This window comes from Macaca mulatta, chromosome 1 (assembly GCF_049350105.2).
Source record: "Macaca mulatta isolate MMU2019108-1 chromosome 1, T2T-MMU8v2.0, whole genome shotgun sequence".
NCBI lineage: Eukaryota > Metazoa > Chordata > Mammalia > Primates > Cercopithecidae > Macaca > Macaca mulatta.
In genome coordinates, this window is record NC_133406.1 from 86,242,264 (window position 1) to 86,313,936 (window position 71,673).

The 71,673-nt window shown below is 46.0% G+C and overlaps 1 protein-coding gene, 1 long non-coding RNA gene and 1 pseudogene across 3 annotated transcripts in view; 1 reads left to right on the plus strand and 2 right to left on the minus strand.

Moving 5' to 3' along the window:
• The first annotated feature begins 11,963 nt into the window (after window positions 1–11,963).
• Window positions 11,964–19,563, plus strand: RNF187 (ring finger protein 187). Its single transcript, NM_001164330.3, is given in 4 exon segments — window positions 11,964–12,460; window positions 13,524–13,616; window positions 16,416–16,637; window positions 17,249–19,563. Coding segments are annotated over 4 exon segments (708 nt in total). The 5' UTR covers window positions 11,964–12,070; the 3' UTR covers window positions 17,252–19,563.
• Window positions 19,564–37,173: 17,610 nt separating this feature from the next.
• On the minus strand, window positions 37,174–44,826 carry LOC144329866 (uncharacterized). Its single transcript, XR_013395566.1, has 2 exons — window positions 44,648–44,826; window positions 37,174–39,182 (listed from the first exon to the last, which is right to left on the minus strand). It is a non-coding gene; the product is annotated as an uncharacterized LOC144329866 (long non-coding RNA).
• A 25,149-nt stretch (window positions 44,827–69,975) lies between these two features.
• Window positions 69,976–71,673, minus strand: part of BTNL10P (Butyrophilin-like protein 10) — a 3,689-nt pseudogene continuing 1,991 nt past the window's right edge. The window contains exon 4 of the transcript XR_013395576.1: window positions 69,976–70,201. The product of XR_013395576.1 is annotated as a Butyrophilin-like protein 10 (transcript). The remainder of the gene's footprint in view (window positions 70,202–71,673) is intronic.

Below are 71,673 nucleotides of genomic sequence, written 5' to 3' on the forward strand. Positions count from 1 at the left end.
GAAAAGATTCAGGAAATATTCCACCAGAAAAACCTCAGATGAAGGCCCTCACTTAGGTGGTGGCAGTCGTCTGTGTGGCCGGTTAAGTCCTACCCTTTCTAAGCCCCTTACTAATCATTGGCTTCTTGCTACTTATAGCACCCTGTGTCCTCCGCTTCATCCAGGACAGCATGAAAGAAGCCTTCCAGGTCACTTTCAATCAGATGCTGCTCTACCCTTATACTTGAGTTCCGACCTCCGAAGAACCCCACGATGACCCATACCAGCAGGAAGCAGCCAGATGAACACGTCACCCCATTTTCTTATTAGAAAGAAGTCGGAATGTTAGGCAGGGATCTAGACCCGACATGGCAGCGCCACCTGGCGTAGCAGGCCCTTTGTTCGAGACTTCCCTTCCTCTTTGAACACACCCGCAGACTTGCATATGTCAGAAGTTCCGGCTGGGCAACCACACTCCCCCATGACCTGCAGCTCACCTGCATTCCACAAGTTCGTAAACAGCAGTTTCGGTTAACAGTTTCCAAAGACCCCTTCCTCATGACCCTTACTCAACTCCTGCCCTAGTAGTTTCAAGACCCCCCAGGCCCTGTTTGCACAACCAGCTTCCCTGCCTCTCGGGCTATAAAAAGCCCCTATCCTACTCCCTCAGCGCTACTTCCTCGGCCCACACCTTTGGACTGAGGAACTTCACCTGCAAGCCCTAATAAAGGCTATTCTCACTGCCATTTGCCTTGTGTCTTCATTCCCGGTTTGGCTCCAGCCTCAGTTTACCTTTACAGTGTGCCTTTATCGGCACCTTGGTTGTGTTTTGATTTGGTTTGAATTGCTTGACAAGACAGGTCTTGGGAACTTGCCCACTCCATTTGAGTGTAAGCGTGGCCTGATCACCCACGGTGTGCCTTTATCGGCACTTTGGTTTTGGTTTTGACTTGGTTTGAATTGCTTGACAGGACCGGTCTTGGGAACTTGCCTACTCCATTTGAGTGGAAGGGTGGCCTGATCACCCATCATGTGCCTGTACTAGCACTTTGGTTTTTGTTTTTGACTTGACTTGGATTGCTTGATACTTTGGTTTTGGTTTTGAGCTGGCTTGGATTTCTGGATACTCTGATTTTGGTTTTGATTTTGGTTTGGTGTAAACTACAAAAGTGTGTGTGTGCCCTTTTTACCCATTGTTTTGTGGTGTGCGTGTGGTGTGAGCGTGGTGTTTTGTCTAGAGGAAACATGCGTGAGGCACAAAGTAAGCCCACTCCACTAGGAACTATGTTGAAAAATTTCAAAAAAAAAAAAGTATTTAAGGGAGACTATGGAGTACTGTGACACCAGGAAAGCTTAAAACTTTGTCTAAGATAGACTGGCCAGCATTAGAGGTAGGTTGGCCATTAGAATGAAGCCTGAACAGGTCCCTTGTTTCAAAGGTATGGCACAAGGTAACCTGTAAGCCAGGGAACCCAGACTCAGCTTGTTTTAGATCCCCCGCCCCCAACACATGGCGGTTGAGAGAATAGCAGCTTAAGTGGCTGGCAGAGGCAAGGAAGGACCAGCAGTGAGAGAGAAATGAAACAGACAGAGAGGAAAAGAGGCAAAGAGACAGAGAGGAAGAGACAGACAAATAGGGAGTCAAGGAGAGACAGAAAGACAGAGACGGAGAGAGAGAGGAAGAGACAGAGGCAAAAGGAAAGTCAGAGAGTGACAAAGTCAAAGAGAGAAAGAGAGATATACAAGTAGTTAAGAAAAAAAAAAAAAAAGGACCCTATTCCTTTAAAAGCCAAGGTAAATTTAAAACCTGTAATTGATAATTGAAGGTATTTTCTGTAACTCTATAACACTCCAATACCACTTTGTTGTCAGTGTAAACAAGGGTGTATCCTGAAAGCACTGAGGCCTTCCTTCTGTTAAAAAAAAAAAAAGGTTATCATCTTCGGGATAAAGGGCGGGGTGGAATTTATATAAAAAGAGTGTTATATGGTAAATTCTTGTCCTGAAATAAACTAACTGGTTGTTTAAAGAAAAAAATGTTTGTAATAAGTCAGAAAGTTAAGGCATGTCAAAAAAAAAATTGCCCGTAAAAGTTGTGAAAGAAAAAAAAAAAGGGTTATAAAAAAATGTGTGTTAAAAAAAGAATTTATGCAAAAAATGTCATATAATTTAAAGTAACTAGGCCTCCTGAAGGTAAAACTATTGGAAAAAAGAAAAGTTTATATGCAAAGTGTATAAGAAAAGCAAAATATATCTTTGGTGAAAGGATTATAAGGAGGCATAAGAATGTACATTTTTAAAAATTATTGTTTTGAAGGTTTAAGTGAGTTTTAAAATGTTAATTGTAAAGAACATTCTGTGTATAAACGTATTAGCTAAAGTTAAAGTAGTATCATCCAGTTTTTCTGTGAACTGGACATTAAAGTAAAAGCATAACAGGTTTTTCTTAAAGCACCAACCTGCTCTTTAGCAAAAATTATAAAAGATTAAAAAGAGTCTATAAAATCTTACCTTATGGTCAAACATTAAAAATTAAATATGTCCACAAGGTTTTATTAAAATTAGGTTTAACATTAATAGCACACTAATATAAAGATAAAATTTAGCTTATCTTGTATAAAAATCATACGAGAAGCGTTGTTAAATGTAAAATGGTATTTGGCTTTCTTTGGTTTAAAAACTAATAAAAATAGGCGCTAAAGGAAATTTCTCAGTAAAATGGCACTAAGGACTATAAAGTCCACTCCCAAGGTCCCTACATTTAAAACAAAAGGTCAATTTCTTAAAAATCATATACTTATTTTATCTTCCACTTTCCTTTCTCACAAAAAAAAAAAAAAAAAAAAAAAAAAGGATGGACTAATCACACCCAAGTCAAGAAGGCGCCAACCCCTCCAGAGTCGTGGGCCATAGTCCCAGGGGAAAACTGTCATGCGCATCCCTGTGAAGAGAACACCAAACAGGCTTTGTGTGAGCAATAAAGCTGTTTATTTCACCTGGGTGCAGGCGGGCTGAGTCCAAAAAGAGAGTCAGCGAAGGGAGATAAGGGTGGGGCCGTTTTATAGGATTTGGGCAGGCAAAGGAAAATTACAGTCAAAGGGGGGTTGTTCTCTGTCGGGCAGGAGTAGGAGTCACAAGGTACTTGGTGGGGGAGCTTTTTGAGCCAGAATGAGCCAGGAAAAGGAATTTCACAAGATAATGTCATCACTTAAGACAAGGATTGGCATTTTCACTTCTTTTGTGGTGGAATGTCATCAGCTAAGGCCGGGCAGGGCATTTTCACTTCTTTTGTGATTCTTCAGTTACTTCAGGCCATCTGGGCATATATACGTGCATGTCACAGGGGATGCGATGGCTAGGCTTGGGCTCAGAGTCCTGACAAAAACTCTACCAAACTAAAGCTAAGAAAAATTTAACTCTTCTAATCTATTCTATTACTCTTCTTTCCTCGTTCTATTGCTGATCATCTGGTTATTAATATAACCAAGTCAATTTCACCTCAAACTATTGCATTTAATGCTTGCTTTGTTACACCCTGTGAGGACTTGCCAAGTCAAAGACAGTTTTCTACTTCAGAGAAGTACTTCTGTCCCTCCTGACTCTCCTCAGACTAGACATTAGTAAACTAGGACCATTTAATCCGAGGAGATTTTGATAAAGACCACAGTGCCAACCAGGAGTGTTGCCCCCTGATGTAGAGCTTTCATGTCATAGTTGGTCCAACATTCTGTGGACCACTAAAGAGCAAGGATGGACTGCCCTAACTGGTTTTTGTAATTTCCCTAAAACCGTACATTCACTTTACTAGAGGATCATAGAAGTTAAAGACTTAAAACACACTTTAGCAATTAAGACAGGATACCAAGATGCAAATACCTGGTTAAAATGCATCAAATATTCCAACTGCACATTAAACAGAAGCAATTGTTATGCTTGTGCACATGGCAGGCCAGAGGCCCAGACTGTCCCCTTTCCACTAAGGTGGTCCTCCAGTCGACCAGGTGTGGGCTGCATGGTAGCTCTTTTCCAGGATTCTACAGCCTGGAGTAATAAGTCATGCCCAGCTCTCTCTGCTATATCCCCAAGTCCCTGCAGTTCAACCCCCGAGGGCCATCCAGCTTCTGTCTCCCAACACTAGGTTTACTTCCTGTCTCTCACAACAGGGAGGAAACTTAGCATTCCTTGGAGACTTGAAAGGATGCAGTGAGCTTAAGAATTTTCAAGAGCTTATCAATCAGTCAGCCTTTGTTCATCCCTGAGCGGATGTGTGGTGGTATTGTGGTGGACCTTTACTAGGCACTCTGCTGAATAACTGGAGTGGCACTTGTACTTTAGTGCAATTGGCTATCCCTTTCACCCTGGCATTTCATCAACTAGAAGGAAAAAAATAATAAGACATCATAAAGCGAGAGAAGCCCCCTATGGGTCTTTCGACTCTCATGCCTATTTAGACGCAATTGGATTCCCACGAGGAATAGCAGATCAATTTAAAGCTTGAAATAAAATAGCTGCAGGATTTGAGTCAATATTTTAGTAGGTGACAGTTAATAAAAATGTAGATTAGATAAACTATATTTATTACAACCAATAGCAATGAGCTTTTCATGAATTAAAAGAAAAACTCATGTCAGCCCCAGCCCTGAGGCTACCTGACCTGACAAAACTCTTTACACTCTATGTGTCAGAAAGAGAAAAAAAAGGCAGTTAGAGTTTTCACACAGACTGTGGGGCCTGGCCAAGGCCAGTGGCCTATCTCTCAAAACAACTAGACAGAGATTCCAAATGCTGGTCCCCAGGTCTAAGGGCCTTGGCAGCAAAGGCCCTGTTAGCACAAGAAGCAGATAAACTAACCCTTAGGCAAAACCTGAATACAAAGCCCACCCCCCATGCTGTGGTAACTTTAATAAATACCAAAGGTTATTGGTTAACAATGCTAGATTAACCAAGTACCAAAGCTTGCTATGTGAAAATCCCCACATAACCATTGAAGTTTGCAACACCCTAAACCCCACCACCTTGTTCCCGGTATCAGAGAGCACAGTTGTACATAACTGTGTAGAGGTGTTGGACTCAATTTATTCTAGCAGGTCCAACCTCCAAGACCATCCTTAAACATCAGTAGACTGGGAGCTGTACACGGATGGGAGCAGCTTCGCCAACCCTGCAAAGTGACTCTGAAGAAGACGACAAGCCCTGCTCCAGTCACACCCAGAACCTGACTGGTCCACGCACGGCCGAAGCATGAGGAAACTCATTGCGGGACTCATTTCCCTTAAAATTTGGACTTGTACAGTAAGGACTTCAACTGACCTTCCTCAGACTGAGGGCTGTTCCCAGTGTATATATCAAGTCACTGAGGTAGGACAAAAGGTTGTTATGGTCCTATTATTTTATGGTTATTGTAAGTGTACTGGAACTCTAAAAATAAGTTGTTTGTATAATATTATTCTATACAAGGTATGTAGCCCAGGAAATGACCAACCGAATGTGTGTTATGACCCATCTGAGCCTCCCATGACCACAGTTCTTAAAATAAGATTAAGGACTAAGGACTGGTGGGAGCTCATAAATGATATGAGTAAAGTGTTAGCCAAAACAAACAAACAAACAAAAGGTTGCCCAAACAAGTCACCTTCAAATTTGATGCCTGTGCTGTCATTAACAGTAATAAGGAATAAGGTGTGGTTCTTAGTTAGAAAAGAGGCTACATTGCAGAAAATAAGTACATCTGTCATAAATTAGGACTGTGTGAAAATAAATGTAAATACTGGTTTTGTGTCATTTAGGCCACTTGGATAAAATAAAATAAAAAAATGATGAAAAGGATCCAGTCCACCTTCAGAAAGGAAAAAATGGCCCTTCCTGTACTAAGGGACAATGTAACCCCTTAGAGCTAGTAATAACCAATCCCCTTGATCCTCGCTGGAAAAAAGGGGAGCGTGTGACATTAGGAATCGATGGGGCCGGAGTGGATCCTTGAGTAAATATCTTGGTTCGAGGAGAAGTGTACAAACGCTCTCCTGAACCAGTGTTTCAAACTTTCTATGATGAACTAAATGTACCAGTACCAGAAATTCCAGGAAAAACAAGAAATTTGTTTTTTCAATTAGCTGAGTATATAGCCCAGTCTCTCAATGTCACTTCATGTTATGTATGTGGAGGAACTATAATGGGAGATCAATGGCCATGGGAAGCCTGAGAATTAGGGTCTACAGACCCAGTTCCTGATGAATTCCCGGTTCAAAAGAATCACCGTGATAATTTCTGGGTCCTAAAACCTCAATTATTGGATAATATTGCATAGCTAGAAAAGGAAAAGAATTCACTCAGCCCGTAGGATGACTTAGTTGTGTAAGACAGAAACTGTATAATGGTACCACAGAAACAGTCACTTGGTGGAGTTCAAATCACACAGAGAGAAATCCATTTAGCAAATTCCCAAAGTTGCAAACTGTGTGAACCCACCCAGAGTCCCACGGGGACTGGACAGTCCCCACTGGATTATACTGGTTATGTGGGCATAGAGCTTATGCCAAATTACCTGACCAGTGGGCAGGTAGTTGTGTTATTGGCACTATTAAACCACCTTTCTTCCTACTGCCCATAAAAACAGGCGAACTCCTGGGCTTCCCTATCTATGCTTCCCTTGAAAAGAGAAGCATAGCTATAAGAAATTGAAAAAAAATGATAAATGGCCCCCTGAGAGAATCATACAATATTATAGGCCTGCTACTTGGGCACAAGATGGTTCATGGGGATACCGGACCCCCATTTACATGATCAACCGAACCATATGGTTACAAGCTGTCTTAGAAGTAATCACTAATAAAACCGGCAGAGCCTTGACTATTCTGGCTCAGCAAGAAATTCAGATGAGAAATGCTATCTATCAAAATAGATTAGCTCTCAACTACCTGCTAGCAGCTGAAGGAGAGATCTGTAGGAAATTTAACCTTACTAATTGCTGCCTACACATAGATAATTAAGGGCAAGTAGTTGAAAACATGGTTAGAGATATGACAAAACTGGCACATGTGCCCGTGCAAGTATGGCATAGATATGATCCTGGGGCCATGTTTACAAAATGACTCTCAGCGCTAGGAGGATTTAAAACCCTTATAATAAGAGTTATAATAGTAATAGGAACCTACTTACCGCTCCCTTGTTTGATACCTTTACTTCTTCGAATGATAAAAAGCTTCATCGCTACCTTAGTTCACCAAAATGCCTCAGCACAAATGTACTATATAAATCATTATCGATCTGTCTTGCAAGAAGACATGGGTAGTGAAAATGAAAGTAAGAACTCCCACTAATAAAATGAGTGAGAGTCTCAAAGGAGGGGAATAAGGGAGGAGACCACCCTTCATATTGTCTTTTGCCCAATTTCGGCCTCCAAAGAAAGAAGAAGTCAAAACTGAAAGGCAGAAATGAAATCCACAGCAGACAGCCTGGCGCCGCACCCTGGGCCTGGTAGTTAAAGATCGACCCCTGACCTAACTGGTTCTGTTATCTATAGATTACAGACATTGTATAGGAATACACTGTGAAAATTCCTATCTTGTTTTGTTCCGATCCAATTACTGGTGCATGCATCCCCCAGTAACATAGCCCCTGCTTGCTCAATCAATCTCGACCCTCTCACATGCACCCCCTTAGAGTTGTGAGCCCTTAAAAGGGACAGGAATTGCTCGCTCAGGGAGCTCGGCTCTTGAGACTGAAGTCTTGCCAATGCCCCCGGCCAAATAAACCCCTTCCTTCTTTAACTCGGTGTCTGAGGAGTTTTGTCTGCCGCTTGTCCTGCTACATTTCCTTTCTCTCTCTCCTTGACGCCCTCTTAGTCTGTCTCTTCCTCTCTCTCTCTCTGCCTCTTTTCCTCTCTGTCTCTTTCCTTTCTCTCTCTCTGCTGGTCTTTCCTTGCCTCTGCCAGCCGCTTATGCTTCTGTTCTCTCAACCACCGTGTGTTGGGGGCGGGGGATCTGAAACAAGCTGGTCTGCGTTCCCTGGCTTACAGGTTACCTTGTGCCGTACCTATAAAACAAGGGACCTGTCCATGATTCCTTCTAATGGCCAACCTACCTCTAACGCTGGCCAGTCTACCTTACACAAAGTTTTAAGTTTTCCTGGTGTCATAGTACTCCGTAGTCTCCCTTAAATCCTTTTCTTGAAAAATTTCAACATAGTTCCTTAATGGGGTGGGCTTACTTTGTGCCTCACCCATGTTTCCTCTAGACAAAACACCACGCTCACACCACACGCACACCACAAAACAAAGGTGCTCCTCCCTTAGCACCACACAATGTGGATTCTGCTAGTGGTAAGGAAGAGAGGCTTTCAGGCAACAATCTTTGCCAATGTCTACTTTCAAAAGTCTCTAATGCACATGTGTGCAAGTTCATGGCTGCTACCATTTACTAAGCCATGCCCCCAGTATTGGACCTTCAAGGTTTTGTTTTTCCCTCCAAAATGAATAGTGATATGATATACATATCCTCATTTCTTCTCTCTTCCTCTCCCTTCCTCTCTCCCTCCCTTCCGTTCTCTTTCTTTTTTTTCTCCTTCCTTCCTTCCCTTCCTTTCTTCTTTCTCTCTTTTCCCATTCTTCCTTCCTTCCTCCTTCTCTCCCTTCATCACCATTGTCTTAATCTCAACTACCCAGTGACACTGCCAAAGGTCGCAGGGACCTCTGCCTATGAAAGCTAGGTATTGTCCAAAGTTTCTCCCCATGTGATAGTCTGAAATACGACCTTGTGGGAAGGGAAAGACCTGATCGTCCCCTGGCGTGACACCCATGAAGGGTCTGTGCTGAAGATGACTAGTATAAGAGGAAAGAAGGCCTCTTGGCAGTTGAGCTAGAGAAAAGCATCTGTCTCCTGCCTGTCCCTGGGCAATGGAACATCTCGGTGTAAAACCCGATTGTGTGTTCTGTTTACTGAGAAAGGAGAAAACCGCCTTAGGGCTGAAGGAGGGACTTGCTAGCGCAATGCTGCTCTTTATGCACTAAAAAGGTTTATGGAGATGTTTGTATATGCATAACAAGGCACAGCACTTTTCCTTAAACTTATGTCACAGAGATCTTTATTCATATATCTTACTGCTGACCTTCTCCCTAGGATGATCCTATTATCCTGCCACTTCTCTTTTTCTAAGATGGTAAAGATAATTATCAATAAATACCAAGGGAACTCAGAGACAGGTGTCAGCGTGGGTCCTCTGTATGCTGAGCGCCAGTCCCCTGGGCCCACTTTTTCTTTCTCTATACTTTGTCTCTGTGTCTCATTTCTTTTCTCAAGTCTCTCGTTCCACCTAACGAGAAACGCCCACAGGTGTGGAGGGGCAGGCCACCCCTTCACTCAAGTAGCTGGTACTACAGGCATGCACCACCACGCCTGACTAATTTTTGTATTTTTAGTAGAGATGGGGTTTCACCATGTTGGCCAGGATGGTCTTGATCTCTTGACCTTGTGATCCGCCTGCCTCAGCTTCCCAAAGTTCTGGGATTACAGGCGTGCGCCACCACACCCAGCTTCAGATGATCCATCCTCCTCCCAAAGTGCTGTGGTTACAGGCCTGAGCCACGGCTCCTGGCCAAGTTGCTTTTTTTTTGTCTGCTTACTTAATAGTGGAAAGAGTCTCGTTTTATTTTCCTCTTTCTTAACTGGGCAGAGTGTACATTTTTTTCTCATGTGTGTTCAATCATTTGTGCGTTTTTTTTCTGCGATTTGAAAAATCCCACGACAAGGTGCATTTTCCATTGTGCTTTTCCTTACCAAATTTTAAACTCTTTGTATATTTGTGGCTAAAATGTTCCTAATTTGGCAATTTGCCTCTAATTATCGTTTTTGATATTTTCTCATTCGCAAGATTAGTTCATTATGAAGTTTGCTCATTTTTTATATTTTTTTACTTTTCTCTCCAGCAAGTTTCTAGTTGACTCCACAAATCAGCAAGGCTCTGCTGGAAGCCTTCTAATCTTTACTACACAGAAATAACCTCGGCTTACTATTCATATTTCCCACGGGCATTTAGTGCATTTCCAAGTCGATTAAAAAAATCTTAACAAAGACAAAAATACCTCATTAGATCCTGCGCTTGTTTGGAATACAGATTAAAAAAAAATTTTTTTTTAAGACAGAGTCTCGCTCTGTTGCCAGGCTAGAGTGCGGTGGCACTATCTTGGCTCATCGTAACCTCCGACTCCCTGGTTCAAGCGATTCTCCTGCCTCAGCCTCCAGAGTAACTGGGATTACAGGAACGCGCCACCACGCCTGGCTAATTTGTGTATTTTTAGTAGAGAGGGGGTTTCACCATGAGCCAGGAAGGTCTTGATCTCTTGACCTTGTGATCCGCTTGCCTCGGTCTCCCAAAGTGCTGGGATTAGTGGCGTGAGCCATGGCGCCCGGTCCAGATTTTTTAAAATGCAAAACTTGCAGTTTTTTTTTTTTTTTTGATGCTTGCTTGTTTTCAAAATAATTAAAAAACAAAAACACAAAATTGCTCTTCCCAAAGGCTTCTTTCTTTCCTTTAAATTTATTTTTTAAAGAAAAGCTAGCCGGGCACGGTGTCTCAAGCCTGTAATCCCAGCACTTTGGGAGGCCGAGATGGGCGGATCACAAGGTCAGGAGATCGAGACCATCCTGGCTAACACGGTGAAACCCCATCTCTACTAAAAAATACAAAAAACTAGCCGGGCGAGGTGGCGGGCGCCTGTGGTCCCAGCTACTCCGGAGGCTGAGGCAGGAGAATGGCGTAAACCCGGGAGGCGGAGCTTGCAGTGAGCTGAGATCCGGCCACTGCACTCCAGCCTGGGCGACAGAGCCAGACTCAGTCTCAAAAAAAAAAAAGAAAAGCTAACGGCTGGGCGCAGTGGCTCACGCCTGTAATCCCAGCACTTTGGGAGGCCAAGGTGGGCAGATTATGAGGTCAGGAGTTCGAGACCAGCCTGGCCAATATGGTGAAACCCTCCTCTTTACTAAAAATACAACAATTAGCCGGGCGTGGTGGCGGGCGCCTGTAATCCCGGCTACTTGGGAGGCTGAGGCAGGAGAATCGCTTGAACCCGGGAGGCGGCGGTTGCAGTGAGCCGAGAACGCGCCACTAGCGAGGCTCTGTCTCAAAAAAAAAAAAAAAAAAAAAAAAAAAAAAGAAAGAAAAGCTAACAAATGCTGTTTTGTCATGCATCATCACGGAATGAATGAGAGCTCCTGCCAGCCAGGAGACAGCGGACTACCAGGGTTGCTTCCCAGAGGTCAAGAAGGGAGGTCGCGCGAGAAGAGGCTCCGTGGGATGGGTCCACGCAGCGAAATCCCACGCAGGGTGGGCGTATACGAGTGTCCACGTCCGAAGGGCCCGTTCAAGGGCAGATCCCTGAAGGTTGGGTGAACGCAGGGCACGTCCACGCGGGCAGGCCCTTGCACGCAGGGAGTGCCCACGCAGGGCGGGTCCGTGTAGCATGAGAGCAGCGAAGGAGGCCCACGCAGGCCATTTCGCGCCCCGTCCTCAGCCCACGCTGGCGAGCTACCGCGGGGAAACGCGCAGCTCAGATCTTAGCAGCTTACAAGAACAACCTTTTAAAAATGGAACCTTCAAGTAAAAATAAAACTTTTGTTGCCTTCTTCTACAGGAGTTATTGATGTAGGAAGGGACAGTCCCAGTAACATTTCAGGATACGACTTGGGCCGGTCCGCAGGCAGGAGAGTGAAGCGCGCAGCTGCCAGGGCTTACGGGGTGACGTGCAACGCTGCTAGGACCTTGCAGGTGGAGAGCATAGTTGCCAAAACCAAGGCGAAAGAGTGCACCGCCGCTAGGATCCGGGCGGAGGAGCCCACCACGGCCCGGACTTATTACGGATGCAGTACACTGCTGCCAGGATCTTGTCTGTGGAGGGCAGCGGGGCCGGGACCTCAGTTTGCAGCACACCGCTGCCAGGATCTCGTCGGCTGAGCGTTCCGCGGTCCGATCCCCGCCCCGTGCGCGTCGCCGGCGTTGGCGTCGTCTTCCTGGTGCTGGTCTCCGTCCGGTCGCCGGTCGCCTTGGTCTCCGGCCCTCCCCAGACGCTCCCGCACCCTTGCCGACCGCGCCGTCCGCAGCCCTGGCGCTCCCTGCGGGCCCCGCCGAGGCCGCCTGCGCCCTGTGCCAGCGCGCGCCCCGGGAGCCGGTGCGCGCCGACTGCGGCCACCGCTTCTGTCGGGCGTGCGTGGTGCGCTTCTGGGCCGAGGAGGACGGGCCCTTCCCGTGCCCCGAGTGCGCCGACGACTGCTGGCAGCGCGCAGTGGAGCCCGGCCGGCCCCCGCTCAGCCGCCGCCTTCTGGCGCTCGAGGAGGCGGCCGCGGCGCCCGCGCGCGACGGCCCGGCCAGCGAGGCCGCGCTGCAGCTGCTGTGCCGCGCTGACGCCGGCCCGCTCTGCGCCGCCTGCCGCATGGCTGCAGGCCCCGAGCCGCCCGAGTGGGAGCCGCGCTGGAGGAAGGCGCTGCGCGGCAAGGTGCGCGCGGCGGGGTCCCGTGCCCCGCCCCGGGCGGTGCCCTGCGCCTCTCCGCCCCTGCCCCGGTCCCCCTGAGCCCTGGGCCCTTCCCATTTCCACTGTCCCTGTCCCCGGATTGTCCCCCTCCCTTTACCGCCACGGGTCCCCGCTCCAGCGTGTGCTGGGCCCCTCCTTCTTGCAGCTTGCCTCCCCACGTTTTCTGCGTCTCTTCCGAGTCTGGTCCGCGTCCCCATCTTGGTGTCCCCTGCTGGGCGGTGCTTTATCTCCCCACCCCCTACCTTCTACGAAGTCCTTCCCCCACCAGCGTCCATCTTTGTGGTCCCCACCACTAGCTGTGCCCTGCCTCACACTCATAGACCCCCCTCTAGTTCCCACAGATTGACTCCCCCACTCACTGTTCCCTTGGGGAAGACATCACACCTCTCGACCCTCTGTATTCCACTATGTCCACAGGCCTGGCCCGCCTTCTTGTCTGCTCTCCGGGCCACCCAGCCCTCACTTGCACCGCCTGTCCCCTCTCCCGTCTTTCAGAGACCCGCTCTGGGAGTCTGGCAGCGACGGGTCTGGGAGTCTGGAGCCTTTCCCATGGCGGGTTGTTTGGGGGATACAGAGTAGGAGAGAACAGCCAGCCTGGGGTCCCGCTCTTGAATACAGGGGAGGGGAAGCCAGCCAGACTGTGCCTCTGGGCGCTCCTCCTGCATTGAGGGCTCTTGCCACCAGGCAGAGTGACCCCCATCGGGCTCAGGCAGGGCAGGGTGTAGGGCAGGCTGTGCAGACCTGTGGTACAGACCGAACTCACACTGAACAGGGCCACTTACAGACACACAACTCCTAAACCCACCTAGACAGTCCCCTTAGCCCCAGCACCCAGATCCTTCTGAATAGGTGTGAAGCCCAAGAAACCTTTTGGCTGCCTGTGTGTTCCTGTCCTAGACAACAGGGCTTCGAGATTATCTCTGGAATGGTCAGACTGTGTGCATTCAGCTGGGGTGATGTCCCTCAGAACTGGGCTAGGTTGGGGGAGACCTTCTGCCCACCCCTGGTGACCTTCCTCTCTTTCCAGGAGAACAAGGGGTCTGTGGAAATCATGAGAAAGGACTTGAATGACGCCCGGGACCTGCATGGCCAGGCGGAGTCAGCAGCTGCAGTGTGGAAGGCAAGTGGGGGGCCTGGAGGCAGCCTGGAATGAGGGGACCGGGGACTCAGGGCTCTAGACAAAGGGACCACCAGGCCAAGCAGGCCAGGCCTCTGAACTGCTCAGCTGGTTGGTTGGAGGAGGGGCCTCTGGACTTTAGTGAGTTTCAGGGTATTTTTCTAGGATGTGTTTGTATTTTTCAAATAGAATCTAACCAAAGTCAGTGGAAGCCTCTTTTTCGCCTCACATTTCACCTGTAGGTGATGGCAGCATCAGACTTACTCTTTTTTTTTTTTTTTTTTTTTCCAAGAGACAGTCTCATTTGGCTGAAGTGCAGTGGTCTGCTTGTAGCTCACTGCAGCTCGAACTGGCCTCAGGCGATCCTCCCACCTCAGCCTCTGGGACTATAGGCATGTGCTACCACACCTGGCTAATTTTAGAATGCTTTTGTAGAGATGGGGGTCTTGCTGTGTTGCCCAGGCTGGTCTTGAACTCCTGGCCTCAAGCGATTCTCCTGCCTTGGCCTCCCAAAGTGCTAATTTTTTTTTTCTTTTAAAACACATCTGTAACTTTCTGTGGTCCTCTTGTTCTGATCTGAGAGTTGCTCATTTTTTTTTTAAAGGCTAGAAATCCAGGATCAAGGAACTGGCACATTCTGTGTCTGTTGAGAACGCTTCCTGGTTCATAGATGGTGCCTTCTCACTGTGTCCTCACATGGAAGAAGTAAGGGTGTCTCTGGGGTCCTTTAAGGACACTGATTCCATTCTTGAGAGTTCCACCCTTACAACCTCATTACCTCCCAAAGGTCCTGCCTCCTAACACCATCACCTTAGGGATGAGGATTTCAGCATGGGGATTTGGGGAGGCCACAGACATTCAGACCACAGCAGTGTTACTTTCCTTGGGTGCCTTCCACAGCATTACATCCCAAAGGGCAAAGGGACATCCCACTAGATTCTTTGAGGTTACTCACAAGTAAAGCTCTTCAGTCGTTTAAACTCTCTTTGGTGACTTTTTCCTCATGTGTAGTAAAAAATCTGTGTGCCATTTTCTCTGGGTTTCATAAATTCCTACTTCCTCCTTTTAACCTGAAAGACAGAGTGATTTTCAAAGGTGCAGCAGCTCTTGGGTAACTGGCTGCACCTCGAGGCTGAGGCCCGCATTTTTACCCCAGCTTGAGGCTGAGGTAGACTCTCTGTGTTCCCGGTGGTGCTGAGCCCTTGCCTACTCTCCACAGGCCTGAGGTGCAGGCCTCACTCAGTGACAGGTGACACACAGAGTCCCTGATGCCAGTCGGACCCCTGGCACTCCACACTGCCCTTGGGGGCTGCTCTGAACTTCTCCTTGCCTTGTGAGTGGTCAACACTGCCCAGTGCAAGTGAGGCTGGAAGGCTTTGGGGACCTCCAAGTTTTCAATAACTTGTGTTACCCCCAAGGGACTTGTTTTGCCCACAGGTTTTAGGTTGGAGTTTTCAATCTGTCCTGTTTTGGGGGTTGGTGGCTTAGATGCTGGGATGAGAGAAGCCACCTAAATTCAAAGGAAGGAGTTTGCAGTGTGCCGCATCAGCCAACCAGCAGACACCCAGCTGTCATTTGCATTCTCTCTCAGCAACAAAAGCCTTGGCTTCTCATGACTATGGCTGTCACCTGCCCTGTGTGGCCCAGGGCCAGGTGGAAGCCATCCATGACTCTGAGTAAAATCACAGTAGCATCCTCCTCTGCTCTCCTGTTTCCAAGGTTAGGGGTTGGCTGGAAACCAGCTGAAGAGTGGCAAGTGTGAACGCTGTTTGTTGAAGGCTGATGGGATGGTTTTCAGCTGTTGGAGTTCTGGTGTGGGCACAGCAGGGACAGTTTCTGGCAAGATGGGTGTGTGTCCTGCCTTGACAGTAACGTGCCTGACAGGCTCTAGACCTAGCAGGGCCACTCAAGGATTTACTGTCCCCTTGGCCATGGGAGACGGGAGAGGAACTGTCTTCATGTGCAGCTGACCACTGCAGTGTCAGGGAGAAAGAACTCTACTTCTCCCCTTTTAGGGTCCCAGGCTGGGCCGGAGAATTAAACTGACATAAGCTAAACTAACAGGGCCAGGTGCAGTGGTTCATGCCTGTAATCCCAGCAACTTGGGAGGCTGAGGTAGGAGGATTGCTTGAGGGTAGGAGTTCGAGACCAGCCTGGGTAACATAGTGAGACCCCCATCTGTACAAAAATTAAGAAATTAGCCAGGTGTGGTGGTGCATCTGTGGTCCCAGCTACTTGGGAGGCTGAGGTGGGAGGATACTTAAGCCCAAGAGGTTGAGGCTGCAGTAAGCTATGATGGCACCACTGCACTCCAGCCTGGGTGACAGAGTGAGACCCTATCTCAAAAAAAAGGAAGATAGATTAGTGGGAGAAAAAACATAAGTTTTTTTTTTTTTTTTTTTTGAGATGGAGTCTTGCTCTTGTTGCCCAGGCTGGAGTGCTGTGGTGCCATCTTGCCTCACTGCATCCTCTGCCTCCTTGGTTCAAGTGGTTCTCCTGCCTCAGCCTTCTGAGTAACTGCGACTACAGGCATGTGCCACCACGCCTGGCTAATCTTGTATTTTTAGTGGAGATGGGGTTTCACCATGTTGGCCAGGCTGGTCTTGAACTCCTGACCTCAAGTGATCCACCCACCTCGGCCTCCCAAAGTGCTGGGATTACAAGCGTGAACCACACCACACTCGTGCCTGAGCAGCATGTTTTAGAGTGGCATGTTCTTAACTCCTTCAAGAGGGAACAGGTTCCCCTTCGCCTGGGGAGAGTGGGCGAGGACACAGGTCTTTTCCTGCCACCTGTCTGCAGGGACACGTGATGGACCGTAGGAAGAAGGCACTGACTGACTACAAGAAGCTGCGGGCCTTCTTTGTGGAGGAGGAGGAGCACTTCCTGCAGGAGGCTGAGAAGGAGGAGGGGCTACCTGAGGACGAGCTGGCTGACCCCACTGAGCGGTTCAGGTCACTGCTGCAGGCGGTGTCGGAGCTGGAGAAGAAGCACCGGAACCTGGGCCTCAGCATGCTGCTGCAGGTGTGGGATCCCCACTGGGTCTGTCCACCATCAGGCCAGGGTGGACGTAGGCAGCAGCGAGCCACTGGGGGGCCATTGCCCGAGGTCAAGGCTTAAAAGCCCAGCCTGACTCCCACTGCCGTGGCCTTGCAGGGCTGATTTTGGGAATGGGTGGGTGGTCAAGGAAGGTGATAGGAAGGGGTTTTAAGTTGAGAAGGGTCTGAGGTGTCCCTGACCTTCACAAGGGAGGACACTTGGTATCCCAAGTGCCTGAGGCTTCTGCCCCGCCCTAGGGTTCTGAAGGCAGAAGCAGGCAAGAAACTCAGCCTCAGGGCTTTTCTTCTGCCTCTGCCCAGGGCCTGGCCTGAACCCCAGAGCCCGCAGCAACCCAGATGGCCTTGAATGGTTCAATTGCCTGTGCCAGCCATAGGTGACAAGGCTTTGGCCTTGGGGAGACAGAAGTCTGGGCTAGGCCCTGGGTTGGTTGTGCTCAGGACAGTACCTCATGCACTGTCTCATGTGCACTCTCTCTTGCTCTCTCTCACTCTCTCCTTTTGTCTTTGTCTCTGCCTCTGTGTGTCTCTTTCTCTGTTGTTTTGTGTCTCTGTCTTTCCCTCTACCTTCCCATGCAGTGATGGCGCCAACCGGCGGCAGTCCCAGAGTTGGAGGCAGGAGGGGATGGATCCTCATCTCCTTGGGAAGTGTCAGCGTGTGGCTGTCAGGGAAGCGTGGAAGGCGCCCGGCCTTGGGTCCGTCTATATAGTTGTGTGTTTCAAGAATGTCCCTTTATCCTTCACCCTGAGGCGTGAGTGTTTTGGGGGCTACAAACACCTCCCGGTAGAGGCTGGACCTGAGGACCCTTCCGACCTGTGCCCGACCCTTCCTGAAGTCCTGGCCACAGCCCATCTTCCATAAGTCCCAGCAGCTCTGGGCCATGCCCTTCCTCTGTCACCTATCTGCCCCTCACCTTGTCATCCACGGACCCAGACCCTGCACCTTCCATGCGGGCCCACAGATCCTTGGCAGGTACCTGAGGTGCACCATTGAGTGTCGAATTTGGGGTTAACATCTAGAAAGAAGAACGCACATGAGGCTCTGTGAAGGCTGGAACTCAGGTCTTCAGGGAAGAGAAAGGAAGACTGGATTGCACCTTGATGCCTCCTGAGGAGGCAGCCCTCCTCTTGAGGTGGGCTTGGGCCCCGCCCAGCCTTATCCGCGTCGCTCTGTCCACCTCCCCCTTCCTGGCCCCCACCCTGCCTCTGTGTCTCCCAGAAGCCCTCCCTGTGCTCCACCTGCCTCCGTAGAAGGAACTCTCTTTCTCCTTTTTCCTGGGCGAGGGGGCTGGCAGGTGGCTAACCCCATTTAGCATCTCCAGGCCCTGCCATGGTGTCTCATCTTGCTGTTCTCTCTGGCTCTTTCTCTCTTCCCATTTCCTTTAGTAGTTGAATTTTGCAAAGCTCGTAGCAGTAGCTCAGTTGCCTGCAGCATCCTTGTGTGTAGATAAATTCGTCTAGTCGACAGAAACTCAGCACTGGGGACAGGATTGCAAAGTCTGGGACATAGATGCAGGCAGATGTTGAGATTTGGGTATAGCTGGGCTTGTGAGCAGTGCCTATTTCCAGATGAAGCCTTTCAGCCTTTCCGAGTCCCCGGCCTTTGGTGCGATGTCTGTGAGTTTGACCTACCCAGCGTGTGGGCTGGTTCAATGTTGAATAAAGTGAGTTTGTGTCAGCTTGTTTGCTTCGTCTCCGTATGTCCACCTCTTCCCCCTGCTCTGGCCACCCTCCAGTGTGAAAGGAAAATTCCTCGTGACACTTGCTAAAGCATGGTGAGGAGATCTTTCATTGGGACCATGGAGATGGGTGTGGAGCCCTTTCCTTGGGGCCTCAGGGGAGATGGGGCTCCACCCCGACACAGTAGGGCAGGGGTTGGAGAAGCCGAGGAGCAGTGTGGGGTCCATTGGTGGGAATGACTGTGAGGAGACATCAGGGCTGAGGGGGGTCTGGCTAAACCCACCTCACAGAGTCCTTGCTGCAGGCAGGCAGGGTGATCAGACATTGGTTGCAAACGGTCTGATAGGAACCCAGTCAGGTACCATTGAGGGTGGTCAGATATTATGGTTAAACCAAATTAGGGTTCTTGCTAAAACTGGATTTCATAAGAAAGGGCACAGAGGACCCTAGGAGAAGATTCCAGAGCCTGGCCAAGTAGATAATCTTTGTCAGCACGCCAACAACATCCCGATCCTGAGACCTCCAGTTTGTCTTTCTCACTGTCTCTACCTGCTGCAGTCTGCTGTCGTCCCCAAGTGTCCTTGCCCCTGCGCTGCACACCTGTGATGCATGGCTGGCCAGGTCCTGATGGGACAGAGTCTCCCGCAACATCAAAGTGTCTCCACATCACCAGGTCCAACAGTGGCTTCACCATCCTCACCTAATCTAGCTGACCAGCAACATCCCACCCTGTCAATCACAACCTGTTTCTATTTGAAAAAATTATATACTTATGGGGCACAGTGTGATGTTTTGATATCTGTACATTGTGGAGTGACAGAATCAAGCAGATTCATGTATCCATCTCATGTTTTTTTTTTGTGGTGAGAACATTTGAAATCTACACTCAGCAATTTCAAATACAGTCATAGTCATCCCTCTGTGTCCAAGGGGCATTGGTTCCAGGACCCCTTCCTGGATACCAAAATCCGCAGATGCTCAAGTCCCCTGCAGTCAGCCCTCCCTCTGCACGTATGTGGGACACTCAGATACGAGGGCTGACTGTGTACAGTACACGGTTATCAGCTGAAGTCACCATGCTGTGCAATAGACCTTGAGTTTATTCTTGTATAACGGGAACTCTGTACCCTTTGACTAGAATTTCCCCAAATCCTCTTGTCTCAGCCCCTGCTAACTACTGTTCTATTTCTATAAATCAACATTTTGATTCCACATATAAGTGAGATCATGCGATATTTGTCTTGGCTTATTTCACTTTAATAATGTCCTCTAGATTCACCCATGTTGCAAATAGCAGGGTTTCCTTTATTATGGCTAAATAGTATTCCATTGTGTGTATATACCACATTTTCTTAATCAATTTTTCCACTGTATCCCTTTATCCACTTTGCTGCTAGACCACGTAGGTTGATTGCCTATCTTGGTTGTTGTAAAAGTGCTGTAAGAAACACAGTGTGGGTATCTCTTCCACATATTTATGTCATTTCCTTTTGGAAAATACTTAGCAGTAGGATTGCTGGGTCACAGTACTCAAATTTTTAAGTTTTTGAATAACCTCCATATGTTTCTCCATAATGGCTATAATAATTTACATCCTCGCCAACATTTGTTGTCCTTGAAATTAGTCATTCTAAGAAGTGTGAGATAATCTCATTTTGATTTGCTTTGCATTTCCCTGATGATTAATGATGTTGAGCATTTTTTCGTATACCTGTTGGCCATTGGTGTGTCTTCTTTTGAGAAATGTCTCTTCAGGTTCTTTGTCCATTTTTTAGTTGTTTATTTGCTTTCCTGCTATTGAGTTTGAGTTCCATGTATATTTTGGATATTAACCCCCTACCTAATGTATGGTTTGCAAATATTCTCTCCTGATTTGTGAGTTGTCTTCACTCTGTTGATGATTTCCTTTGCTGTGCAGAAGCATTTTAGCTCTATGCAATCCTGTTTATTTTTCTTTTGTTGCTTGTGCTTTTAGGGTCACATGCAAGAAGTGATATGACCCTAAAGCCTAGGCCAGTGTCATGGGGTTTTTCACCTGTGTTTTCTTCTGCTGGCTTTACAGTTTCAGGCCTTACAATTAAGCCCTTGTCTGTTTTGAATGGATTTTTGTGTAGGGACATTCCCTCCACAAGGGCTTCCTCTGGCCTTGCTGATAATCCTCCATCTCCCTTGTGTCCTCTCCACTCCACCCTCTTCATGTGGATGGACTCTTGGCATCCTCGTGTGGCCTCTCTGTCTTACCCAGACCCCCATGGTGACCTCACACTTGCCTCTCCGACGTGGGTCTCTCTTCCAAACCCTCTTCCAGGTCCAACCACGCCTTCATCCCAGACTCACCCAGGGGCCCAATCCCTGCAGTCCTCAGACAGACATCTCAGAGCTGTCTCTGAGTCGTCTTCTCTAACAGTCCACAGTAGGTCTGCAAAGGAATCCTGCAGGCTTTTCCTGTAGCCACAGACCTTGACCTCCTCTTAACTGCTCCCCGCCAGTCCCCCACCGTGGCCCACTGGCACTGTCCTCTACTGCCCAGGAGACCTGGAAACCTCATCTCCTACCCCTGCTCCAACAGTGCATTCTCAGCCCCGCAGGTAGATGGGTTTCTACCTTAAAATATGTAGGATGAACCAGTCTGGTGATCTGATGTACAACAGGAGGACTGTAGGTAATAAAATTGCACTGTTTTGGGAGTTCCTGCTAAATGACTAGACTTCAGCTACTCTTGCCACAAAATTCTAAAAATGGTTGACTCTGGGAGGTGATGGGAAAGTTAATTGCTCCCCTGTAGTAGTAACCATTTTGCTATCTGTTTGTACTTTGTAACATCACGTTGCATACCTTAAATATACACAATAAAATTTATTAAAACAATAAAACTAAGCAAGAGCCTGCCTCCGGTATACTCAAGGCCCTGCAGCAACTCAGATTCCTTCAGGGAAAGCTTACCAGTGGCCTGGGGGGCGCTACATAATCCACCCCCAGCTGTTTCTCTCTCTGGTCACCACTGTGCCCCCTGCTCCCAGCAGACCCAGCACGATGGCCTCTCTTCAGCAGGCCAGGTGGGCCCTGCCTCGGCCTCTGATCTCCAGGGAATGTTTCTCCCCGATATCTGCATGGCGGTTCCCCCAATCCTTCAGGTCTGCTCCCACAGGGTGTTTTGTAGAAATGGCTTGAAACAGACACCCTTACTCAACCCTTGACCATGCAAGCTCTGAGGAGCCACTTGTGTCCCTGTGGCTTTGCCGCAGCCAGATCTCTCTGGTCAAGAGGATGTGGGGAGTGGGTGACATGTGGAAGGAAACTGAGGCCAGGCACTGCATAGAGAAGCAACAGTTTGTTTGCTGGAAGGTAGGGGACACATTCTCAAGACATTGATGTATTTGTCCAGTACTTCAATACTTTTTTCTCAACTCTTATTTTCAGAGCTTTGTGGGAAAGCTGTGGATAGTTGGGACCCAAAGGTCGTTTTCAGTTTCAGGATCCTGTGGCCAAAGAGAGGAGATAAAAATGTTTGGGGCCATTTTACCATCTACATTACCTAATTGAGTAGCTATTATTTCATGAGGTTGACAACAGCAAAATATAAGGAGATGCTTAAACTCTTTAGTAACTGGAGAATCATAATTAAAACCATAATGAGATACTGCTTTAACTCGAGGCAAGTGGGGTGGTGGTGGTTCGGGCGGGTGATGGGAACTGCAACACTAGGTGATGTTGAAGTCTGAGTGACAGTAGCACATTAGGTGAGCTTAGAGGTGCTGTGAGGAGTGTAGAATGAGGCCGCTGCTTTGGAGTGCAGTCTGGGGTCAAACCAAAAGGCATACCTTGGAGAAACTGTGGGTTTGCTTCTAGGCCACTGCAATACAGCAAATACTGCAATAAAGCAAGTCCCATGAAATGTTTGGTTTCCAAGTGGATATAAAATGCTTTTATAGGCTGTACTGTAGTCCACTAAGTGTGTAGTAGCATTATGTCTAAAAAAGCCAATGTATGTACCTTAATTTTAAAATACTTTGTTGCCAAAAAATGCTAATAATCATCTGAGTGTTCAGTGAGTTGCCATCTTTTTGCTGGGGGAGAGTCTTGCCTCAATGTTGGTGGCTGCTGACTAATTAGGGTGGTGGCTGCTGGAGTTTGGGGTTGCTGTGACAATTTCTTAAGACAATGAAGTTTGTCACATCAATTGACTCTTCCATTGAAAAGACTTCTCATAGCATGTGATGCTGTTTGATAGCATTTTACCCACATAACATCTTTAAAAATTAGTCACTCTTGTCAAACCCTGCCACTGCTTTATCAACTAAGTTGATGTCAATTCTAAATCCTTTGTTGTCATTTCAACCATGTGCACAGCATCTTCACCAGAAGTATATTCCATCTCAAGAAACCACTTTCTGTGTTCATCCATAAGAAGCAACTCGTCATCCATTCATATTTTCTCATGAGACTGCAGCAATTCAGTCCCATCTCCAGGCTCCACTTCCAATTCTCGTTCTCTTGCTGTTTCTACCACATCTGCAGTGACTTCCTCCCCTGAAGTCTGGGATTCCCTCAGAGTCATCCATGAGGGCTGAAATCAACATCTTCCAAACTCCTGTTCGTGTTGCTGTTTTGACCTCATTCCATGAATCATGAATGTTCTTAGGGCATCTAGAATGGTGAATCCTTTCCAGCAGGATTTAAAAATTTTTTTTCCCAGATCCATCAGAGGAATCACTGTTCAAGGCAGCTGCAGCCTTATGAAATGTCTTAAATAATAAAATTTGAAAGTTAATTATGGAAGTTAACTTGAAAGTTAATAAGACTTGAATGTTGTGTTAATAGGTATTTTAATATTTTAATGGACTTAAAATAGTAAACTATCCTGTAAACAGATGTGCTGTCATGTAGGCTTTGTTGTTTCATTTATACAGTACAGGTAGAGTAGATTGAGCACAATTTCTAAGGGCCTTAGAATTGTTGTAATTGGTGAATGAGCATTGGCTTTAATTTGAAGTCACTAGCTGCGTGAGCCCCTAACAAGAGAGTCACCCTGTCCTTTAAAACTTTGAAGCCAGACATTGACTTCTCTGTAGCTATGAGAGTTCTGGATGGCATCTGCTTCTAATAGAAGACTGTTTTGTGTGCATTGAAAATCCGTTGCTAGTGTGGCCCCCTTCATCAGTGATCTTAGCTGAATCTGCTGGAGAACTTGCTGCAGCGCCTCCATCAGCTCTTGCTGTTTCACTTTTCACTTTTATGTTACGGTGATGGCTTCTTTCCTTAAACCTCATGAACTCTGCCAGCTTCAAGCTTTTCTTCTGTAGCTTCCTCACCTCTCTCAACCTTCATAGAATTGAAGAGAGGATCTTGCCCTGGATTAGGCTTTGGATCAAGGGAATGTTGTGGCTGGTTTGATTTTCTATTCAGACCATGCACACTTTCTGCATATCTGCAATAAGAGCGTTTTGGTTTTTTATCATTTGTGTGTTCACTGGAGTACTTTTAATTTCCTTCAAGAACTTCTCCTTTGCATTCACAGCTTGCCTGACTGGCACAAGCAGCCTCTTTCTACTTCAGATGTGCCTTCCTCACTAAGATTAATCATCTCTAGCTTTTGCTTTAAAATGAGAGGTGTGTGACTCTTCCTTTCGCTTCAACACTTAGGGGCCATTATAGGGTCATTAATTGGCCTAATTTCAGTATTGTTGTGTGTCAGGGAATAGGGAGGCCTGGGGAGAGAGAGAGAGAAAGGGGAATGGCTGGTCTGGTGAGCAGTGAGGATGTACATGCCAGTTTTTCTATTAAGTTTGCTGCCTTGTATGGACGCATTTCTTGGCATCCCTAAAGAATTTCAAAGATAACATGAAAGATCCCTGATCACAGATCACCAGAACAAAACTAACAATAACAAAAAAGCTTGAAATATTGCAGGAGTTACCAAAATGTGACACAGACACCAAGTGAGCACATGCTGCTGCGAAAATGCCACAGGTCACCTTGCTCAACACATGCTTACCACCTACCTTCAATTTTTAAATGCAGTATGCGAAGCGCATGAGGCATAGGCTGTATATGAAAGGGAGTTAGACCAACCGGACGCCGGGGGAGCCAGTCCCCAACACGTTGCTTGTTTCTGACACCAGCTGCATGTCTGTGGGGTGAGTTGTTCCCCAAACAACCTCCGGTTCTATAACTCACTAGAAAAGCCCCCGGAGCCCACTGAAAACTGCTACCCTTTCCATTAACAGTTTATTATGGGGAACGGAGACAACTTTAAGTCAGCCAAGGGAGGAAACCCATGGGGGAGTCTGGGAGAGATAACAGAGCTTCCACTGTCCTGTGCCTGTGGAGTCTGGGCTGTGCTACCTTCCGGGCACCCTATGTGACTGTGCACGGGAAGTTCTGCCAACCAGGGACACTGCCCAACCTTAGTATCCTGTCTCTTCTGGCATCCAGCACCTAGGGATGGCTGACTTCCCACATGGCCAGTCTTAGTCTCCAGCCTCAAAGGAAGTCAAACTGCAGGACCCAAAGGCCCCTACCCCATATAACATTGCTGCCGCTGGGCTTGGCTCAGGGACTCCCACCCCCATGTCACAGTGTTCTCTTCAGTGTGGCCAACCTGCCCTAAACCATATTATGGGACTGTCCAGCGTGACCCAAGGCCACCAGGCAAACAAAGACCCTCCTATCAGGCATCGCATCCGAAGGGCTTTGAGGTCACTTCCCAGCAGCAGAGTGCAAGGGCAGGGGGTCTTGTTGGGAACGGCTCAGTTGTGGACTATGCAATTTGCATGCCCACGCTATGGTCTGAAGGTGTCCCACCCTCCACATTAGTATGTTGAAATCCTCATCTCCAAGATGCTGGTGTTATGAGGTGGAGCGTTTGGGAGGTGATGAGTTCATGAATGGGATTACTGCCCTTATAAAAGGGACCCCAGAGAGCTCCTTCATCTCTTCCACTACGTGAGGACTCGGTGAGAAGGCGCTGTCTGTGAACCAGGAATCGACTTCACCAGCCACTGAATATGCTGGTGCCTTGATCTTGGACTTCTGGCCTCCAGAGCTGTGAGCAGCACACTTCGGTGGTTTCTAAGCTGCCCAGGCTGTCCACATGGACTGCGATACTCTGTATTGCATCAGTTCCACTCCTGGGCTGTTATGCCAAAGAGATGCCAACAGGGTTCCATGAGGGCACAGGCATGGGATAGTTACAGAGTCATTGGTTACTGTGGTGACAGGTCCTCACTGCTGCGGATGTGGAAAGGTGAATATGGTGGAGGCCTCCATGGGAACTGAACTGAGTAAAACTTGTTCTGCTACAAGGGCCTGCACATGGGGTGCCCTTGACAAGAGGTGTGCACATGAGATTTGCACGTGGGGGTGCCCTAGGTTGTGTGTGTTTGTGCATGGATGAGAGAACTCCAGGAAGAGCCCATTTTGCTAAAGATTTCCTAAATGCAAATGCAACTTCTTCCAAGATGCAACATGCAGAAGATGGCAGGCAGGCCGGCAGGCTATTGCCATTCCTGAAAACTGGGCTTATCTTTTTGGAATCCTGTGGATAGACTGCCCACCCAATCGCTGTTGGTGGTAGGATGCCCCCAAGCCTCGTTCTGCTGCGGGAGAGTGGGCTCACTGAACACAGAGCTATCTACAGCTGCAGAGGCTGGCTGGCAATCACAGGGCTGTGGATACTACACCCACCAATGGGCTGAAGGACTTTGCATCTCAGGAGCCTCATTGGCTGTGCCAGAGAACGGTTTGTCCAAACCAAAGAGATCTGAAAAGTCACCTCATTTGCATACAGCTCCAGCAGAGCAGCTCCCAGCAGTGTTCTCCGTGCCCTTGGCCTGGCCACCCTTAGGGACTGAGGATGTACTGTGGTGGGTCACTCTAGACCAGTCATTTCTTTGGATGCCTGAGGATTGCTCTGTAGCCCCTGCTGGTTGGGAGGCAGAGGAACCAGCCTTTCAGCTCAGTCACACTGAGTCTGCATGCCTTTCTCCTGTGAATCAGCCTTCTGCCAGTTCATTTCATAGACACAGTTAACCGGACTCAGAGGTAGAGGGATGGTAGTTTTCTCTCCAACAGACCTAGGAAGTGCAGATGAGCTAAAAGGTCTATTCTTCTGCCTTCCAACCTTCTTTTTAATTGTTTATTATTTTTTATAAAGATGGGGGTCTCACTGTGTTGCCCAAGCTAGTCTCAAATTCCTGGCCTCAAGTGATCCTCTCACCTTGGGCTCTCAAAGTGCTGGGATTATAGGCACGAGCTGTTGTGCCTGGCTACAACCTCCTTTTCCCAGCAGACAGGCTGGGCACCACTTGGTTTCCACAGGTGAGGTGGTCAGGCTATTTATTTTTATTTTTTTTTTGAGACAGAGTCTCGCTCTGTCACCCAGACTGGAGTACAGTGGTGTGATCTTGGCTCACTGCAACCTCCATCTCCTGGGTTCAAGCGATTCTCCTGCCTCAGCCTCCCGAGTAGCTGGGACTACAGGAGTGTGCCACCACACCCTGCTAATTTTTGTAGTTTTATTAGAGACGGTGTTTTGCCATGTTGCCCAGGCTGGTCTCAAACTCCTGACCTCAGATGATCCGCCCATCTTGGCCTCCCAAAGTGCTGGGATTACAGGCGTGAGCTACTGTGTCTGGCCAGTCAGGCTTTATTTTAAAAAGAAAAAAACGGGTAAGACTTTTACTCAACCAAGTGTCCCATGGCCAGAGTTAATGAAGAGATACGGAGTTATAGAGGATGTCTGTAGTGTCCAAACTGATACGGTTAAAACCTAGGCTTTGCAAGGAACCCTTGCAAGTCAGGAAGAGCAAGAAGTCACTGGAATGAAAGAGAGGATGGGCCAGGGTATGAGAAGGAATTGCAACAGAGGAAGCTGTCATAATTCTTGGGGCCACTACAACAATACCATTGACTGGTATTTCTTATAAACTACAGAAATGAAGTTCTTAGAGTTCTGGAGGCTGGAAGTCCAAAATCAAGGCATGGCGGATTCAGTGTCTGGTGAGGCCTCACTTCCTGGTTCACAGATGACAGTTTCTTGCTGTGTCCTTACATGGGGGAAGGGACCCGGGAGCTCTTTGGGGTCCCTTTTATAAGGACACTAATCCCATTCATGAGGGTCCCACCCTCATGACACAACCACCCCCCAAAGGCCCCACCTCCTAACACCATCACTTTGTGGGTGAGGATTTCAATATGAGAATTTGGGGGGACATTCAGTCACAAACATTCAGTCTATAGCAGAAGCTAAAAAGGCTTTGAAGCCTTGGAGGAGACTCTCAAACTCTTTAGTTTTTGGAGCAATGAAAATTGTATGCTGGCTAGGTGTGGTGCTCACACCTGTAATCCCAGCACTTTGGGAGGCTGAGGCCAGAAGATTGCTTGAGGCCAGGAGTTCGAGACCAGCCTGGGCAACATAGCGAGACCCTGTCTCTACAGAAAATACAAAAATTAGCTGGGCGTGGTGGTGCGTGCCTGTCGTCCCAGTAACTCAGGAGGATCGCTTGAATCTGGGAGGTCGAGGCTTCAGTGAGCCGTTATTGTGCCACTGCACTCCAGCTTGGATGGCAGAGCCGAGACCCTGTCAGGGTCTCAAAGAACAAAGAAAAAAAAAAAAAGAACGCAAGAAAAAATTGTACACCCACAAGAGTAATGACTTGATATTGGCATGTTAGATTGGTGGAGATGAGACATCTGTCCCCTGCCACCTCCCTGTCACCCACCTCCTGCATTGGGCATGGTTCTGTAGCACTGTCTAGCTGACTTTGTCAATTAAGGACCTGAGGACCTGGGAGTCCCACCCCTGGATTTGTTACATTCCAAAGATGTCCCCTCCCAGCCCACAAGGGGATACATGTTCCATGTCAGCTGCACCGTTGTGGGTGGTGGCAGGTAGGGCGGGCATCAGCTCCCTTCCCTGCAGGGGTGGAAGTTACAATGAGGGGATGGAGACCTTGGAATACGCTACAGCCCTTGGAAAAAGCAGATAAGCCAGACTCATCATAACACGGGTGGGTGGGACTCTAGGGCTGGAAGCTGAGTACCCCCAAATGAGAAACCAAGTGAAGGATAAAAACACCAGACCATTTACTGAAACGGAAAATGCTTGCCCACCAAACGATCAGTCATGCTTTAAAAGGACACTTCAAACAGATAAGACAAATGGGACCCACTGGAATAGCTGCCTGTGGGGTGGGAAATGGGGGAGATGATTGGTTAGTGAGGGAAAGAAAGGGAAAAACAAAGCATAAGTCATCAAAGCATGCACGGTGGGAAAAGCGGGGAAAACCGCCCAGCTGCTCCCTAGTCAGCCCATGTAGGGCTGTCCTGGTTCAGGAACTCTTTTTATGGAAGAGTACCAGGTAGGCATTTTCTCAAAGAGGGGATAGAAAGCAACAAAGTAAAGACCTGGGGAAGTTACAGGGAAAGTGGGGTTTCACCTTGGGGCAAAGAGAAGTGCCCACACCACCTGTGTTCTACAAATCAGATCACTCAAAGGATGCCTGGATGAGGTTTTTATTTCCTAACAGGAATCTTACTCAATTGGACACAGATAATTTATTTTATTTATGTATTTATTTTTATTATACTTTAAGTTCTAGGGTACATGTGCATAACGTGCAGGTTTGTTACATATGGATACATGTGCCATGTTGATGTGCTGCACCCATGGATACAGATAATTTAAATGACACAAATACTCTTTGAAGTATTTTTTTTTTTGGGAAGATTATCTTTTGGATTCTGAGCCTTTATTAAACCTATATTCATGAAGAGGGGTGTACTAGTGAGTTCTTGCTTTTTTTGAGACAGCATCTCACTCTGTCACCCAGGATGGAGTGCAGAGGCGTGATCACAGCTCACTGCAGCCTCCACCTCCTGGGCTGAAGCAATGCTCTCATCGCCTCAGCCCTTGAGTACCTGGAACTACAGGCACGCATCACTACACCTGGATGATTTTTTGTTTTTGTAGAGATGGTTTCTTGCTATGTTACCCAGGCTGGTTTTGAACTCCTGACCTCAAGCGATCCTCCTGCCTCGGCCTCCCAAAGTGCTGGGACTACTGGCGTGAGCCACTATGCCTGGCTGTGAGCTATTAACATTTCTATTTGACAAATAAATCTAAATGTTTATAAAACCATCAAGAAATGAAATGTCACTCTCAGCAATGCAGTGCATGCTTAAATCAGCCAGATTTCAACTGTTACTGAACAAAAGAACAATCTCTAAAATATCTTTTTAAAGGCATTTTTGTACAAATAAGAATCTACAGATTTAAAAAAAAAACACAACCAACCACGTTGGAAATAGCTATAAGTACTCCTCATATCTCTTATTTGACAGAACAAGACTATCCTCTTGTGAAAGTTTTCAGTTCCACACCTTGGAGCAGCCACTGAATTGTTTTGTGAATGAGTGGTGTTTCTCCCTTTGCATGGGCAACTTCTGGTTACATTTGCAGGGTTCTTTTGTTAATTGTAAAGCTTGGCACTCTCATGGCTTGGCTCTGGAATGCACTCCTTGGCCTCCTGAAACCAAACAGGCTTTCAGGTCACTCTGCTTCCTGGTCTGAAGGAGTTGCCAGGCTGCTTGTCCCAAGCACCTTGCTCCCGGGGTGGGCCAGTCAGGTGCTGGCACAAAGAGGTTGGGAGGCAGAGTGATCTGGTGCACAGTGCCCGACCTTGAGCTCTGGGATGCCCGGTGACCTGCGTGCCTGGCCACCTCCTGGATCAGGCAAGCCAGTAATGACAGTTTCTCTTGGGCAAATTAAGATCCTTTGGGAAAGGCCAACTCGTCTTGAGTTCGGTATTTCTGTGGTTCCTGGGGGAAGGGCATGTCCCCTCTCAGCTGGAGAGGCATGGCAGGCAGAGCTCAGTACCTGCTTGTAACCCTAAGGGGACAGGACCTTGAGCCTTGGGGAGTGGGTAGGTGTGTGGCTCTCCCTGACTGTTTCTCAGTGCCACCAGCCTTGGAGGACCCCAGAGTGTGATAGCATATGCCACTCTGAATACATCGCTCTGGTATATTGATTGTTTTGAGCTGAAGCCACTTGAAAATCAGCAAGTGCAGGAGAGGCTGTCTTTGAACTCCCTTATCTGCCTAAATACGGACAGATATTCCAGAAGACCCTCAAGTGTCATCAGCCCCTTCTGCTGGAGCTTCCTCAACCCAGGAAGATAAACTCATGACAGGAGAGTGACTAGAAGTGGACTCCACTCAGACTAACCATGTCACAAGTATCATAGCTTTCATCTATTCTGCTACAGACCTGTTCAACTTTCCTAAAAGTCATTCACTCTCTCCTGAATTGCCGACAGCCTCCTCCTGTCTCCCTGCTGCAGATGACATATAAGCTCCTAATTCTCACCCTTTTTCGGGTTTTTTTTTTCCCTGTGAGGCCCCTGTGCATGTGTTAGTTTGCGTGCCTTTCTCGTGCGAATCTGCCTACTGTCAGCTTATTGCTGACCCAGTTATCCAAGCTCAGAGGAATTGGATAAAAGTAGTTCCCTCTCCAAAGGACCTAAGAATTATGGCTGGGCTGAAAGGCTGGCTACTCTGCCCTCCAACAAGCAGGCGCAACCCTGGGGCAGTCAAGGAAGCGAACGGCCTCCAGAATGACCCCTTTGCAGCCGGTGACGCAGTGAAGGCGGCCTGGGCCAAGTGCAGGGAGAACCCGGATCTCATCCACTCAGATACTTGGTGCTGTATGCAAATGAGGTGACTTTCTAGGTCTCTTTCGATAGGACAAATCGCTCCCTGGAACAGCCAATGGAGCTCCCAGGCTGCAGAGTGCCTTCACCTCATCTGTGGGTGCAGCATCCACAGCCCTGTGCAGAGTGTTCCGGGGCGCCCTCCCGAGGTGTAAGGCCCAGGCGCGCGCGTGCATTCTGTTGCTCCGCCAGGGCGGCTGTTCCGGGAGCATGGCAACTGGTGTGCGGGTCTCCTGGCCTGCTGTTGTCAGGCAATGCAGGCAATCTTCCCGTGCCACCTGCAGCTGGCCATCCGCAACCAGGGGGAGCTCAACAAGCTACCGGGCGTGTGACCATCATGCACAGCGGCGTCCTGCCCGACATCCAGGCACGCTGCTGCCCAAGAAGATAGGGAGCCACCACAAGGCCAAGGGCCAGTGAGGTTGCCCGCCGCCTTGCACCACCACAGGCTCATTTTCCCATTTTTTGTCCGGATTTTATTTTGTTTTTCTTTATATATGTGTATGTTTAATTGACACATAATAATTGTACATATTTGTTGGATACTTAGTGATGTTTCACCAAATACGTACAATGTAAAGTGATCGGGCAGGGTAGTTAGCATGTCCATCATATGAAACTTTCATCATTTCTTGGTGTGGGACCATTCAATATCTCCTTCTAGCTGTTTGAAACTATGTAATATATAGTGGTTAATATAATCACCCCATAGTGTTGTAGAACGCGAAGACTTACAGTCAAGATGTGGAATCAACCCAGGTGTCCAACAACAGATGAGTGGATAAGGAAAATGTATATACACAATATTATCCAGCTATAAAAAACTGGGGCTCATTTCCTGGGTCATAGGTGGCTCCCCTACCTGCATCCTCAAAAGGTGGAAGGGGTAAGGGAGACCTCTGGGGTCTGTGAAAAAAAATTAAATTTTGGGACCCCCAAACTCATGTAGCCAAAGAGGAAAGTCAAGCTGGAAACTGGGTCACAAAAACCTGCCGCCCCCTTTTGGTTCCTAAATCAGATGCCTACAAGATGAAAAGCTACCTGCCTCCCCAACATTTTGCCCACAAGGAGATTCCTGGGGAGCTGTTAAAACTTCACTATGGCAATGCAAATTGATAGCTTGTCTTAACAGGTGCAGTCACCCTGGCCTCCCTGCCAGACACAAATGTATAACTGATTGTTCCCCTACCCCATTTTGTCTGTGTTATGTAAAATGCAGATTCCCCACATTTTTCCTCTGCCTCTTTTGTTTATGTGAAAACTGTGTGCTTCTCTATATCCTGCCCTTTCCCCTTTAAATTTCGAGCCCTCAAAAGCACCTTCAGAGAAAGGCATAGACCTGTCTCCTGGGCTCATCCTTAACTTTGGCAAATACATTTTCTAAGATGATTGAGACTTGTCTCGTCATTTTCCCCTATTGACAGGTCCCTCTTATAAGGAAACTAATCCCATTTGTGAGGCTCCACTCTCATGACTCAATCACCTCCCAAAGGCCCCACCTCCTCATACCATCACCTTGGGGGTAAAGATTTCAATATATGAATTTGGAGGGTGGGACACAAACATTCAGACTGTAACCCCGTGACTGGATTTAGGGCCCACCTGAAATCCAGGATTTTCTCAATCCAAGATTCCTAATCAAGTCTGCAAACAGGAAGACCTGTTTTTCAAATAGGATCACATTCGTAAATTCATGGAAGTGTCGTTTTGGAGGGTTACCATTTAGTCTTCTCTGCAGGGTGTCTTAACTTCAATCCTCTTGGAGGCCATCTGTTGAGAAGTGTGTATGTGTGTCATATATCCATGTTACAGATGAGGAGATGGAGGCTCAGGGACATTAAGCAGCCCTGAGTCCCACAGCTAGGGACTGCAAAGTCAGGATTGAAGCCCACTGAAGGACCCCTGTGCCCTTAAGAGAAATGTGGGGGTGGCGGCTGGACTGAGGAAGTGGATTAACTGCGGGTAGATTAACTACAGTAGATAGCGCAGTAGAGGTGAATGGAGCTACAGAGGTGGCTGGCTCCTTGCGGGCACTTTCGGCGTGAGGGAACCTGCAGCCCTGGCTCCCGGGGTGGACCACATGCCACTGGGGTTGCCCTTTACTGTGTGATGCCATAGGCTACCTGGGGAGGTTCCTGGCCCCAACACCACCAAACGCTCCCCCTTCCTTTTCTCTGGATTTTATTTTTGCTTTACATATATTTTTAATTGACACATAATAATTGTACATATTTGTGGGGTTCTGTTTCTGTAATTCCTTCCTTCCTCTCTGGTGCTTAGGGAGGTGCCCCATAAGTGTCTTCAGTGAGGGAGTGACTGCATCGCCCCACGCTCTGCTCATCTCCCCACCCCTCAGAGCAGGTTTTACACTTTCAGGTGTGAGGAAAAAGCATTTTGAGAATTGTTATGTGTTCCATTGTGTATCCCCGCCCCCCAGTCATCTGTTGAAGTCCTAACCCCCAGGACCTCAGAATGTGACTCTAATAAGCCCCCCTTATCTTTGGGGGATACATTCCATGACCCCCAATGGATGCCTGAAACTGAGGATAGTACCCAATCCTACACAGCCTGTGCTTTTTCCCATACACATGTAGCTATGGTAAAGTTTATATATTTGGCACAGTAAGAGATTAACAACAGTAACTAATAATAAAATTAGTGGGGTGTGGTAGTGCATGCCTATTGTTTCAGCTACTTGGGAGGCTGAGGCAGGAGGATCACTTGAGCCAAGGAGGTAGAGACCAGCCTGGGCAACAAAGTGAGATGTTGTGTGTAAAAAAAAATAAAAATTCAGAAAAGGTAAATAAACTAGAATGATTATGATAATATACTGTAATAAAAGTTATATGAATATGGTCTCTCTGTCCTGTGAAATATCTTAATAAAAATAACTACAGTGGACCGTGGGTAACTGAAACTGCAGGTGAGGAGGGCTATGATATTTGGAGATAGGGTCTTTCAAGAGGTAATTAAGGTTAAGTAAGTTTATTGGGGTGGGCCCTGATCCAGTAGGACTGGTATCCTTATAAGAAGAGGGGATTAGGACACAGAGACACCCAGAGGGAGGACCATGTGAGGACAGCGGGAGGAGAGGACTATCTGGTAGCCATGGAGGGAGGCCTGAGGGTGAACCAGTGCTATCTACACCTTGATCTTGGACTTCCACATCAATGAAAGAAATAAAGGCCTGTTGTTTGAGCTACTCAGTTTGCAGTGCTGTGTTAGGCAGCTCTAGGAGATGGCTAGAAGAGCTGATTAAAGGCGCGATGGCTCAAGCCTGTAGTCCCAGCACTTTGGGAGGCCGAGACGGGCGGATCACGAGGTCAGGAGATCGAGACCATCCTGGCTAACACGGTGAAACCCCGTCTCTACTAAAAAAATACAAAAAACTAGCCGGGCGCGGTGGCAGGCGCCTGTAGTCCCAACTGCTCGGGAGGCTGAGGCAGGAGAATGGCGTAAACCCGGGAGGTGGAGCTTGCAGTGAGCTGAGATCCGGCCACTGCACTCCAGCCTGGGCGGTAGAGCGAGACTCCGTCTCAAAAAAAAAAAAAAAAAAAAAAAAAAAAAAAAAAAAGCACATTCCTGCCGCTCCATAGAACTGAATTCCTAAGTCTGCACTGGGGCCCAGAAATCTGCAGGACAGGACCCTGCTCTAAGGTTCTTAGAATCCACACTGAGAAACACTAATTCCAGTTTAGTCTCGCAACAGCAAAGAAGTGAGGAGAGAACAGGGTTTCTCAAACTTCATTTCACTGTACCCCCAAGAAGGAGCCTTTTAAAGACTTTTTTTCCCCCTCATTGTCACCATGACCATGCAGCTTCCACAGCACAGACACACTGTGTATCTGTTTATGTGCCAGGTCCTTCAGAGGGCTGCAAGCCACTGTGATGCCTTTAGCCCCCAAAAATGAATTCTCACCCCTTGGGGAGGCATGTCATTCACATTGAGAATGCACAAAATAGAAGAAGAATTGCTGTCCACTTTTTTTGTATGCATATGTACACATATGCACACACACATATACACACACAAATCTCCATTGAGACATAGAACATATCATTATGCACTTCACAAGGAAAGTGCTGCTTGAAAGAATCCCAACCACAGCAGAGAAGTCGGGAAACTGTTACAGGATGGAGATGTGTCAGCCATGGAATTACAACTAGCAGCATGGCCTATTGCAGATGGAGCTGCAGGGGAAACTGGTGGATTTGGGGGTTCCCAGAGTTGGGCCCTGAGCTAGTCTGATGCTTCTTAGGCTCTCTGTCTGTGCAGGGGATCCTAGTGTTCTTCTGCAAGCTTTCTGTGAGGTTAGAATGAAGGAGCAGTGGACTTTGCATGTGCCCTCGAGGGGTCATTACTGCAATTGTAATTTCATCCTTACAGGGTGAGATCCAGGCTGGATTTGGGGTTGGTCACTCACTATGTATCCTGAGGCAGTGAGTTACTTAAGTCTGGGGTGAAGCCAATCACCTTATATGTTGTGTCACTTGGGGTCCTTGGATTCCTCCTGGCTTATTCATTAATGGAAACCTGCTTTGGGCTTGTGGGAAGGGCAGTTTGTTGTCTTCTTGCCTGTGGGGGAAAGGTCAGTGTCTGCTTGGGGAATTTTCCATGGGCGGCAGGAGTGGCTTCAAGGCTCTCACCTGGTGAGGCTCTTTAGGGACCTGCAGGTTTCCTGTTGCCTTCTGTGAGGAAAGCAGAGAGTTGGACTGGAACGAGAGTGTGGGCTCTGAAAGATGAAGAAATGTTCTTGATGTCATACATTCAAGGTCAAATTGGGACTTATTTTTACCAACACTCAGCTGCCATGATGAAATAGGGGGCTGTAGCACATGTACAGTGGCCATCACTGATGGCTTCACCCTTTTGGCCTCCCATAGGGCCTAGAACATAGACAGGCCTCTGGTAACCACCAATCTACTATCTTCATGAGATCCAGGAAGAGTAGGAGGGAGGTGGAATGAAGAAAGATTCATTAGTGTGTAAAAAATACAGTAGTTAGATGAAATAATACCAAGTGTTCCATAAATCAGAAGGGTGACTGTAGTTAATGATGATCTATTATATATTTCAAAGTAGCTAAGAGAGAGGAATTGGAATGTTGCCAGTATAAAGAAAAGCTGAATATGTCAGGTGATGGATGCACTTTTCATGCACTGACAAGGAAGGTTAATTCGTAAATCTTAGTGCCAAGAAAAACAGAATCACTCCCAATGTATGAAGCGGACTGTCTTGTGCGCCTGGATTTGCAGTCTTGGGAGAATCACTACAGGGCCTAGCAGAACCTGAGCTTGGCCCATTGCTTGATGCTCCTGCCCAAGGGTGGAGCACATTCTCCCACCTTTGCTGGGCTGAAACTACACTCAGGAGCGATATCTAGTCTAGGTTGACAGCCTCAGAGGCTACCCAGTCATTCACACACACATGCACACACACACAAATGCACACATACACATACACACACACACATGTACATATACAGCTGACCCTTGAGCAATACAAGTTCTAACTGCTCGGGTTCTTGATACAAAATTATATACCTCTGCCACCCCTGAGACAGCGAGACCAAGCCATCTCCTCCCTCCTCCTCCTCAGCCACTGAACATGAAGACCACAAGGATGAAGACCTTTATGATGATCCACTTCCCCTCAGTGAAGAGGAACTACATTTTTTCTTCCTTATGATTTTAATCACATTTTATTTTCTCTAGCCTACTGTATTGTAGGAACACAGCTAATAATACGCATAACATACAAAATATGTGTTAATTGACTGCTTATGGTATTGGTAAAGCTTCCAGTCAACAAGAGGCTGTTAGCTAAGTTTTGGGGGAGTCCAAAGCTATGCAGGATTTTTGACTGCATTGGGGGCCAGTGCCCCAACCCCCAGTTGGTTGTGGGTGTTTGTATTTGTATGTACATATGAAATTACTTTCTAGTTGAAGGCCAACATTCCTGGCTTCTCAGATCACCTTGCTGAGGTTTCCTCCTAAGTGACGGGAGCAAGCTACTTTGATCTCTTCATACAACACAAAACTGTTGGGGTCCGTGCCAGGCGTGGTGGAGAATGAAAGAACACACAAAAGACAAAGACACACAGAGAACATGGCGGCCGCGCTCAGAGCCTCTGCCTCACTTTATTATACTCCATAAACCCCACATCAGCAGAAAGAATGCAATGCAAAACAAACTTTCTTTTCCCACATGTAACCTTCTACTCAGTTCCTTGTTTCTATGCTCTTCCTTATCTGCCCACCTTCTTGGTGCCTATGGGAGTTCATTAAAAGTTCAATTGGAGATACTGTCCTTGAGCCCTATCTATTCTCAGCATACTGTTTTCAAAGGCCCCTGCATTTCCCCCTTTTTGTTTTTGTTTTGCCTCAATCCTAAAAAGGTAGCCCATATGTGTTCCTGTGTTTTCTTTTGTTTTTGGAGGCGACGGAGGGAGCATCGAATCACCAAAAGAAGTAGACCCAATCCAAGTGGCCAAAGCAATATACTTCCAGAGATTGTAGAAATCCATGTTTTCATCTGGGTCCATGGGTTAAAGGCAGCAAGGTGCTGACCCAGCTTCTGCAGGGTTACGGTTCCAGACAACACATGTAATTGTTGTCGAAATGCTTTGGAAATGTTCTGAATGAGCTCTTGGATGTCCAAACTAATATTTTTATGGCCTACTAATAATTTTCAGATTACAGTCCAATTTTGAGAGATGTTAAAAGGTACAGGCATTACACAAAATTGAGTGGAGTTCCAATCACATTGTAATGTCATCCGAGTACTGAGTACAGTGAGCTGATCTCCAAGCCATGTCAATGCTTGCTCCATGTTGTCCAATCTTTCAGCAAGTTGAGAGTCAATGTTTCGTTGTTGAAGCCATAACCGGTGAGATTGTTCGTGCCATTGCTGCATAAATTCAGCATTTTGTATGCTTTGATGAAGAGCGAGTCCTGCTACGGTCACAGTGGAGGCGATGGCAACAAGACTCATCACCGAGGCAATTATAAGTCCAAGGGCACGGCGGGTTCGCTAAAGAGAAGTCCAAATATAAGTTTCAAGAGGTGATGCCCCCCATGGTCGCGTAAGGTTAACAGGTAGCCAAATTTCCTTACGAGCCTTGAGGATATAAATATCCCCAGTAAAGTTGTGCCACCAGGAATGATTGAGGCAAGACAAAAATGTACACATATCTGTACAATTAACAATCCCCATATCATTGTCCCATGTCAAATTCCCTGCTAATAATAGGTAGGGCTTACGGACACAAGCAATAATATATCAGGAGGTATTTTGATATAACTGAATATGAAAGGAGTTAGTTGGGTTAGAAAGATTAAGGGACATATTCCTCACAAAAGTGCTAATGGCATCACCTGCAGCTAACAACTTCCAAAGATGACTCTGTACTTCAGGCCTCCTTCACGCCATACCAAGGTTTCATTACTGTTAGCGGCAATACTTTTATTTACCCAGTGTCATTTCAAAGGTATGTGACTAAATTTTATTTGAAAATCACCGTGCATACTCCAATCAGTTATTTACATTCCATTGTATTCTAATAAAATCCGGGGTTTAGTTCCCCGACATTGTTGTCACTCCAGCACCTCAATATTAGGAGAAACCTCTAGAATAGGACAAAAAAGTAAAGAACTAGGAATAGTTTCATTACTATATACAGTATGATTATATTAAAAGCTTCTAGTTACAATAATAACAGTTTTAGCAGCCACATGACAATGATTATAGCGAACAGCCCAGGCTTCATGCGATTTTCGGAGACAATGAGGACTATTTCCCATACATATTGGAAGTCCTTCCACTCCAAATTGGTATGTGCTGATTATAATTCCTGTTTCCCGTTCTATGTTGTCCTTGTCCATATAGGGGGACGGCATCCAAGTAATGTCATTGGTGAAAACCTTAATTTCCACCTCCTCCCAGGTGACTCCCTGACACAAAGGTGGAAAGGGAATATAATCCAATATTCATACAAAGCCTCACTAAGAGAAATAAGTCCCCCACTGAGGCACATCTAACAAAGGAAGAAATGCATGCTGAATCCAGTTTTCTTTTCAACAGGGTTTCAATCATCTTGTAGGAAACCACTCAGGTCCGCTCCCTGTAAGGACAAGAGCATAGCCCCGTCCCTGTTTTAGAATTTGCCCTTGAACATACTTACCTTCTTCATTAGGATACCAAACCTTTAAATTGTTAGCGGGGACTATCACCGAGGGAGGTGAGGAAAGATGGGTTACGACAGCAGAGTCTTGCAATTGTCTCCATTGATTCAAAAAAATTAAGGTAAAAAGAACCTTCAAAATCTGGTTTCTGGGGGGCTCATTTCCCCCTTTTTGTTTTAGTAGTTGAGTTTTTAAAGTTAAATTTGCGCGCTCAATGATGGCTTGACCTTGACTGTTGCCCGGGATACCGGTGATATGTTGAATATTGTATTGCTGTAAGAAAACTTGTAATTTATGAGAGACATAGGCAGGGGCATTATTAGTTTTAAGTATAAGAGGAATGCCCATGATGGCAAAACAAGCTAAGAGAAGTGTAATAACAGAATCAGCTTTCTCAGATGGCAACGGAGTGGCCCATTGAAAATGAGAAAAGGTATCAATGGTATGATGAACATACTTTAATCGTCCAAAAGAAGGGACATCTCATGGATTAACCCCAGGATGGAAGGATGGAATGCTCAAGGAGCACAGGAAAGACAAGCTCGAATAAGAGAACGAGCTTGTTTTGTTCTGCAGCATGTAGGTGGCCGATTAAAAGCGAATCAATCTGAGTATTACCATGAACTAATGGTCCAGGAAATTGAGAATGAGAATGAAGATGAGTGATGAATAAAGCAGCTCAACATTGGCTCAAAGTAGAAGATAACAAGGAAAAGAGTTTTTGAAGAGAAGAAGTAGCACAAAGAGGTAAAGTGGCCTGAGAAATATAAGAAGTAACATAAACGGCGTATTGAGAATCACTAACAATGTTACAACCAGTAGTAGGGAAATCAAGTAAGACCATGAGAATAGCAAACAGTTCTCCCTGTTGCACCGAGGGATAAGGATAAACTGTAACTCGAGATTGATGAACACTCCAATATCCAGCCTTACCATTGCTACTAGCATCAGTAAAAAAGGTAGGACCTTGAACAGGAAATACAGAAATTGGTGAGAAAGGCAACACAGAATGTTGCCTAAAAAATGAAAAGATTGGAGACTTAGGATATTGGGTAGAAAATTGTCCAACAAAAGAAGTGCAAGCAACTTGCCAAGAATCAGAAGTTGCAAGAAGATAAGCGATCTGATTATGAGTGAATTGAGGAATAATTAAGGAAGGATCTCCTCCCCAAAGTTGTCAACAGTGATGCCGTCCTTTGATGATCAGTTCAGCTAAACGATCGATATAAGTAGCCAAGTGTTTAGATATTTTATTGGACAAAAAGATCCATTTTAGTGGTCGACTAGTTTGATGAATCATTCCTGTGGGAGAAGGTAAAGTATGAAATAAACAAAAGGAAGGGCCTTTTGAAGTTGCTCTTCAACAAGCTGGAGTTCCTGTAAAGCCAAAGGAGTTAAATGGCGTGAGTTGTCCAAGTGACTGTCTCCTTCTAGAATAGAAAAAAGATGTTATAACTGATATGTTGGTATTCCTAAAACAGGACGCATCCAATTAATGTCTCCTAGAAGCTTTTGAAAATCATTTAATGTTTTTAAATGATCACGTCAAATTTGAATTTTTTGGGGTCGAATATTTTGTGTTCTTAAGGTATAACCTAAATATTGAATAGGAAAATCCAGTTAAATTTTTTCTGTGGCAATATTAAGTGAGTAGAAAGAAAGCTGAGTTTGTAATGATACAAAAGCATCTTGCTGCTTTTCTCTGGTGGGCGCAGCAAGAAGAATGTCATCCATATAATGATATAAAAAAACAGAAGGATGATGCTTTCGAACAGGATCCAAGGCCCTATGGACAAATTCTTGACACAAGGTAGGGCTATTTAACGTACCTTGAGGTAAAACTTTCCATTGATATCGGGAAAGTGGCTGAAAATTATTAAAAACAGGGACAGAGAAGATCCATACAATGATAAATTAACACAGTTAGAAACTGATTGTTTACAGGATTTAAAGTCCTATGTACAAATTTTTAACATATAGTAGGGCTATTAAGTATACCCTGGGAAGAAGCTTCTGCTGATATTTTTGAATAGGTTGTCCATTATTATATTTAGGAATAATAAAGGCAAACTTTTTACAATCTTGAGGTTGTAATGGAATAGAGCAAAAACAATTTTTGAGATCTATGACCATTAATTTTTAACTTTGTGGGATAAGGGCAGGATTAGGAAGACCGGGCTGTAAACTTTCCCTAGGTTGAATGTAAACATTTATAGTTTTAAGAACAAGACAAAGACGGGAATTCCATGCAGAAGTACGTGGCTTTAGATTCGGCCATTTGTTTTTTGACTTACTCTTTTAAAGTCCTAAGTATTTCTTTAGATAATGGCCACTGTTTCACCTAAAGAGGAGTGGTCGTTTTACACTTTAATTATAAAACTTGAGGCTGGTGAACTAGTGGCTATGAGTTTAAAGGATTGTAGCCCATTTTGAACATCATATTTTTGACAGCTGAGGAAATGTGAAGAATGTTTAAAAAAGCACCAAATTGTTATGAAAGATTTTGTCCCCAAAGATTAATATTGATAGGAATAATATAAAAAAACACTTGACCTTGTTGACCTTTAGGACCGACACAGGTTAAAGGTTCTACGTTTTGATAAACCACAGAAGCAGCACCCAAGCCAGTGAGTATAACTGAAACTTATCTTTTTTCCCATTGTATAGGCCACTAATTTAAACAAGTAATAGACATATTCACCCCCATATCAATTAACCCTTTAAAAACTATTTCATTAATATGCAATGAACATAAGTTTTTGGGAAACTAAAGTTTCCCAAAAAACGGTTTTTTCTGTGCTACCAAACCCTCCCTATTGAGAATACGTTCCCCTGCCTCTAGGCATATAAATTGTGAACTTGTACCATAATAAGAATTTTATTAGTAACATCAAGATCAATGATTTCTGAAATCATCATTAACTTCCATATAGCACTGTTGTTTTGACCTAACAAAAGTCCTACATGTCCTTTTGGCAAAGGGCCACACACTCTAATAGCTAATTTATATACTCCTCTATTAGGAGACAAAGTATAAGGCTGAGTAATAGCTAAGTCAGCAGCAGCGCTCTGCTTAGTTGCTGCATAAAGCTGAGAAACTGGGGTAAGGTGTGGGATCCTTAAGGAGGACTTGAATTTATTCCTTAATATTGTAGGCCATTGCTCACTGAATATTGTAGTAGACTTGTATTGTAATTGTTGGGGCCTCAAACCTGTGGGCCCCGACTCCCATTTCCCAGGAGAGGAGACAGTAAATTTCCACTTCTATCAGTTTTGGAACGACATTTATTTGTCCAATGTTGACCTTTATCACAACATTTGTACACCTCTGAAGGCAGCTTTCTGCCTCGAGGGATAAAAGTGTTCAATTTTTATGACATTCTTTTTTGAAATGTCTAGGTTTACCACACTGAAAGCAAATACTTTGTTTGTTATTTCCTTTTAAGGCTTTAGACAAAGCTCCAGCAAATAATTGAGCATTATAAATAGCCCCTCCAACACTAACACAAGTTTTAATATATTTATCTAAATTGGCCCCATTGGCCTTTAACGATTTTAACAATTTTTGACAGTCAGCATAAGCATTTTTAAAAGACAATGTTTGTAACAAAATTTTTGAAGCAAAGCCAGCACTCAAAATTTTCAAGACAGCATCCTGAAGACGGGCTACGAAATCTGGATAGGGTTCATTTGTGCCCTGTAAAATCTTCACAGAGGAAAGGGAAGATTTTCCTGTCATCTCTACCTTATTTCAGGCCCTTAAAAACAAAGTCTTGATTTGAGTAAAGGCAACATCATCTAGACCAGCCTAAGCATTAAGAGTAGCATACTGGCCTGTGCCTGTGAGTTATTCCTCAGTGGGTCCAGGGGGATCACACATAACATTTTTCCTAGCCTGTACATGTGCCTTGTTCATTTACCAGCTGTGCAATTATAACCACTGAGAACGATCAAGAAAAGCCTTCCCCAAAGTCTTCCAGTCTATAGGAATCATCAAATTTTCTGATGAAAAAATATCAAGAAGACCAAGGATAGGGGTCCATAGTTAGAAATGGCAGCTTTCATTTCTTTTAAAAATTTAATTTGTAAGGCATTAAATTGGACATTATTGCCACCATTTGAAAACTGAGCATTAGGCACAAAAGAAGCACAAATAATTAGAAACAGATCCAGCTCCTTAAAAATTTTTTTTAATTAAAAGTATATATAATATATAATAATACTCATATCCCCAAATATAAAGAATCCCAACATATTAATAAGAAAAGGCAAATAACCCAACCAAAAGTAGCAGAACAAAGAAATGACAATAAACCTATATGTCTAACATCATTACTCACTAGGAAATATGTATATTAATACCAAATTGAGAATCATTACATACACAATACAATGGTTAAAATTTAAAAACACAGAAAATATCAAGAGGTAGTTAATGTGTTAAGCAACTCGAATACTCAACTTCTGTTTGGAGTGTAAATTGGTGGAACCTATGCACCTCTATAACATAACAATTTCCTAGCTGGGGTTATTAATACTATATTAATATTAATAGTTAATATTAATGTGCTTATTTATTGACTATTGAAATACTCATAATATTTTAACAAACAATAAGATATACATATACACTGGTTTTAACATATTAAACAGGTGTTTAGTATAAATTTAAAGTATGTCTGATGTGAACAGGGCTTCAACTTTGCCAAACAAAGGCAAAGATAACGAAGCCGGGGGTTTGGAGGCTCTGGAAAATCCTCTTTTAACAGAGCAGAAGGAAAAGAAACAGAGAAAGCTCGCAAAGGTGAATTAGAAGAATATATCTGTAATATTTGTTGAAGCATTTCCATAATACTCTGCATGTCAGAATTTCCCTTAGAAGAAGGAAGAGCTGGCTTTTTCTCTTCTCCCCCTTTTGCTACCCCCCCATCCTCTGTTATCCTGGCACAAATGGGCTCCATTTCAGATTTTTTTTTTTCCCCAAATCCTCAGATACTTTTCCTCCTGTGGCTACATTACCACACTCTGAATCAGTCTCAAGTAACTCTAATGTCTGAGTGATAGAGTTACACAAGGTCCACAATCTTAGAGGCATAATATCCCCTAACTGGAGAGCTCTAAGCAGAGCTTTTTCTACCTGTAACCATTCTCTCTGATTCAGCTGCACTTTAGTCTGATACTGAAACCAGTAACAATGTTGTTCAACATGGGCAAATAATCGCTTCAAAGTCTTTTTCTTTTACTTCCACTCCTATAGACAGCAACAGTCCTTGAAACAGCCGTAAATATTCTGAGGCCAGAGAGATGGAATTCCCCATAATGAAAGCTTAAGAAGGTTCCCCTTAACAACATCCGGGCCTTACCCGCCCCTAGGGGGTTCCCCTTCTTGTTCTCCCCTACTCACCAGTGCTGACCCTGCTTGCTCCACCACTTGTTGGGGTCCATGCTGGGGGTGGTGGAGAATGAAAGAACACACAAAAGACAAAGACACACAGAGAACATGGCGGCCGCGCTCAGAGCCTCCGCCTCACTTTATTTATACTCCATAAACCCCACGTCAGCAGAAAGAATGCAATGCAAAACAAACTTTCTTTTCCCACATGTAACCTTCTACTCAGTTCCTTGTTTCTATGCTCTTCCTTATCTGCCCGCCTTCTTGGCGCCTACAGGAGTTCATTAAAAGTTCAATTGGAGATACTGTCCTTGAGCCCTATCTATTCTCAGCATACTGTTTTCAAAGGCCCCTGCAAAAACTGCTCTTTTTATCTCAGTGGCTATTTCCTCCTTTTTTCAATCAGCTGCTTTTTAAGCATTCTGCTTCTCTACCCCGTTGCCCTCCATCCCATGCCCTCTGCACTGGCTTGCACATCTTAGCATTTCTGCTTGCCTCTCTAGCACAGCAATCTCTTTCCCATGGGCTTGATTTGTTTACAAAATTATATTTTTATCACTAGCAAATTAGTAGTGCCACACAGGAAATGCAATATTTATCCAACATTACAACCCTAGTTCTGTGAGTGTACAATTACAATTTGTGCTATGGTCTTGCCAATGAAACAGACAAATAAGTTCATATTTTACTATGTATTTGAGAAAATCAAGAAATGTTGGAAAACTAGAAACAACAACGTGTCATGGATTTCAGGATTCCTTTCATGTCTCTGCTCTAAAAACCAGAGAATGGGAGCCACTGTTTGATTTGCTGCCCAGTGGAAGAAAAATTATGCAAATCAGAACTGCAGCTAACCTTGGGGCCAGGAAATTCCTGCATTGCTTGGTGACTTGAGTTTTCAGTGTTTAAAAGAAGGGCTAGGCAAGGTGGCCTACGCCTGTGATCCCAGTACTTTGAGGGCGGGGGTGAGGTGGGAGGATCGCTTGAGCCCAGGAGTTGGAGACCAGCCTGGGAAACATGGTACAACTCATCTCTACAAAAAATAAAACAAAAAAAAAATTAGTCAAGTGTGGTGGCATGCACCTGTAGTCCCAGCTGCTTGGGAGGCTAAAGTGGGAGAATCGCTTGAGCCCAGGAGTCTGAGGCTGAAGTCTGCCATATTTGCAACATTGCACTCCAGTCTGGGTGACAGAATGAGACCCTGTCTCCAAAAATAAATAAGAAAAATGAAAATAAGGTAAGATAAAAGTAGGTAACTGCTGACAAGTCCCTAGGCTGCTTGTTGGGTTCCTTCAGCAAGCACAGGGACAGGGAGTGAGATGGAACAGGAGTGCTGGAGCCACGAATGGTCCCAGTGCCCCCTCCATTCCCACTCTGTGCCCAGCAGGGAACTCAGCAAGGTGGTTGGGAAACACTCAGCAGAAACTATCGTCTGCATGGTGATCTTCTCAACTGTTCAAGTAGGAGGATGGGGTGCTCGTAGTGACTCAGCAACGTGCCGAGTTCAAAAGCAATTGACCCTCCACTACCAGGTCCTCAGTGCAATGTGGAACTTTCAGTGTTAAGAAAAGAGGCAGCTGGCACGTGTCTGTGAATATCAGGAAAGGTTTCAGTGAAGAATACAAAGAACTGTGAGATAATAAAAGGAGGAGGGAAAAAAAGGAGTTCCAGGAATAAAGAACGGCTCAAGCACATTTCTGAGTATTTGCTCCATAAATAATATTAACATTTGTGGTGGTGTCCCCAGGGATGATGCAAATACTTAGTTCACACACAGATGCCCCAAGCATCACCCCTAGACCTGGGGTGGCTGCTCTTCAGGCCTTCCTGGAGGGGTTCTCTGTAACCAGGCAAACAGCTAGGCTCTCCAGCCAGAGGGTTTGCACAGATTTCTCAGTGGAGGAAAGTATGGTCTGAACTCCCTTTTCTCTCCCATGCCTGGGTAAGGTTGGATATAGTCAGAGCCTAATGCTGCCGGCTTCTACTCCCCTCCTCCTTGCTGATGGATGAAGCCACACCATTCGCTCAGTCGGACCATTGGATCGTTTGGCCAGGGCTGCTGGGTCTGAAGTCTTCATATGCATCTGACCTAGAGAAAGATGCTTATTTTAAATGGAGTCCACAATATCCCAGGCTGAGTCCTCTTTGACAATACATCTGGAGTCCCTGTGTAGATTTGTGTCTGGGGGACGAATAAATTGTGACTTTTGCTCACCAGCACATTAGTAATTCAACAACTGGAATTAAAAAAAAAAAGTACCACGGGGTTGGTACCAGAGAGCCGATTAATGGCCTGGCCCTTTATTTTCCCTGTGAACAGGATGCAGCTGCTGTGCTTGTCACACTGTACCCAGGTTTCACCTGTCTTGCATCCCCACATACACAGTTGGTGGTGCTTTTTTTGCTTAAAAAAATTCCCCTGCATATATCGGTAAATCAACACATTTTAAGAACTTTCCATGTGCAGATACCTCCACCTAGAGTTTTTGCACTTGACTTTCACTCTTCAGTTTGGCTTTTTATGGGCTCCACTAACCCTGGGCTGTGGTGTTGGCTCCTCTAAGGGGGGCAGCAGCCGAGCTTGGAGAGGGTACCCTTGCCATTGTGGGTGGCCTCAGGTCCCACCTGAGAGATGCCGGTGTGTCCACCTCACTGCTTCTGTGTCCACATGTTTAAAATGATGCTCTTCCCCTTGATGGGTTACCTTCTACTTGAAACCTCATTTCCATTCCTACAGACTGTATTAGGAATATAAAAAGCCCAAATTGGCTGGGCCAAGAGTGACTTGACCAATAGACTTGAAACAGCCCGAGCACTCACACTGGCTACACCACGGCCAAGGGTGGGAGCCGACTGCAGGTGGTGGCAAATCTACTTGGTGACTAATTCTAGACAGAGAAATGCACTCCAGCTTAGGACAAAGAGCAAATACAAATAACACAAAAAACACCAAGGAGACCCATCAGACAGAATGAAACTCTCAAACACGCAAAAGTCCCCAAGGCCTAATGTCACGTCTTAGGAGGGCCGTCTTTCTGCAAGTATAAGCAGAAGATGCACAATCAGGGTGCTGCAGTGTTGAGTACGCCCCCTCCCCTCAACCCAGGCACTGAGCTGTTGGCAGCGTGACCAGCAGTGGCTCTGATAAGGCCGGTTTTTGGGATGCCCCACAGCACAGAGCCCGGAAAGCATGCGCCCCGGTTGAGTGTGCAGCCACTCGCCGGCTGAGGGCATCTTGCACTGGGCGTGCTCAGCAGAGATCTGAGAGTCCCAAGCCACATCCTCTGAGAAGACCCGGAGGACAGTGCGCCCTGAACGCTCAGTGATGCCAAGAACGTCTTCACACAGAAACTTCAGATGCCGTCGGGCTTCCCCAGTACAGAGGGCTGAACACCAGAAAAAACAGAAAAACAACAAAACCACAAAAAAGCAGGCACGGAAACTTACTTAATCCAGTCGGTCATTGATGGACATTCGGGTTGGTTCCAAGTCTTTGCTATTGTGAATAGTGCCACAATAAACATACTTGTGCATGTGCCTTTATAGTAGCATGATGTATAATCCTTTGGGCATATACCCAGTAATGAGTCATATATTGGCTGGGTCAAATGATATTTCTAGTTCTAGATCTTTGAGGAATCTCCACACTGTCTTCCACAATGGTTGAACTAGTTTACAGTCCCACCAACAGTGTAAAAGTGTTCCTATTTCTCCACATCCTCTCTAGCACCTGTTGTTTCCTGACTTTTTAATGATCACCATTCTAACTGGTGTGAGATGGTATCTCATTATGGTTTTGATTTGCATTTCTCTGATGGCCAGTGATGATGAGCATTTTTTTTGTGTGTCTGTTGGCTGCATAAATGTCTTCTTTTGAGAAGTGTCTGTTCATATCCTTTGCCCATTTTTTGATGGAGTTGTTTGTTTTTTTCTTGTAAATTTGTTTGAGTTCTTTGTAGGTTCTGGATACTTTGTCAGACGAGTAGATTGCAAAAATTTTCTCCCATTCTGTAGGTTGCCTGTCCACTCTGATGGTAGTTTCTTTTGCTGTGCAGAAGCTCTTTAGTTTAATGAGATCCCATTTGTCAATTTTGGCTTTTGTTGCCATTGCCTTTGGTGTTTTAGACGTGAAGTCCTTGCCCACGCCTATATCCTGAATGGTATTGCCTAGGTTTTCTTCTAGGGTTTTTATGGTTTTAGGTCTAACATTTAAGTCTCTAATCCATCTTGAATTAATTTTTGTATAAGGTGTAAGGAAGGGATCCAGTTTCAGCTTTCTACTTATGGCTAGCCAATTTTCCCAACACCATTTATTAAATAGGGAATCCTTTCTCCATTTCTTGTCAAAGATCAGATGGTTGTAGATGTGTGGTATTATTTCTGAGGGCTCTGTTCTGTTCCATTGGTCTATATCTCTGTTTTGGTACCAGTACCATGCTGTTTTGGTTACTGTAGCCTTGTAGTATAATTTGAAGTCAGGTAGCGTGATGCCTCCAGCTTTGTTCTTTTTGCTTAGGATTGTCTTGGCAATGCGGGCTCTTTTTTGATTCCATATGAACTTTAAAGTAGTTTTTTCCAATTCTGTGAAGAAAGTCATTGGTAGCTTAATGGGCATTGAATCTATAAATTACCTTGGGCAATATGGCCTTGGGCAGTATGGCCATTTTCACGATATTGAATCTTCCTATCCATGAGCATGGAATATTCTTCCATTTGTTTGTGTCCTATTTTATTTCATTGAGCAGTGGTTTGTAGTTCTCCTTGAAGAGGTCCTTCACATCCCTTGTAAGTTGGATTCCTAGGTATTTTATTCTCTTTGAAGCTATTGTAAATGGGAGTTCACTCATGATTTGGTTCTCTGTTACTCTGTTATTGGTGTATAAGAATGCTTGTGATTTTTGCACATTGATTTTGTATCTTGAGACTTTGCTGAAGTTGCTTATCAACTTAAGGAGATTTTGGGCTGAGATGATGGGGTTTTCTAAGTATACAATCATGTCATCTGCAAACAGGGACAATTTGACTTTGTCTTTTCCTAATTGAATACCCTTTATTTCTTTCTCTTGCCTGATTGCCCTAGCCAGAACTTCCAACACCATGTTGAATAGAAGTGGTGAGAGAGGGCATCCCTGTCTTGTGCCAGTTTTCAAAGGGAATGCTTCCAGTTTTTGCCCATTCAGTATGATATTGGCTGTGGGTTTGTCATAAATAGCTCTTATTATTTTGAGATACATTCCAATTGCTAATTTATTGAGAATTTTTAGCATGAAGGGTTGTTGAATTTTGTCAAAGGTCTTTTCTGCATCTATTGAGATAATCATGTGGTTTTTGTCTTTGGTTCTGTTTATATGCTGGATTAAATTTATTGATTTGCATATGTTGAACCAGCCATGCATCCCAGGGATGAAGCCCACTTGATCATGGTGGATAAGCTTTTTGATGTGCTGCTGGATTCGGTTTGCCAGTATTTTATTGAGGATTTTTGCATCGAAGTTCATCAGGGATATTGATCTAAAATTCTCTCTTTTAGTTGTGTCTCTGCCAGGCTTTGGTGTCAGGATGATGTTGGCCTAGTAAATTGAGTTAGATAGGATTTCCTCTTTCTCTATTGATTGGAATAATTTCAGAAGGAGTGGTACCAGCTCCTCCTTGTACCTCTGGTAGAATTCGGCTGTGAATCTGTCTGGTCCTGGACTTTTTTTGGTTGGTAGGCTGTTAATTATTGCCTCAATTTCAGAGCCTGTTATTGGTCTATTCAGGGATTCAACTTCTTCCTGGTTTAGTCTTGGGATAGTGTATGTGTCCAGGAATGTATCCATTTCTTCTAGATTTTCCAGTTTATTTGCGTAGAGGTGTTTATAGTATTCTCTGATAGTAGTTTGTATTTCTGTGGGGTTGTTGATGATATCCCCTTTACCATTTTTTATTGCGTCTATTTGATTCTTCTGTTTTTCTTATTTATTAGTCTTGCTACTGATCCATCAATTTTGTTGGTCTTTTCAAAAAATCAACTCCTGGATTCATTGATTTTTTGGAGGTTTTTTTGTGTCTCTATCTCCTTCAGTTCTGCTCTGATCTTAGCTATTTCTTGCCTCCTGCTAGCTTTTGAATGTGTTTGCTCTTGCTTCTCTAGTTCTTTTAATTGTGACGTTAGGGTGTCAATGTTAGATCTTTCCTGCTTTCTCTTGTGGGCATTTAGTGCTATAAATTTCCCTCTACACACTGCTTTAAATGTGTCCCAGAGATTCTGGTATGTTGTATCTTTGTTCTCGTTGGTTTCAAAGAGCATCTTTATTTCTGCCTTCAATTTGTTATGTACCCAGTAGTCATTCAGGAGCAGGTTGTTCGGTTTCCATGTAGTTGAGCGGTTTTGATTGAGTTTCTTAATCCTGAGTTCTAGTTTGATTGCACTGTGGTCTGAGAGACAGTTTGTTATAATTTCTGTTCTTTTACATTTTCTGAGGAGTGCTTTACTTCCAACTATGTGGTCAATTTTGGAATAAGTGCGATGTGGTGCTGAGAAGAATGTATATTCTGTTGATTTGGGGTGGAGAGTTCTGTAGATGTCTATTAGGTCCACTTGGTGCAGAGTTGAGTTCAATTTCTGCATATCCTTATTAACTTTCTGTCTCATTGATCTGTCTAATGTTGACAGTGGGGTGTTAAAATCTCCCATTATTATTGTGTGGGAATCTAAGTCTCTTTGTAAGTCTGTAAGGACTCACTTTATGAATCTGGGTGCTCCTGTATTGGGTGCATATATATTTAGGATAGTTAGCTCTTCTTGTTGAATTGATCCCTTTATCATTATGTAGTGGCCTTCTTTGTCTCTTTTGATCTTTGTTGGTTTAAAGTCTGTTTTATCAGAGACTAGGATTGCAACCCCTGTCTTTTTTTGTTTTCCATTTGCTTGGTAGATCTTCCTCCATCCCTTTATTTTGAGCCTATGTGTGTCTCTGCACATGAGATGGGTCCCCTGAATACAGCAAATTGATGGGTCTTGACTCTTTATCCAATTTGCCAGTCTGTGTCTTTTAATTGGAGCATTTAGCCTATTTACATTTAAGGTTAATATTGTTATGTGTGAAATTGATCCTGTCATTATGATGTTAGCTGGTTATTTTGCTCGTTAGTTGATGCGGTTTCTTCCTGGCATGGATGGTCTTTACATTTTGGCATGTTTTTGCAGTAGCTTGTACTGGTTGTTCCTTTCCACGTTTAGAACACCATGTTTAGTGCTCTTGTAGGGCAGGCCTGGTGGTGACAAAATCTCTCAGCATTTGCTTGTCTGTAAAGGATTTTATTTCTCTTTCACTTATGAAACTTAATTTGGCTGGACATGAAATTCTGGGTTGAAAATTCTTTTCTTTAAGAATGTTGAATATTGGCCACCACTCTCTTCTGGCTTGTAGAGTTTCTGTTGAGAGATTCGCTGTTAGTGTGATGGGCTTCCCTTTGTGGGTAACCTGACCTTTCTCTCTGGCTGCCCTTAACATTTTTTCCTTCATTTCAACTTTGGTGAATCTGACAATTATGTGTCTTGAAGTTGGTCTTCTTGAGGAATATCTTTGTGGCGTTCTCTGTATTTCCTGAATTTGAATGTTGGCCTGCCTTGCTAGGTTGGGGAAGTTCTCCTGGATAATATCCTGCAGAGTGTTTTCCAGCTTGATTCCATTTTCCCTGTCACTTTCAAGTACACTAATCAGATGTAGATTTGGTCTTTTCACATAGTCCCATGTTTATTGGAGAGTTTGTTCATTTCTTTTTACTCTTTTTTCTCTAAACTTCTCTTCTCACTTCATTTCATTCATTTGATCTTGAATCACTGATAATCTTTCTTCCAATTGATTGAGTCGGTTACTGAAGCTTGTGCATTTGTCATGTAGATCTCGTGTCATGGTTTTCATCTCTATCAGGTCGTTTAAGGACTTCTCTACATTGGTTATTCTAGTTGGCCATTCATCAAATCTTTTCTCAAGGTTTTTAGCTTCTTTACGCTGAGTTTGTACTTCCTCCTTTAGCTTGGAGAAGTTTGATTGTCTGAAGCCTTCTTCTCTCAACTAGTCAAAGTCATTCTCCGTCCAGCTTTCTTCCATTTCTGGCAAGGAGCTGCGTTCCTTTAGAGAGGGGAGAGGTGCTCTGATTTTTAGAATTTTCAGCTTTTCTCCACTGCTTTTTCCCCATCTTTGTGGTTTTATCTACCTTTGGTCTTTGATGATAGTGACATACAGATGGGGTTTTGGTGTGGATGTCCTTTCTGTTTTATAGTTTTCCTTCTAACAGTCAGGACCCTCAGCTGCAGGTCTCTTGGAGTTTACTCGAGGTCCACTCCAGATCCTGTTTGCCAGGTACCAGCAGCAGAGGCTGCAGAAGAGTGAATATTGCTGAACAGCAAATATTGCTGTCTGATCATTCCTCTGGAAGCTTAGTCTCAGAGGTGTACACAGCTGTGTGAGGTGTGAGGTGTCAGTCTGCCCCTAGTGGGGGATGTCTCCCAGTTAGGCTACTCGGGGATCAGGGACCCACTTGAGCAGACAGTCTGTCCGTTCTCAGATCTCAAACTCCATGCTGGGAGGGACATTTAAATCTGCAGAGGTTTCTGCTGCCTTTTGTTTGGCTATGCCCTGTCCCCAGAGGTGGAGTGTACACAGGCAGGCAGGCCTCCTTGAGCTGTGCTGGGTTCCACCCAGTTGGAGCTTCCTGGCTGCTTTGTTTACCTACTCAAGCTTCAGCAATGGCAGGTGCCCCTCCTCCAGCCTCGCTGCAGCCTTGCAGTTAGATCTCAGACTGCTGTGCTAGCAATGAGGGAGGCTCAGTGGGTGTGGGACCCTCTGAGCCAGGTGCGGATATAATCTCCTGGTGTGCCATTTGCTAAGACCCTTGGTAAAGTGCAGTAGTTTTCCAGGTGTTATGTGTCACCGTTTCCCTTGGCTAGGAAAGGGAATTCCCTTCCCCCTTGCACTTCCCAGGTAAGGTGATGCCTTGCCCTGCTTCAGCTCTCATTTATTGGGCTGCACCCACTGTACAACACACCCCAGTGAGATGAACTCAGTACCAAATGCAGAAATCACCCATCTTCTGTGTTGCTCACACTAGGAGCTGGAGGCTGGAGATTCTCCTATTCGGCCATCCTGGTGCCACCAAGCTTTTTTTCTTTCCTTCCTTCCTTCCTTCCTTCCTTCCTTCCTTCCTTCCTTCCTTCCTTCCTTCCTTCCTTCCTTCCTTCCTTTCTTTCTTTCTTTCTTTCTTTCTTTCTTTCTTTCTTTCTTTCTTTCTTTCTTTCTTTCTTTCTTTCCTTCTTTCTTTCTTTCCTTCTTTCTTTCTTTCTTTCTTTCTTTCTTTCTTTCTTTCTTTCTTTCTTTCTTTCTTTCTTTCTCTTTCTTTCTTCTTTCTTCTTTTTTTGAGACAGGGTCTGGCTCTGTTGCCCAGGCTGGAGGGCAGTGGATGGTTCACTGCATCCTTGACCTCCAGGGCTCAAGCAATCCTCCTGCCTTATCCTCCTCAGTAGGTGGGCCACCATGCCTGGCTAATTTTGCTTACTTTTTTTTAGAGGTGGAGTCTTGCTACGTTGCTCAGGCTGGTCTCGAACTCCTGGGCTCAAGTGATCCTCCCTCCTCAGCCTCAAAGCACTGGGATTAGAGACGTGAACCACTGCACCCAGCCTCTTCATATTCAAGGATAGGAGAGCCACGTGCCATTTCTGCCTTCCAAATCTTGCCTGGAATCATTAACCCACAAAAATCATAGGATGTGAAAACATCTCCCAAGGGCCACCAAACCAGGGGACTTTTTGAAAGGTGTGTCAGGTAAAATATGGGGGAAGAATGATGTCCACTTCCTTCTTTCCCCTGTCAAAGATAAAGCCAGACACTAGTTAGGCAGTAAAGACTGATTTTAATCAGGAATATAATATTGCAATAGGGGAAAAACTCAACCTTGATTTGTACAGAGAGGCCTGTGCTTTTTAAAGGGGGGATAAGGGAGTCAGGAGGTCGGATGGGGGCTCAACAGTCAGGGAGGTGAAAAATTACACAATGTGGGAAGGAGGTTGGTTCACGTGAAACCCACCTGGGCTTGCTTACTGGTGTTTATGCAAGTTGGGCTCCTACCTTTCCACAGATGCTGGATGGCCAGGGCTGTGATGGTTAATTTCATGTCAACTGGACTGAGCTAAGGGATGCCCAGATAGCTGGTGAATGATGATTGCTGGGCACATCTGTGGAAGTGCTTAGTGAAGAGATTAGCTTCTGAAACAGAAGACTGAGGAAAGAGAATCCCTCCTCACAGCCTTTATCTGATATGCTGAGGGCCTGAATACAACACGAAGGTGAAGGAAGGGCAAATTCTTTCCATTTTGGAGCTGAGACATCCATCCTTTTCTCCTCTCTGACATGGCAGCTCCTGGTTCTCCAGCCCTTGGATTCTAAGACTTGCCCCAGCACTCCCCACTTGCTTCTCAGGCTGCCATCATGGCTTGAACTCTTACACTGTAGACCCCCCTGTGTCTCAGGTCTTTGGGCACAGACTGAATGGACCCCACCTTCCTGGGCTCTCCAACTTGCAGACATAGGTGGTGGTAGTTCTTTGCCTCCATAACTGTGTGAGCCAAGTCTCATGCAAAATATCCACTTACACAGGAACTATACAGATATCCTATTGGGTCTGTTTCTCTGAAGAACCCTGACTGTATAGGGAGTGTACCTCCATGTACAGTCCCATTCCTGAAGTGCTGGGGGTTTTTGCTACAGCATATGAAGAAGGGGGTCACAATTCAGCCCCTAACAGCTACCATGTGGCAAAGAAACCCACGTGTAGACCTGTTGAGTAACTTGCAGGAAGTCTTGCTGATAGGGACAGGGACTGGGGGCTGGGAGTAGACATCAGTGGAGGTGCCAATCAGGTGATGGAGATACCATAGTGACCACAGCAGCAGCTGCCCATGTCCTCACATGGATGGTTCCAAGAGGCCAGAGGGTTAGTGGCCCTCTCCTCCTCATGGTGTGGAAATGAGAGTCAAAACAGGACAGAATGATTATTAAACATTCTGATTATTAAAAAGTAATAGATGCTGGCAAGGTTTCAGTAAAAAGAAAATGCTTATATACTGCTAGTGGGAATGTAAATTAGTTCAACCACTGTGAAAGCAGCTTGACAATTTCTCAAAGAACTTAAAAAAGAACTGCCATTTAACCCAGCAATCCCACTACTGAGTATATGTCCAAAGGAATAGAAATTGTTCTACCATAAAGACACATGCATGTGTATGTTCATTGCAGCAGTATTCAGAACAGCAAAGACATGGACTCAACCTAAGTGCCCACTAATGGTACACTGGATAAAGAAAATGTGGTACATATACACCATGGAATACTGTGCAGCCATAAAGAAGAATAAGATCATGTCCTTTGCAGCAACACAGGTAGAGCTGGAGGTCATTAACCTCGGCAAACTAATGCAAGAACAAAAAACCAAATACAGCATGTTCTCACTTATAAGTGGGAGCTAAACTTTGAGCACACATGGACACAAAGAAGGGAACAACAGACACTGGGGCCTACCTGAATGGGAGGGTGAGGATCAAAAAACTACTTATTGGATACAATGCTCATTAGACAGGTCATGAAATAATCTGTACACCAAACCCCCACAACATACAATTTATTCATGTAACAAAACTGCACATGTACCCCTGAAACTAAAATAAAAGTTGAAAATAGCCCAGGAGAGACTGGCTGAACCTCACCCTGGGTTAGGAGATGGGCAGGAGGGCATGGGCTTGGGGAAGGCAGCCTATGGTGGATTTGAGCATGCCCTTCAGGGCTCCCCACCCCATCAGGAGCCTGGTTGAGGGTCCTGTCCAGGCACCTGGAGTCCTCTCTAGGCTGTTGCCTCCTCCATGCTGTCCCTGGGACTGAGGTTACTTACAATTGGCATGGGGGTCCCCCACAGGTGTGTCCTGTTGATAAAAGAGGAACAATTATAGCTGGTTCAGGGGACAGCCATTTACTTCCTCGAGTTCAGCAATGACCGAGGTCTTCAGCATCCATCTTTGGCCCTGTGCTAGGCAGAGTGGATAAAGTGGAGGACGGAACTTGGTAAATAGACCACATTTTCTTTCTCTAGTTATCCGTTAATGGGAACTTAGGTTGATTCCATATCTTGGCTGTTGTGAGTAGCTCTTCAGTGAACATGGGCATGCACGTGTCTCTTTGAGATCCCGACTTCAATTCCTTTAGATATACACCCAGCAGTGGGATTGCTGGATCATATGGTAGCTCTGTTTTTAGTTTTTCATGAAACCTCCACACTGTTCTCCATAGTGGCTGTACTAATTTACACTCCCACCAACAGTGTGCGAAATTTCCTTTTTTCCACACCCTTGCCTACACCTTTTGTCTTTTTGATAAAAGCCATCTTAACAGTTGTGAGGTGACATCTCATTGTGGTTTTGACTTGCATTTCCCTGATATCCATGGTGTTCAGCACCTTTTCATATGGCTGCTGGCCCTCTGTATTAGTCAGGGTTCTCTAATAGGACTAATAGGACAGATGTATATATGAAGGGGAGTTATTTATTTATTTATTATTATTATTTTTTGAGACGGAGTCTTGCTCTGTTGCCCAGGCTGGAGTGCAGTGGCCGGATCTCAGCTCCGCCTCTCGGGTTTACGCCATTCTCCTGCCTCAGCCTCCCGAGTAGCTGGGACTACAGGCGCCCGCTGCCTCGCCTGGCTAGTTTTTTGTATTTTTTAGTAGAGACGGTGTTTCACCATGTTAGCCAGGATGGTCTTGATCTCCTGACCTCGTGATCCGCCCGTGTTGGCCTCCCAAAGTGCTGGGATTACAGGCTTGAGCCACCGCGCCCGGCCTATTTATTTTTTGGGATGGAGTCTCACTCTGTTGCCCAGGCTGGAGTGCAATAGCACGATCTCGGCTAACTGCAACCTCCACCTCCTGCGTTCAAGCAATTCTCCTGCCTCAGCCTCCTGGGTAGTTGGGATTACAAGTGCCTGCCACCATGTCCAGCTAATTTTTGTATTTTTAGTAGAGACAGGGTTTCGCCATGTTGGCCAGGCTGGTCTCGTACTCCTGACCTCAGTTGATGCACCTGCCTTGGCCTCCTAAAGTGCTGGGATTACAAGCTTGAGCCACTGTGCCCGGCCTGAAGGGGATTTTATTAAAGAGTATTGACTCACACAATCACAAGGTGAAGTCCCACAATAGGCCATCTGCAAGCTGAGGAGCAAGGAAGCCAGTCTGAATCCCAAAACCTCAAAAGTAGGGAAGCTGACAGTGGGCTCAAGAGCCCAAACCACTGGTTGGTCTCTGGTAGGTTGGACTCTGGTAGGTCCAAGAGTCCAAAAGCTGAAGAACCTGGAGTCTTATGTTTGAGGGCAGGAAGCATCCAGCACAGGAGAAAGATGAAGGCCCAAGACTCAGCAAGTCTGCTCATTCCAACTTCTTCTGCCTGCTTTATTCTAGCCATGCTGGCCACTAATTAGATGGTGCCCATCCAGATTGAGGGTGCTTCTGCCTCTCCCAGTCCACTGACTCAAATGTTTATCTCCTTTGGCAACACAGACACATCCAGGAACAAAACTTTGCATCCTTCAATCCATTCAAGTTGACACTCAAAATTAACCATCACAGCCTTCATACATCTTCTTGGGAGAAATGTCTGTTCAGGGCTCTTGCCCATTTTTAAAACAGGCGATTATTGCTAGTTGCAAATGAGTTGTTTTTAGCCTTAGAAGAAAACAAATCCTTCCATTGTGACAACAAGGATGAACCTGGAGGACATTCTGCTGAGTGAAATAAGCCAGGCATGGAAGGACAAATCCAACAGGATTCTGCTCATGGAAGCAATGCACAATAGTGAAACTCCTAGAAGCAGAGAGGAGAAGGCTGGTGGCCAGTGGGGCTGGAGGGAGGAGGGAATGGGGAGGTGATGGTCTGGGGTACAAAGTTGCAGTTATGCAGGGTGCATGTGTCTTGCAGATATACCCCACAGTCACTGCTGTGGCTTACCAGGCTATATTGTAGATCTAAAGTTCCTAATAGTGTTGGTCTTATGGTGTGTCCTTACAAAAAAAAAGAAAAAAAATAAGAAAGAAAGAAACAGAAAACAAACAAATTTCACAATAGTACTAACAAGGGTGGGGGAACAGTTTTGGAGGAGATGGATATGATGGCCTTGATGGTCACAACACTTTCACATGTGATACCTAAACTCACCAGGTGGTATATATGAAGTATTTGCAGCCTTTGGTATGTTAGCCATAGATCAATAAAATGGTTTAAACAAACAAACAAAAAAGAATATAAACATATTATTTTGTGAGTTGCGAGGGACTCTGGGAGACAAGACCATTTTGGCAGTTTGTGTCTGTTTGTTTTGCATGATCCTGTTCAAAACCCAGGCTGAGCGGTGTGAACAGGCGACTGTGGGCCTCCCTAAGGTGCGACCGCAAGTGGATCCATCACTATCTCAAAGTAAAAGTTTAATTAAAAATGTCACCTCCTATTGCAATGGTAAAAACAAATGGAACTGGAAGAACTGGATAGCTATGCTTCAAAAGCAAATCTCAAGCTTTACCTCACACTGTACACAAAAATCAACTCAAAATGAATCTCAGGCCTAAATCTTACACCATTTCAGGTGTAAGACCTAAAATGATTGCACTTCTAGAAGAAAGCACAGGAGAAAATATCTAGACATTGAATTCAGGGACCATTTTTAAAACAGGACATCAAAAGCAGGTATTATAATAGAAAACAATGGAAAAAAAAAGATGTTTGCTCTTCTTTTGGTAATTGAACAATTTAATTTTCCCCCAGCTTTATTGAGGCATAATTGGCAAAGAATAATTATATATATTTCAGGTGTACAACATGTTTTGATATACGTATACCTCGTGCAGTGATTGCCACAATCAAGCTAATTCACATGTCCATCAGCTCACATAGTTACCCTTTTCTGCGGTGAGAATACCTAAGATCTACCCACTAAGCAAATCTTAAATACACAATGTATTATCATTAACTAGAGTCTCCATGTTGGCATCAGGTCTCCAGAACCACCCATCTTAGAATTCAAGCACCGTGCTCGTTGAGGAACATCTCCTCATCCCCTTGCCACAACCTCTCCTTTCTAGCGATATAGTTAAGAAAATAAAAATGCAAGCCACTTCCTGGGTAACATGTGCAAAATACATGCTCAGTAAAGGGCTTGTATCAGAGTATATAAGGAACTCTTAGAATTCAGTCATAAAACAGACAACCCTTTTTATTTTTTATTTTGTAAAATCATTTTCATTTTTTGCCTTCAACTCACCAGACAATCCTGTTTTAAAAATGGGCAGAGTTAGACACACCTGTGGTCCTACCTACTCGGGAGGCTGAGGTGGGAGGATTGCCTGAGCCCAGTTTAAGACCAGCTTGGGCAATATAGCAAGACCCCATCTCTAAAAAAATAATAGCCAGGAGTGGTGCCTGTAGTGCCAGCTTCTTGTGGGTGGGCTGAGGTGGGAGGATCACTTGAACCCAGGAGGTTGAGGATGCAGTGAGCTGTGATCCTGCCACTGTGCTCCAGCCCGGGCAACAGAGTGAGACTCTGTCTCTAGGAAAAAAACAAAAACCAAAACACAAAAAACAAAAAAATAGGCAAAGGACTGGAACAGATACTCCAGTCCTATAAAGAAGATATGCGAATGGCTAATAAGCACATGAATACTCTCACTTGTCACCAGAGAAACGCAAAGTGAAACCAAAATACAATACCAATACATGTGTGCATGTGCACGCACACACACAGACACACACTATAATGGCTGAAATTAAAGAAGACACCAGTGCCATCGTGGTGACATCCAGTGTGGGTGAGGATGTGGTGCAATATCTGCTGGTGAAATTGCACAACAGTTCAGCCCCTCTGGAAAACTGAGTGGCTGTTTCTTAACAAGTTAAACATGTACTTGCCCATAGGTATTCATCAAAGAGAAAGGAAAGCGTAAATATACACACAAATATGTTGGTGAATGTTCACAGCAGGGTGGGGGGCAAGGGAGAGCTTTCCCTTGGGCTCTCTGAATTTGCTGAAAAATCAGCTTGCAAAAGACAGACAGAGAGAAGGAAAGGTAGATACATTTACTGAACATGTAGACAGGGGAGCCTTCAGAATGAAGACCCAAAGATCCAGAGGAAGCTGCTTGTTGTTTTTTTTGTTTTTGTTTCTGTTTTGAGACAGAGTCTTGCTCTAGTTGCCCAGGTTGGAGTGCAGTGGCACAATCTTGGCTCACTGCAATCTTTGCCTCCCAGGTTCAAGCGATTCTCCTGCCTCAGCCTCCTGAGTAGCTGGGATTAGAGGCACCCCCCCACCACGCCCAGCTAATTTTCATATTTTTACTAGAGACAGGGCTTCACCATGTTGCCCAGGCTGGTGTTGAACTTCCAAACTTAGGTGATCCACCTGCCTTGGCCTCCCAAAGTGTTGGGATGACAGGTGTGAGCCACGGCACCCAGACAACTGTCTGTTGTAATGCTTAGGTTCCACAAAGTATGGACAGCTGTGCGAAAATAGGATTGGGCAAATAAGTTTGGATCTAGTGAGAACAGCTTGAGTGGAGACACCCTGCTAGGCTGTCTGTTTAGATTCCTCTTGGTCTTCTGAGCAGTGCCCTTTCCTTCTGGGCATGGGGCAGGACCCTCGCTGGAATGGGAACCTACAGTGAAAAAAAGGTAGGTCAGAGGCTTTCTTTTTTTTATTTTTCATTTTTTTTTTTTTGTAGAGACAGGGTCTTGCTATACTGCCCAGGCTGGTCTCGAATTCCTGGGCTCAAGTGATCTTCCCACCTTGGCCTTCCAAAGAGTTAGGATTATAGGTGTGAGCCACCATGCCTGGCCAGATAATTTCTTGGTGGCCAGTTTTTACACAGAGAAGTGGGGAGAAATTTAAAGTCATATTTTCAGGCTTTGTGGCTGGCTTTGGGGACAGGGGTTTCTAGTTTCTATGACTCAACTTAGGGAAGAGGGATTTTGGTTTCTATGGCCAGCCTCAAGGGAGAATGGGAGACAGGAGGGCAGGAGAAGGTGAGGGAGAAACTGATGCTTCTGAGGTCTTCCTTTTGGGGTATCATTTCTGGGCCACTGCAGCAGCATCACTCATGACAGCCAAGAACCGCAAGCATCCCAGGTGTCCAGGAGTTGGTGAGTAAATACATTGCACACGAAATACTACTGAACAGCAAAATGCAACAAATTATGATTACAGGCAGTGATGTGGATGAACCTCAAATGTGCCATGCCAAGCGACAGAAGTCAAACACACAGGAAAATGCACTGTATGATTTCATTTATTTGAAATTCCATATAACTGGCGAAGAGGGATGATATATAATGCAGACACATCCAAGAAAGAACCAGGAGTAAGACGATGGTTATGGGCCCAGCTATGCCAGGAAGGCTACTGGATTTCAATGGACTTGTTATCCCAAAGAAAGACCAAGAATGAATAGAAATGAAACAGAACCAAAAACTGTAGAGGGCAGATCAGTGATTGCTTGGGACAGGGGCTGGGGAGAGTGGATCTGATACTAACAGATTGAAGGGAACTTTTAGGGAGGAAGTGCTAATCTCTTGCAGGTGGTGTTATGATTATATACAAGGATCAAAACTCATCAAACTGCACACTTAAAATGGGCACACCTCATTATATGTAAATATTACCTTAATAAATAAGAAAGAGAAATAAACTTTTTTTTTTTTTTTTACAAACATGTCAGCCTAAGGTTGAAGGAAGCTATCTGAAGAGCTTAGTGATGATTTGGAGTTGCCAGTGAGGGAGATGAGGGAGGGCAAAGGCTTTCTATCCTATCCTATTTCCATCCACACAAATCCTACTCTTTCTCCAGAGCCCAGCTCTTAGGCCACCTTCTTACATGGCGATTTCTGGCCAACCCACTAACCACGTTAGTGTTTCTGACGGTGAACTTTCAGAACACTGGGAATCCAGAGTACTTTTATAAAATGGACTTCAACTTTGTATGAGGCACTTATCTCTCTCAAACGTTGACAGATCACCACAGGGTCCTTGTGGACTCAATTCTTTTCTGGGAGGCATGCGGGTCATTGAGCCCTCATAGCTCAGTGCCACACCCACTGCAGTGGGTTGAATGGGGCCTCTGAAAAGGTACGTCCAAGTCATAGTGCCTGGTATCTGTGATGGGGACCATATTTGGAAAAAGTGTCTCTGCAGGTATAATTAAAATATGGATCTCGGCCGGGCGCGGTGGCTCAAGCCTGTAATCCCAGCACTTTGGGAGGCCGAGACGGGTGGATCACGAGGTCAGGAGATCGAGACCATCCTGGCTAACACGGTGAAACCCCGTCTCTACTAAAAAATACAAAAAACTAGCCGGGCGCGGTGGCGGGCGCCTGTAGTCCCAGCTACTCGGGAGGCTGAGGCAGGAGAATGGCGTGAACCCGGGAGGCGGAGCTTGCAGTGAGCTGAGATCCGGCCACTGCACTCCAGCCTGGGCGACAGAGCGAGACTCCGTCTCAAAAAAAAAAAAAAAAAAAAAAATATGGATCTCAGGATGAGATCATCTGGCTTAGGGTGAGCCCTAAGGTCAATGACTACATGCCCTCATGGGAAAAAGGTAGGGAGATCTGAGACACAGACACATGGAGAGAAGACAGCTGCACATGACAGAGACAGGGATTGGAGTGGTGCTTCTACAAGCCAAGGTGGCCAGCAGCCCCCAGGAGCTGGGACAGAGGCTTCCTCAGAGGGTCCAGGAAGAAACCAACCCTGTCACATTTTGATTTCAGACCAGGTCCCCAGAATTGGGAGAGAATATATTCTTGTAGTAGTCTTTGTTTTGTTTTTTAAATTAGAGACAGAGTTGCTGTGTTGACCAGGCTGGAGTGTGGTGGCATGATCATAGATCACTGCAGCCTCAAACTCCTGGGCACAAACCATCCTCCTGCCCTAGCCTCCTGAGTAGCTGGGACCACAGGAAATTCACATTGTTTTAAACCCCCGAAGTGTGCTGTACTTTGCTGCGGCAGCCTCAGGGAGCTCCCATGTGCTCCCCATCTGGGTGGAGACAGGGCCTGCAAGGCTGCCATCAGTGGCTCCCTATTTGACCCTGCAATGGGCAGCCAGAGGATGAGTTAAGGTCGGGATCAGTCCATCCTTGTCCTGCTTGGGGTTGTCCAGCCTCATGGCATGTGTCCAGATTGCATTTTCCCAGCCACACTGGGGCCCCCTTGCCTCCGAGGGCTCCTCTCCTGAGATGCCTGCTGCCCCAGCCATTGGGTGGTTGCTGCTTCAGGAGCTGAGTGCTAGCACCACAATGTACAGTGTCCTTGTCATCTCGGTTCTCTGATGTCTGGAGAACGCTTCCTTCTGTCCCATTCTCTAACTGCTAGTGTGACTTCTGCTCAGACTTGATCCTGACTGATGCCAAGGCAAGTCGAGGAGGCCTGGGATCTTTGGCTGGGCCTTTGCATGGCCCTATGATAACCCATCATGGTGAGGGAGGAAGAGGGAGATCCCAGGTAGACCAGATGTCTGGGAGGATTGTCAAGGGGATGAGGAAGTGGGAGGGGTGGAGGAAGAAGAGGAAGGGGAGGGAAAGGAAGTTGGGGAGGAGGAGGTAGACGGAGGGAGGAGGAGGAGGAGGAAAGGGAGGAGGATGAAGGAGGAGGAAGGAGGAAGAGGAAGAGAGGGAGGAGGAGGGTGGAGGGGGAGGAGGAAGAAGGAGGAGGGAGAGAAAGAGGAAGGAGAGCAGAGGGAAGAGAAAGGAGGAGGAGGAGGAACAGGAAGAGGAGCAGGTGGAGGACTGCTGTTTATGGAGCAGTACATGTCAGGCACTGGGCTGCTGGTTCTGCACGTGCCCCTGAGTTCTACCTGTCACAGAGGAGCCCAGGGGTATACTGACTGTTGTTTATTATTAATCTGCCTGGGCCTCCATAACAGGGGACTGCAGGCCGTGGCTTAAAGGCAGATATTGATTGTCTCCTAGTCCTGGAGGCTGGTGGCTGAGGCCAAGGTGTCGGCTGGCAGGGCTGGTTCCTCCTGAGCCTCTCTCCTGGGCTTCTCCCTGGAACCTCTCAGGGCCATCCCCCTGTGCCTGTGTCTTCATCTCCTTTCTTAGGAATCCCATCCTATGGGATTAGGACCCACATAGTGACCTCATTTGACCTAACATCCCTCTTTAAAGGCATTATCTCCAAACACAGCCACATTCTGAGGTCCTGGGGATTAGGACTTCAACTTATGAAAGGGGCACAATTCAGTGCTTACCATATTGTCATCATTTTACAGGAGAAGCATGGAGCTTGGATGGGGGATCACGGCCCCGAGCTACATCCTTAGACACAGTCCTGTTGGGATTCAGGGGCTAGATGTTCCTCCTGGAGCTGGACAGGGCTGGGTGAGAATGTGAACCTTGCCTGGAGAGCATTCTTGTCTATCGAGAAGGATGCTGCTGTCTCTCCCACTGGAGTTTCCTGGGGAAAGATGGAGGCCTCCAGGGGTGGCGGTACCTTCCTGGGTCTCTCCGGCCACTGGGCAGATAGTCAGGGGACAGGGGTCATGGGTCCAGAGGCAGAGGAATGGCCACAGGGGCCCAGGGGAGAGTCCAGAGAATGTGTAGAGCAGGGAGCCATCAGTCCCCCTGTGGAAGGAGACCCTGCTGGCATTGCAGTCCAGGGTGATGGCCACCCACTGAAGGGGCTGGGTGAGCTGGAGGTGCGTCCTGGGGTAGGACAGGGCCTGGCAGCGCTTCTGGTACAGCTCCAGCGCCCAGACTCCATGCTGTGGGGCCTTGGGAATCCTGCCTTTTCGATCCAAGCCTTCTACACACACACCCAGCATCCAGGCCTTCCTGTTGCCCACCTCCACCTCCCAGTGATACCTCCCAGTCAAGAAGCGCTCCTGGCCCAGGACGCAGTGCTCCTGCTAGAACCACCCAGGGCTGGGGGGCAGGTCCCACGAGAACAGCAGCTGCCACATGCTTCTCCCATCCTCAGACAGGCTGAGCTTGGGGCTCGTGGTGTCCAGGTCCAGCTTCAGGCTCACTGTGGAAAGGAGAGGATCATGTGTTTGGGGCTTGGGGTGCCTTCCTTGCAGATAGGGAACCCCGAGGCTTGTCTCACACACTGGGGCATCCCCCGCCATCTCTGGGAATCACTTCACTGTCTCTGTGTCTTGTGCCAGGAGCTGTCCAAATAGCCTGTCCCTAAGAGATCAGGACACATGCAGCCTGGGGTTGGGAGTGGGAGCCTGGCAGAAGGCTCCAGGGAGGCGAGAGTGTGGCCAGTGTGTGGGCAGCCTGGGTCACCTCCCAGGATGTGTACCCTGCGGCTTTCATAAGCTTGTGCTGGTGGGCAGGGTGTGTGTGAGAGCAAGATGGAGACAGAGAGAGACACAATGAGAGAGACATACAGAGAGACAGAGACAGGGAGAGACAGGGACAGAAAGAGAGAGACAGACATAGAGAAAAACAGAGAGATATAGAGACAAAGACAGAGACAAAGTCAGAGAGACAGAGAGAGACCGAGACCGAGAGAAACTGAGCTGAAGGGAGGACATGGAGACACAGCAAGTTCACTGATCACCAGCCAGTGCATCTGGAAAGCCCCAGGAGGGATCCCAGCAGCCCTGGATGCTGAGACAAAGGTCTTCCCAATCAGCCCACCTCTGCAAGAAGCACTTTTCTCTCCTTTCCCCAGTCCTTGTCCCACTTCCTTAAGGGCCACCCTTCCTCTTCAGACCCTCGGTCCATGGGGCTCCTCTTGCCTGCTGTCTCAGAGTGCCCACCCTTTGGTGCATGACCTGGGGGTCGAGGTCCGTCTACACTCCAGCTCCCTAAACTAGAGGCAGTGAGGGCCAGCCCGGGCGCCCGGCTGTTCCAGGTACCACATTTCTGACACCTGAAACTAGCACTAGGTGACCCACCCTGCTCCTTCAGAAGTTCTGTGTGCTGCTGTGGGCTTGGTCTCCGATCCCACGTCCCAGGCATACATCATTTCCTGAACTCTCATCCCCATGGACTTGAGAGCATTCACTGTCTCCGTTATTAAAACCCCAGCTTCCCCACTAAATGCCTCTTTACCTCCTTCTTGCAAGGAAGCCCTTCTCCCCTTTGCTTTTATTTCTTTATTTCCCTCCAAACATCCCCATTGCTACTTCCCGCCTTTCTTCTCCTCCCCACCCAGTTCTCTGTTCCTTGAGCCTGAGCTGTGGGATAGAACTGTTGCTGTCGCTTCTCCCTCACGTCTATACACCAGCCCCCCAGCTGCCTCTTCCCCACTGAAGAATTAGTCCAGCTCTTCATGTTTCCCTCCACCCGAAATGCTGTCATCATTTAAGGAAATTTCTTATTCACATTAAAATTATTCCAGATTTACAGTGACAAAAAGCATAAAGAATATGGCATATGATAACATCTTGCATAGCCATAGTAAAATGATCAAAACCAGAAAATGGACATTGACATAGCTTTATAAAATATCTATTTCATAATCTGCAGAGCTTATTCACATTTTGCTAACTGTCCCTCCCAAGTCCTCCCACTGGTCCCATCTCCAGCCCAGCCAGTTTTGCCTTTCCTGGTCCTTGCCTCTCCCTTTCCACAGTGACTCTTCTCTGTACTTTTTTTTTTTTTTTTTTTTGAGATGGAGTCTTGCTCTGTTGCCCAGGCTGCAGTGCAGTGGTAAGATCTCGGCTCACTGCAACCTCTGCCTTCCAGGTTCAAGCAATTCCCCTGCCTTAGCCTCCTGAGTAGCTGGGATTACAGGTGCCCACCACCATGCCCAGCTTTTCTTTTCTTTTTTTTTTTTTTCATATTTTTAGTAGAGATGGCATTTCACTATATTCACCAGGCTGGTTTCGAACCCCTGACCTCAAGTGATCTGCCCCCACTTGGCCTCCCAAAGTGTTAGGATTACAGGCATGAGCCACCATGCCTGGCCTCTTCTCTGTATTTCATGAGATCATGTCTTGAGGTGAAAAGTCAGATTTCCCTGCTATCTGGGGTAACAGCATCCCCAGAGCTCCCCATCTTAGGAAAGCAGACTCCCTCAGCATCTCCCACATGCAGGATGGTTGTTGCCATAAGTTCTCCATGCCTGGCTCTCCCAGGGTTTCAGAAAATAATAAAGAAGGAGCACAGGCTGTGTGCCACACCTGTAATCTCATACCTGTAATCTCAGCACTTTGGGAGGCCGAGGCGGGTGGATTACCTGAGGTTAGGTGTTCCAGACCAGCCTGGCCAACATGGTGAAACCCCATACCTATTAAAAATACAAAGAGTAGCCAGGCGTGGTGGCAGGCATCTGTAATCCCAGCTACACGGGAGGCTGAGGCAGGATAATTGCTTGAACCCAGGAGGCGGAGGTGGCAGTGAGCCAAGATCATGCCACTGCACTCCAGCCTGGGCGACAGAGCCAATTCTCAAAAAAAAAAAAAAAAAAAAAAGAAGGAACTCAGCGTTTCTTGTGGCAGCTAAAACTTGACTTTTACAAAGCTGTGGCTGCCTGTCACCAGCATTTCTGCTCTCTGGAATAGATGGGAACACACACACATGTACATGCATGGTCACAGGAGCACATATGCACACACACATGCACACACTTACATGTACACATTTGCACACACACTCATGCACACTTGCACATGTCTTTACACACATGAATGCATACACTAATATGTATACATATGCAAATCATATGTAAACGAATACACATGTGCACATACTCTTGGCACATTGCACTCTTGCATACACAAACGTGCCCTGTACATGGATATGCACACTCGTGACACACCAAACATAAATGAACACACAGAAACACACATGCATGCATGTGTTTACTTGTACATGCATGCATGTGCTTACCTGTACAGTCATGCACACACTCACATATGCATACACAGTCACACTCATTCACATGCAAACACACCTGCACACATGCAGCATATGCTCACAATCATGCACATGCACAGAAACACAGACATATATGTACATATGTGTGCCTACATGAACACATGTATGTGTGTGTACCCATCACACAGATGCACACACGTTTGCACGTGCACACATGTATGCAGACAGTGCTGGAGTGCAATGGCACCATGTCACTGCAACTTCCGCCTCCTGGGTTCAAGCATTTCTCCTGCCTCAGCCTCCTGAGTAGCTGGGATTACAGGTGCCCACCAACATGTTCGGCTAATTTTTGTATTTTTAGTAAAGATGGGGTTTCGCCATTTTGGCCAGGCTGGTCTCGAACTCTTGACCTCAAATGATCTGCCCACCTCGGCTTCCCAAAGTACTGGGATCACAGGCATGAACTGCTGCACCTTGACTTTTCTTTCTTTTTTCTTTCTTTCTCTTTCTTTTTCCTTCCTTCCTTCTTTCCTTCCTTCCTTCCTTCCTTCCTTCCTTCCTTCCTTCCTTCCTTCCTTCCTTCTTTCTTTCTTTTCTTGTCTGCCTGACAGGATCTGGCTCTGTCACCCAGGCTGGAGTGCAGTAGCACAATCAGGGCTCACTGTAGCCTTAAACTCCTGGGCTCAAGCGATTTTCCCACCTCAGCCTCCTGAGTAGCTGGGACAACAGGCACACGCCACCATGCCCGGCTAATTTCTTTTTTCTTTTTTTTTCTTTTTTTGTAGAGATGGGGTCTTGCTATATTGCCCAGGCTGTCCTCAAACTCGTGGCCTCAAGCAATTTTCCCACCTCAGCCTCCCAAAATGCTAGATGACAGCTGCAAGCCACCACAAACGACTCTATCATAATGCAGTCTTTACAACCAGCTGCAAATAGGGCTCTGAAGTCTAGGGACGAGTCCTCAACTCCTGAAATGACAGAGGAGGAAGTGAGTGAAGTGAATGAATGATGGGCACAGTCAATATTGAGAATAATCACAATGATTGCAACTGCAAACCCTCCCCTATGCGGCCCCTGCTCTAAATGCTACTTTGTTGGTCACTGCAGCACTCTTTCAGGATGGTATCAGCACTCCCAGTAGACAGAGTGGCTCAGGGCTCACACCAGGTCCCTCAGCCCACACCCATCAGACTTGGGGTTCAAGCTCAGATCTGTCCGTTTTCAAGAGAGAGTCCAACCAGCCTGCCCAAAATCAGCCAGTGAAGACTAACCAAGGGATTGCTAGGAGACAGATGGTCTCACTGGCTAGATCATAATCAGGCAATTCCAGAGTGAGGATCCTCATCGGCCATCCCATTCCTACTGTGTTTGAGGACACATGGATGAAGCCTCGGCTCAGGGCTTCGTGTTAGGGTCCTGGGTTTGGAGGGTGGGCAGGATGTGCCTTGTCGGGGCTCCCTGCTCACCTCTCATGGCTCAACCTCGTTGCTGCTGGTGGGTCGCCTCTGCTCCTTTTCTCTTCGCTCCCTCTCTTCTTCCAGCAATGCTTTGTTCTTTTCCCTTTGACATTTCCAGAAGATGAGGATGCCTCCAGCTATTATGAGTCCCACTGCAACAAGGAACAGAGGCAGAGCCGCTTTCCATGCCATGAACTGGGAGCTTCTGGAGAAGGTAGCTAGAGAAGATTCCCAGAAGCCAGGAATATTGGGGTGAGAGAGTGTCTGTGTTCTGAGGTCAAACTCGCTAAAGGGTTCACGAGTCCAGGGACATGATATTTGCAAATTACTGTGAAATAGTTTCCAAAATAGTATGTATTTGCACACGTGGTGCTAGGAACTGAATGTCTGTGTCCCACAAAGTTCCCAAGCTGAAATCCCAAACCCTACGGTGATGATGTTGCGAGGTGATGAGGTCATGAGGGTAGAGCCCCCATAATGGATATGATGGGAATGGTGCCTTTATAAAGGGGAGAGCCTATAGAGCTCCCGTACCCTTTCCACCATGTGAGGACACAGTGAGAAGGCGCTGTCTATGAACCAGGAAGCACCCTCCCCAGACACCAAATCTGCCACGCCTTTAAACTTCCCAGCTTACAAAACTGCGGTCAATAACTATCTCTTGTTTCTAAGCCACCTGGTCTGTGATATTTTGTTATAGGCACACAAATGGAGTAAGACAGTTGGGTATAGATATATGCATAGGAAGTAGATATTAGATATCTATTTGTAGATAAAGAGAGAAGTGATAAAAAGAAATTTCACAACGAGGTAGAAATGTGGTGAATCTGAGTAAAGGATGCACAGACAACTTCTCTATTAATCTTGCAAATTTTCTGTAAGTTTGACATCATTTAGAAAAGTAAAAGTGAAAGTTTTTGTGAAAAGGTAAATTTGGAAACAACCAAGATATTTTTTAGTAGGTGAATGGATCAATAAACAGTGGTCCATCCAGATTCTGGAACATTATTCGTTTCAAAAAAGAAACAAGTTATTAAGGTATGAAAAGACATGGAGGAAACCTAAACGCCTACCACAAAGTGAGGGAAGCCAGTGTGAAGGGGCTACAGAGGCACAATTCCAACTACAGGACATTCCAGAATGCCTGGAAACTATGGAGACAGTGAAAACATCAGTGGTGGCCAGGAGTTAGGGGAGAAGGATGAATGAGCGGAGCACAGAGGATTAAGGGCAGTGACATTATTTTGTATGATACTATAATGACAGATATGTGGTGTTATATATTTTTCTAGAACCATGGGACGCCATGCCAAGAGTGAGCCCACATGGAGACTGCGTACTCTGGGTGCCGACGGCATTGTCAACGGAGGTTCATCAATCATGGTGGACATTCCTTCTGGTGCAGGGTTTTTTTGCTGGGGGAAGTTGTGCAAGGGGGTTAGGGGAATATGGGAACTCTCTGGACTTTCTACTAAAATTTGTTGTGACCCTAAAACTGCTTTAAAAAATAAAGCCTATTTTTAAAAACCCTAAAAACCATTGATATTAGGGTGTACATTTCTTGTTCCCCCAAAGGCAAGGCTCTCTCCAGTGTCCCTGCATCCTTATCTCTGTTCCTCTTCCGTAATCAGCACCCAAACAGTGCACCTTCCAGGACGCCCCAGCCAGGTGAGGACAGGGACCTGCTGCC